Source organism: Oculina patagonica, chromosome 12 (genome assembly GCF_052425735.1).
Source record: "Oculina patagonica isolate OP01 chromosome 12, crgOcupat, whole genome shotgun sequence".
NCBI classification, from domain to species: Eukaryota; Metazoa; Cnidaria; class Anthozoa; order Scleractinia; family Oculinidae; genus Oculina; species Oculina patagonica.
This window is the reverse complement of record NC_135769.1, coordinates 30,041,726-30,097,283: the sequence shown is the minus strand read 5'-3', so window position 1 is coordinate 30,097,283 and position 55,558 is coordinate 30,041,726. Positions and strand designations below refer to the sequence as shown.

Below are 55,558 nucleotides of genomic sequence, written 5' to 3'. Positions count from 1 at the left end.
CAAAATTTACAGGAGGCTTGTAAAGCCTCCCAGGGTCGTGCAAAGTCTTTTTTTATGTTTTCTATATTTCTTTTTTTTAACGTTTTGTTAGACACCGACACTGCCATATTTCAAAGCGCAAAGTATAACAATACAATCATCAAAAATAGGTCTCTAAGGGTGACATGAGTCTAATGCCGTATGGCATAGTGATACAGATTGCGCGGTTTTCGTAAGCCGGTTAAAATTGGTTAGAGGTTTGTGTTCGGGAGTTTAATAGCCTGCGTAGCTGGCGGTATTTTTGGGTTTTAACGCGTGTCCAAGCAAGCGGCGAAGCCGCGACAACGAGCGGCGCAGCCGCGAGTGGCTTGGGGAGGGGGAGTTGAAATACCGCCTGCCCGGATGGGCTGCTTTTTTGAGAAGCCCGTACGCTGGCGTACGGACCATTCTGATTGGATCAGAATGCTTAGCTCGTCAATCAAATGTTTTGGTAATCTCCCTAGGGAGCGCTCCATAGGAACGGCGGCAGTTCTTTGCCTCGAACAAAGGAAATCAAACATGGCACATCAAGCTTTATCGTGGGCCTTATCGAGTTTGAATATGTTACGCGAAGATGGAGAAATTGTTTGAAGCAAGAGCAACAAGCGGCCGAAAACGATTTGTTTCGTGAAAGAGTGTGATGGCCATTTTGTTAACCGCATTGCAGTTGATTTAATTTAGTGCGACTCCTGGTGCGACTCATGATCAGATTAAAGTTAAAGCGAAATTTTGGCATTACGCTTTGGTCTTATTGTATTGTCAAGAAAATCTATGACGTACCTTTGCTCGTTTTGACAATTTGGAAGCAGTATTCAACAAGATAAACTGTTTGTTTTTTCCTAAATGTGACCAGATTGGAAGCGGTTATTTTAGCCGAACTTGTTGCGTGACATAGCTTTGAAAAGCACATTTCCTTCCGATATACTGAAGCGCTCTTGACTAAGCCTAGTTAGTTTCGAATGATGAACTATTTTGTTCGCTGGATTTTGTTGAATGAAGAGTCCGATTTGTAGAACTTTGTCGACTGCCGGTATGAAACGGAGTTTTCCGTGGACGTGACTGTCAAAATAGATCGCCTGGATTATTCAAAGCCACAGAACCTGTCAACAGGTTGTCAAAATGTAAATAAGGGGCGGAAGCCAAAAAAGCAGCCCATCCGGGCAGGCGGTATTTCAACTTCCCCTCCCCAAGCCACTCGCGGCTGCGCCGCTCGTTGTCGCGGCTTCGCCGCTTGCTTGGACACGCGTTAAAACCCAAAAATACCGCCAGCTACGCAGGCTAGGAGTTTAATTTAAAATGCTTATAGCAAGCTAGGGGCATCGTGGATGATTATGGATGAAAACGAAACAGTCATAAATGTTATATGCTTCACCAAATTTAAAGTATGAACAGGAGTTGATGTTACTTCTTCCGTATTGTCCGTAAAAGCAGAAACGATTAAACATTTGGACAAGATTGCGTGACGATTTACAAAAAGCATGTTCATTACAACAAGGGTTGAAGAACTTCACATCGTTTTCTTTCAGATTTTTCACCATTTTGATGATGACTCTTGAAACAGATTTTGCAATAAAAGCACTTGAAATAGTGACTGTTACTCCATTGTACTGTAAGCACTTAGTGACAGATTTTCCTAAAAACGGGTGTAAATGCTCACGTCAATATAATGATGACCTTTTGAACGCTGGAAACTAGGCAATTATTATCGAGCTACCATACACAGGAGCGAAGACTGTATATCATGATGTACAAATTTCGCGAATCATCACTTCCATATCAATGTAACCATTTTATGATTTTTCTAGCTGTAAGAAGAACTTAAGATCTCTGAGAGTCGTAAAAGCATGAAATTCGATTTCAGTGTATGGCAAAGGCCGGGACAGTGTAATACTGCAAAGCGGCCAAACAAACGCATTTTGATTTAGTCGCGTAACTTGATTTACATTTATCCATGTACATCTTTTATTTTTGAAGGTTTTTGTTTACACTGTAAAGAAAAAAATGGTCAAAATTCGAATGACTTAAATACAACAAGCAGCTATTTCAAAAAGAAACAGTGTTTCGTTTCCTGACTGCGGAAGGGTGAGAATAGTGTAACACTTAAGGAGAGGTGGGTTTGGGGTTTACTTTAATTTGGAGAAGGTCCTAGTGTATGTTAAATTTGCCGAATTTATGCACGAGTGCAGAATGAAAAGAAGAACTTCATATTCAGTAGTAACTTTTAAAAATTCTCATTTTACACCTACTGTCGATTTTATGTAAAGGAGACATAAACTACGTCCTGCTGCAGTTTGGCTTTCAAGAGTTCAAGTAACACATAAATATTTCTCTTTATAGAAATAGCATATGTCTTTATCTCCAAATTAAGTTAAGTGAAGGAAGCTTGCCTTTATCGTTATTACTCATCCAGTGGAAATTAAAATGATTTTTTTATTTCTGCAGAACACTTTTTTGCTTAAAAATGGCACCCGATAGCATAACTTTGGATGTTACATGAATGGAAAAATAACTTACAGAAAATATTGAGCGCTCTTCAAAATACATTCTTCCCAAGAAAGAAAGAATAAATATATTCCTATCAATGTGGGGAAACATGAAACCACAAGAGTAAAATGCAAGATCAGAGTAATGCAATTAATTTAAATGGTTTATTTTATGAAACAAACAATCCTAAAATAAATCAGTTCCATAAATAAAGTGTTTTGTGACTACTGATCTCTGATAAAATGCAAAACAACACTTTAATCGAAGGTGAAATTATTACCTTTTGACAAAAAGCTTGAGGTATATACTTCTCTGAGTTGATCACATTCTCAAATCAAATAAATGCCAAATTCATACAAACCAAAACCCTGGTCGACAAGAACAGAGATAAGCACACTGTTTCAAAGCCATTTCTTCAAAATGAAATGCCTGTTGTCACTTTACAAAGACACGTAAACAACCAAAGCAAATTAATGTAAAAAGCTACCATACACAGATTTTTAACAAGGATTTTTAATTAAGCAAAATTCAAGTTTAAAGAAAGTTATATGTTATATATAGTCGTACCAGGATTGCATTTTGCTCGATCCGCGCTGCACGCTCTCCCGGCAAATATAAAATTATCAAATAAGACACAGCCAAGTTGCTTCTGTTGTCAGTGTAACAGCCTTGCATTGGTAACACTGATAATAACGATTTGCATTTTTGGCGATACTGTGGAGTTTCGATCAGACCGCGATGGCTTTGAATAATCCAAATAATGTTTATATCATTAATTTAATCTCAGAAATCTGCACCAGCAGTTGCAACGGTAGTTAATATTGAGCGTTACATCAACTAAGGAGACGAATTTAGTTCGACACGGCAGTTGCACACCTTGCTATACGATACTGTCCATACAAAATTTAAACTTTGAGCAGAACTTATCAACTTTCCGTGCAGACTCGAATGTTTTTGCGACGCCGACGTGACACTGATCACGCAAGTCCGGGTACATCCACGCGAGAACCCACGCAATTTTGCGTGTATTCGCGCTGTTTGTGACGTCGAAGATGCCGTGAAATTTTCCTGTACAAATAGAATAGGGCAATCTCCCACATTTATACATTCCTCTGTTACATGAAGTGAAATTAACTTTGTAAGTCACCTGCAAATATGCACTTCTCTTTGTAGCGCACTTAAGCTCTACCGTGCGAGCAAACACGAGATACGCCAAGTCATCCCGGTTTTCTTTGCGCTTGTAAACACTGGTTGGTGGAAATTTACTTCCGTTTCAGAATAATATTAAACGCTCCGAGAGCTTTCTCTAGTTTTCTTACAATACATCGCTTTAGTCAAACTTAAAACCATTGCAGTCGTTAGATATTTCTGTTTGCAACGAATCTAAATTTTTTTGGTCATGCTGAGGAATATATTTCCGATATTTGATGACTGTTTTTACGAAATTAATTGCCATCGGTCATACGTATTTACTTTGTGGTTACGACCGTTCTTGTGATTGGATAGCAGCCCCCCGTGCGAGCAAACACGACAAGTCATCCCTATTTTGTTTGCGCTTGCAAACACTGATTGGTGAAAATTTACTTCCGTTTCAGAAAATCGCTAGAATGTTTACTTAACAATTAAACGCTACGAGAGCTTTCTCTAGTTTTCTTACAATACATCGCTTTAATCAAACTTTAAACCATTGCAGTCGTCAGATATTTCTGTTTGCAACGATTCTCAATATTTTTTTTATCATGCTGAGAATATCTTTCCGATATTTGAAGAACATGTTTTTACGAAATTAATTGCCTTCAGTCAAACATATTTACTTTGTGGTTACGACCGTTCTTCTGATTGGATAGTAGCCCTCACTGTGTAAATAGTTCACATCGAAGCCAAAATAATACCGTATCGTTTCTGAGGAAACGAAACAAAAACCGAGGTAAAGTTTTCTATTTTTTAAAACAAAATAAATATTTGGTCGCATTGTGTAAATAAACGCGAGTTGCCGTCGAAATATTTTTTCTCAAAGACGTCTTGCTTTTTAAGCAAGACGAAAACACAAGTGCTTAACTGAACTGAAAACGAAGATTTATTTTAACAAAAAGCTTACAAATGTCTTAACTGGAAAATTATTTCGTCCTGTTCAAGTGTTGAATAATCGTGCTTTGAGAAAGAACTTTTAATTATGCGTGGGAACACGTGTCGCTGATTGGCTGTTTTTAATTGAAACTAATCGTGCGTGTCCGTACGGAGTCCGTTCTTGCAGCTGATCATTGTTTTCTACATTACAGCGAACGATTATCGATCCCGAACCATTCCCTTGGGATTGCTAACAGCTTTTTGTTTCGTTTCCTCAGAAACGATACGGTATTATTTTGGCTTCGATGTGAACTATTTACACAGTGGGGGCTACTATCCAATCAGAAGAACGGTCGTAACCACAAAGTAAATACGTTTGACCGATGGCAATTAATTTCGTAAAAACATGTTCTTCAAATATCGGAAAGATATTCCTCAGCATGATAAAAAAATATTGAGATTCGTTGCAAACAGAAATATCTGGCGACTGCAATGGTTTTAAGTTTGATAAAAGCGATGTATTGTAAGAAAACTAGAGAAAGCTCTCGTAGCGTTTAATTGTTAAGTAAACATTCTAGCGATTTTCTGAAACGGAAGTAAATTTTCACCAATCAGTGTTTGAAAGCGCAAACAAAAACGGGATGACTTGTCGTGTTTGCTCGCACGGGTGGCTGCTATCCAATCACAAGAACGGTCGTAACCACAAAGTAAATACGTATGACCGATGGCAATTAATTTCGTAAAAACATGTTCTTTAAATATCGGAAATATAATATTATTCCTCAGCATGACCAAAAATATTGAGATTCGTTGCAAACAGAAACATCTAACGACTGAAATTGTTTTAAGTTTGATTAAAGCGATGTATTGTAAGAAAACTAGAGAAAGCTCTCGTAGCGTTTAATATTATTCTGAAACGGAAGTAAATTTCCACCAACCAGTGTTTGCAAGCGCAAAGAAAAACGGGATGACTCGAGTTTGCTCGCACGGTAGAGCTTAAGTGCACTACAAAGAGAAGTGCATATTTACAGGCGAGTTACAAAGTTAATTTCACTTCATGTAACAGAGGAATGTATAAATGTGGGAAATTGCCCTATTCTATTTGTACAAGAAAATTCACGGCATCGTCGACGTCACAAACAGCGCGAATACACGCAAAATTGCGTGGGTTCTCGCGTGGATGTACCCGGAATTGCGTGATCAGTGTCACGTGCGTCGCAAAAACATTCGAGTCTGCACGGAAAGTTGAGAACGAAAAAGAAGACAGTCAAGTTCTGTTCAAAGTTTAAATTTTGTATGGACAGTATCGTATAGCAAGGTGTGCAACTGCCGTGTCGAACTAAATTCGTCTCCTTAGTTGATGTAACGCTCAACATTAACTACCGTTGCAACTGCTGGAGCAGATTTCTGAGATTAAATTATTGATATAAACATTATTTGGATTATTCAAAGCCATCGCGGTCTGATCGAAACTCCACAGTATCGCCAAAAATGCAAATCGTTATTATCAGTGTTACACTGACAACAGAAGCAACTTGGCTGTGTCTTATTAGCTCTTATTCTGTGGAGATAATTTTATATTTGCCGGGAGAGCGTGCAGCGCGGATCGACCAAAATACAATCCTGGTATGACTATATATAACATATAACATAAAACTTTCTTTAAACTTGAATTTTGCTTAATTAAAAATCCCGGTTAAAAATCTGTGTATGGTAGCTTTTTTACATTAATTTGCCCTTGTTGTTTACGTGTCTTTGTAAAGTGACAACAGTTGATTTTGAAGAAATGGCTTCGAAACAGTGTGCTTATCTCTGTTCTTGTCGACCGGGGTTATGGTTTGTCTTGAATTTGGCATTTATTTGATTTGAGCATGTGATCAACTCAGAGAAGTATATACCTCAAGCTTTTTGTCAAAAGGTAATAATTTAATCTAGGATTAAAGTGTTGTTTTGCATTTTATCAGAGATCAGTAGTCACAAAACACTTTATTTATGGGACTGATTTGTTTTAGGATTGTTTGTTTTAAAAAATAAACCATTCCCGACATTGATAGGAATATATTTAAATATTTTCTGTAAGTTATTTTTCCATTCATGTAACATTCAAAGTTATGCTATCAGGTGCCATTTTTAAGTAAAAAGTGTTCTGCAGAAATAAAAACAATCATTTTAATTTTCACTGGATGAGTAAAAACGATAAAGACAAGCTTCTTTCACTTAACTTAATTTGGAGAGAAAGACACATGCTATTTCTATAAAGAGAAATATTTGTGTGTTACTTGAACTCTTGAAAGCCAAACTGCATCAGGACGTAGTTTATGTCTCCTTTACATAAAATGGACAGTAGGTGTTAAACTGAATATGAAGTTCTTCTTTTCATTCTTCACTCGTGCATAAATTCGGCAAATTCAACATACACTAGGACCTTCTCCAAATTAAAGTAAACCACAAACCCATCTCTCCTTAGTGTTACACTATTCTCACCCTTCCGCAATCTGGAAACGAAACACTATTTCTTTTCGAAATAGCTGCTTGTTTCATATAACAAAGAGTCTAATGCGCATGCGCAAAGCGCACGCAAGCATTAGACTCAAAAATTAAACATTGCACGATTCTTTTGATCAATACCTACCCGTGCTTTTATGACTTAACATTAATTAAACATTCAAACAGATAGATTTTTTCCAAGTGGAAAAATAATTTTTGGTAATTTTAAAGAAGCCATCTGCCGATAAGCAGAAGAAAACATCTGTATGGGTGTCCGCTTCACTAAATAAGACGAACTGAACTTCAATAACATTTAAGAACGATTTTTCATATTTTTAGAACTTCTGATTTAAAATATATTTACTGGGCGTACAGAAGCGTTTACTAACACGGATGTTGCGTACGAAGAAAAATTGCAAATAGCTATTTTCCCATTAACTTTGCCTTGAATAGAGTTCTGGCTTTCAACATTGTTTGAGTCAAAGCAAACACATGATTTGGCAAAACGCGATTACCCGCTGTTACCATCGATTACAAGTCTTTTCCCTCTTGCTACCAGCATAGTTACATTTAAGAGGTTTCAATAGAATTTTTTAAGTAGTTTCTGGTTTGAGCTGGGTAACCGACTGTTTGAAGGAGTCTTTATTCAATTTAATACTACAGGTAGTCGACTTCTCTGAGCAGAGTAGCCGCTTTTCGTCCCCCGTAGTCGATGCTTATTGAAAAAACTGCTGTTTACTTTTCTTTCGTTTTCTTTCTTTTTTCGGACTTGCCACTTGTTTCATACTTTTTTATGCTTGCCATTGGTTACGTCTTTTTCGCGCTTCCACTGGTTACATGTGTCTTCGCGCTTGCCTCTGATCACGTGTTTTCCCACACCTACCACTGGTTACATGTCCTCTGCCTTTGCCACTGAGTACATGCTTTCCTGCCAGCATTTGCCATTGGTTCAATACAAGTTTTCCCACACTTGCCACAGGTTACATGTTTTCCGGCGCTTACCACTGGTTGCATGTTTTCCCGCGCTTGATACTGGTTGCATATTTTCCCACCCTTGCTACTGGTTGCATATTTTTCCGCGCTTGCCACTGGTTGCATGTTTTCCCACGCTTGCTACTGGTTGCATATTTTCCGCGCTTGCTAATGGTTGCATATTTCTCCGCGCTTGCCACTGGTTGCATGTTTTCCCGCGCTTGCTACTGGTTGCATGTTTTCCCGCGCTTGTCACTGGTTGCATGTTTTTCCGCGCTTGCCACTGGTTGCATGTTTTCCCGCGCTTGCCACTGGTTGCATGTTTTCCCGCGCTTGTCACTGGTTACATGTTTTCCCACGCTTGCCACTAGTTGCATATTTTTCCGCGCTTGTCACTGGTTGCATGTTTTTCCGCGCTTGCTACTGGTTGCATTTTTCACCGCGCTTGCCACTGGTTGCATGTTTTCCCGCGCTTGCTACTGGTTGCATGTTTTCCCGCGCTTGTCACTGGTTGCATGTTTTTCCGCGCTTGCCACTGGTTGCATGTTTTCCCGCGCTTGCCACTGGTTGCATGTTTTCCCGCGCTTGTCACTGGTTGCATGTTTTTCCGCGCTTGCCACTGGTTGCATGTTTTCCCGCGCTTGTCACTGGTTGCATGTTTTTCCGCGCTTTCCACTGGTTGCATATTTTCCCGCGCTTGTCACTGGTTGCATATTTTTCCGCGCTTGTCACTGGTTGCATGTTTTTCCGCGCTTGCCACTGGTTGCATGTTTTTCCGCGCTTGCTACTGGTTGCATATTTTTCCGCGCTTGCCACTGGTTGCATATTTTTCCGCGCTTGCCACTGGTTGCATATTTTTCCGCGCTTGCCACTGGTTGCATGTTTTCCCGCGCTTGGTACTGGTTGCATATTTTTCCGCACTTGCCACTGGTTGCATGTTTTCCCGCGCTTGGTACTGGTTGCATTTTTTTTTCCGCGCTTGCCACTGGTTGCATGTTTTTCCGCGCTTGCCACTGGCTGCATATTTTCCCGCGCTTGCCACTGGTTGCATATTTTCCGCGCTTGCTACTGGTTGCATGTTTTCCCGCGCTTGGTACTGGTTGCATATTTTTCCGCGCTTGCCACTGGTTGCATATTTTTCCGCGCTTGCCACGCTCGCTATTTATTGGTTGCATGTTTTAGGGCGATTGCCACTGGTTGCATGTTTTCCCGCGCTTGGCACTGGTTGCACGTTTTCCCGCGCTTGCTACTGGTTGCATGTTTCCTACGCTTACCACTGGTTACATGTTTTCCCGCGCTTTCCACTGGTTGCATATTTTGCATATTTTGCTAATGTTTGCCACTAGTCTGGTTAAATGCTTTTCGCGTGCGCTTGACACAAGTGACACGATTCCTCGCTCTTGCCGAGACACGCACACGCGAAAGGAAGCTTGGAAAATTCGAAAGTTATCAAAGCAAGTTAGAGCTTGCCTTCAATGTCATTTTATAAAATTAATCAATAAAAAGCTTGTTTACATTTATTTTAAGTTGCACTCGGTACACTGGCCCACACTTTCGGAGCTTATCCCAGTTCTCATATGTTTTGGTCCTTGATGTTTTCGTAAGACTTCTTTTCGCGCTCGAAAGCGATCGACTGTCACGTCCAGCGTTATACTACGCCTACCAAAACCTAGGACCGTGAAGTCTCAAAAACTTCTGCATCCATTTAGTTTTACGCGAGGACATTATCCAATCCGCCATCGTGGTCCACGTTCAACAAGAAATCAAAACTAATTATTTTATGTCGTTGAACGGTTAAATAAAGTACCAAGATTTATAACACGCGTGCAGAACGATTTCCTTTTATTCTTTCTATTTTTGCCATGTGCTGTGACTAGCGGGACAAATTGCTACGGGTTACATGTCAATCGCTACTTACAATGTTTTTAGGGTGCGTGTTATTTGGGAAAATCCAAATCCGGATTCTTGCATCCATAAACAGATTTTGCAGTTCTTTACCTATATCCGAAAATGGATTAATATCGGATCAATGATCTGAAGAATCCACACTCCGAGTGGATACATCAGATCATATCTAAATCCGGATTTTTAGGATTCGTGATCCGTGCGTTTCTTTGGGATAGGATTCGAAAAGAGTACATTGGCCCATTGGCGGTCTTTGCTGTGAAAATACAGGTTCGCTCTTTGTAAACACTGTCATACGGTAAGTTTTTAGGCCCTTATTTCGATCAAAATACGAACAATAATTCACGATAAAAGGAAACTGTTGCTTGATCAGTATGAAATGTCATTTTAAACTGGATGCCGGCTTTCTAGAACAGCCACCGTGTGCCTACGGAAGTTGTATCCTTTTGAAATTGTCAGGAGTTAAGTTTGTATTGATCATTTCGCAAACATTCCTCGCTCTCAGATGCGTACTCGCCACATTGTGCTCGAGGCTAAAGAAGAACTATTTCGACGGGTGATTTTTGTGAAAGATTTTGTATACTGAAATGATTTAAGCTAAGATACATACGACGGAAAATAAATTTGTGCTGATATTTTATGTTCTGTACGAAATGTGTTTACGGGGTTGCCATGGCAAAAATTCCATTTTCGGATTCTTCGTTTCTTTGGGTGCAAAGTATTCGTGCAATCTGAGATCAATGATCCAATTTTGGATTTTCCCAAAGATCGAAACGCACGCTTAGTCGCCAGCGTTACATTGCAAGTTACTAGAAAAATGCATCTGATGCATATCACCCGACCGATACAAATCAGTTTCGTGACGTTCTCTTTGCTTGATACACAACGAATTTTGCCAATCTTGGAATACATGTATCCAGCAACCCATGCCTCTTCTTGAAAACATATAAAAACTTGACTGAAAAACTCTTTCGTGTATCATGTTTAAACACGTTAATTTAGCTCCCTCCCATAGTTTCGTATTATAGGCTCTTCACCGCCAGGTTTTTTTAACTTTCATTCCCCTAGCCTGAATTTCAGACCTCCCTCTCTGGTCGCCTACTCCGAGAAGGGACGTCTGAACAGATCTGGCCCTAATGCCGTCCCGTGACGTCACTACCCGAAAACCGGGTAGTGATTTTGATTCGTTGATTGAAAAATTATTTGCATAATTATGCGAAATTATGACTGAATTTTAAGGCGCGAGGATTGTAATTTGAAAACGTTTGCAAAGAGTTCGAAAGAGTTCACCTTTCCAGAAATGAATTTATTAGTCATTTACCTTGAGTTTATTACTTCATTAGTTTACCTACGGATGAAGAATAGTCATGGAAACCGGTAGGTTCTAAGTACGCGGCATTCGTCGCTTCGACATGCAGTGTTTTGCCAAATTTATACGTATTCTTGTATTGTCAACAAAGCCGCTCAACGCTTATGTCCTGCAGCCTCGATGAGCCAGTGATTTCTGAACTCAGTGACCAATTTGAATTCCGTTCCTTGATGCCTCTGAAACCGTTGACCGCCGACCGGTTAGCTCAGTTGGTAGAGCGACGGACTACAGTGCGGGAGGTCTCGGGTTCGAGTCCCAGACCGGACCAACACTCAGGGTCTTAAAATAACTGAGGAGAATATGCTGCCTTTGCAATAACATCTGCAAATGGTTATATATTCTAGTCTTCTCGAATAAACCGTAGGCCCCGTCTCCTGCATCTTTAGTGTTATGGTCAGCAGGGGACGTAAAAAAACCCACACGCTTATCGTAAAGAGTAGGGCACAAAGTTCTCGGTGTTGTGGTCTGGTCTTTGCCCGTTGTATTGTGCTTACTGTGAAATGCTCGGAGATATTAGCTGTATAAGCTACTCTTCAAATCCAAAGGTTAACAAAGTGATGATGAAGTGATGATGATTCATTTAAGTACTCAGTACTAAGTGTTGTATTTGACCGCTGCGTAACATATCATATTTTGATCGCTAGATAAAGCAAATCTGTTCAGATTAAATCAGTTCCGTAAAAGAATATAGCCCTGCAATCGATTCAAATCTCATCCATTTGTCTCAAGTTTTCAACAGTTTACTATTAAAACAATTTTATACCCTGTAATCCTTTATTGAAGCGATTTTTCTTTCACAAATTCATGGCCTCGACAGAAACTTTTCCGCATGAATTAAACCAAAGTGTAGTGACGTCACCGGACGGCATTAGGGCCAAATTTGTTCAGACGTTCCTTCTTGGGAGTGGGCGACCAGAGAGGGATGTCTGAAATTCAGGCTATCATTCCCCGTGGGGTGACAACAACAACAACAACAACAACAACAACAATTTATTTCGTGCCCAGAAGAGTTACAATAAATAAATACATGCAAGTGACATAAATCAAGTGACACAAGATGATGATGAATCCGGTGGCTAATGCCCTGTTTTATTTGCAAATTGAAAGCCCCCTGCCTATTATTCTTGTGGTAACTCAATCACACCCACGATGATACGTGATCAGATGTCACAGTAAACTAACAAAGCTGTGTAATCGAGTGACAGTAACGAAGAATAAAGTCAACAATATTGAAACTTTTGGCATGAAAAAAGTAGAAAAGAGAAAAGGGCAGTAAGAAAATTGATCGTTTTGTGGCGTTTTGTAGACATGGTAGTTACACGCAATATCATATTACCTGTACGATTTAGGATTAGCTTTTTTGGCGGTCAGGTAAATAACGAGTGTGTTTATATAGACTGGTCGTAAACAAGCTAGATACGAATAAAGACAGACCTAAGTCAGAACCATTTTAAATTGCCATTAGGCGATGCTCATTTCGCGGCGACAAAAAATAGGAAAAGAAGGAATCGAAAACAAATGAACCGGGTTTTACGTCCTTTTTTCCAAGAATAGCGCGCGTTTTATGGTGTTTATATATTTCCTATCGAATAGGATTTCAGAAGGCAATATAACGCTGGTTAGATAAGGGAAAGCTTTTAGCTAAGTGAATTTGAACAACGGAATAATTATTCTCCTCGCTAAAAATGGTTCAGATTGTTATAAGGATGTTTACACGGTCATTGTCCATTCTCATGATCGTTTCAGCCAGTTCCGTAGATAAAACCATTCGCTTGCCTCCTTTTGACTTTCGAAAATTCGATGATTCGCTGAGTCGTAAGAATATTCATCAGTTATCCATTCAAGCCTACCGTATACCTTCGCGCGAGATTAAAATGTTAGTCAATGCCCAGTTTAAACCGTGACCACCGCAAACTATATTTCAATTTAAAGCTTATAACATGTAGTTTCTCGTAAAAAAATTTTTGTGTTGATTTTGTGTAACAGGAAGAAGGAAACGGCCCGAAAATCCAAAACGACCGACGGCGCTTAGCGATAAATTTGTATGGCATCGACAACTGCAACAAAACTATAACTGCATTAACAGCACGAGGTTTCATCGATGTTCCTGTTAGTTGTTTATCAGTTTCTCTTTTGAATTTGGTTAAAAATGGAGTTATATTAGTTATGACGAAGGGCCTTGCGGGAGGTCAATTTCAAGAAACTGAAACTCGCAAGGTTTCTGATGATGTCTAAAATTTTCGGCTCAATTTTCGTGCTTTTATACCTACAGGTGCCTAGCTTGTCAACACAGAAATATACGCCATTAAATGAAAAGTACTAATAAGAAAATAACAATACAAACTAAAACTCTAATTTATGAATTATTTCAGGTACAATCGACCAGACGACTTCCTTTAGCGCGACAGGAACTTTCTGGTTGTGTAATTTTTGTCAGCCGCATATAGCAACTTCAGTTTGCAAAAACAGAGCAGTCGTTTATTGTATTATGGTCAATACAATTTGCATGGCTAACGTATTGCATTAAATTATCTCAGTTTATTTTCAGCTCTGTTTCCTGTTTAAACACAAGTAAAAGGTTAATTTTTTCCTTTAGTGTCATATCGCTCAATTTTGTTATAACTATGAGTACTTTTTTACTTCCACGAATCGTTTAGTCTGCTAAGCTTTAATCATAATTTAATGTGTGTATATATTCAGGAAAAGAAACTCCTCTCGTCAGAAATTTTCTTTCGTGAATAGAATATAAATATAAGACAATATTTGCTGTAATTTGATTGGCTAATGGGCCGAAACTACTTACGTAAGCTGAAAAATGGTTCTGAGGGTTTCACGCAAAATAAATACAACTCAGTAGAAACAAAAAAGAAACATTTCTAGCTTGCTCTGTACCATAATATATATATATTTTACAAAAAATTAAAGCAAACAGGCATCAAAGTCTACCCTTTTTATTTGTAAAGTGTGTTAGCTTAAAAGAGATGCGTACGTGTTTCGGTGAAGGTTCTAATTAATATAAACAGCTCAACTTATCTTTCGTCATAATGATGTTTTATGGCCGGATCGAAAAACCACTTAAAAGTTCACGGGGACAGATAATCAGCATAACCATAGATTGATTCGTGATCAGTACACAAAGAAGATTGTGTAGAATAGATCTAGATATTGGAAAAGTCAGAACACGGAAAATTTCTCGCTAAAATCCATTTGAGAGAGGATCGACAATCTGTCAATCATTATTGTCCCAAACAGGTGAAATAACATATTTTACGGACGTTTGAAATGCAAATGAGTTAAGTCATGGATTACATAAACAGCAAAGCGATTCTAATATTAAAACATTGTTAACGAAAGAGTAAAAACAGAACACAAGCTGAAGGCTGTTGAACCGAACCCAAAAACAACCATGGCAGACAATACATCTCAGATGAATTCAAGCGCTACTCATTTTACTTGTTACGATCCGGCAATTTTCCTTCGACCTCCGGCGTCACTTCACACAAACTATATCATTGCCTCAATTTTCAACACTTTATTCTCCTTTACGGCATTTTTTGGCAATGCCTTGATCCTGACCGCGTTGAGAAAGGCATCGTCCATTAATTCTGCCTCCAACTCGCTTCTCTGCAGTTTGGCCTTGTCAGATCTGATGGTGGGCCTCGTTGTACAACCACTGCATGTCATTTACTGCATTTACGGCATCGTAGGCGGTCCTCGAGTCCGCTGTTACTCTCGCATCATGTTCGCATGGTCGTCGGATTACTTTATTGCGGTTTCCTTTCTTACCATTGTGGCCATAAGCCTGGATCGCTACCTGGCACTATGCCATCGCCATAGATACCGATCGGCAATGACGCGTGGCAGAACCAAGGGAGTAATCACAGTTTTGTGGGTCCTCTGTCTCAGCTTTCCTGTTGGTCGCTTTGTGAGCTCCTCGATTCCGATGATCCTGTCCTCTGCGGTATTCATCGTTTTCCTGGTCATCCCTTCTTACGCGGTTTACAAGATTTACCGCTTTCTCAAGCAGCATGAGATTCAAATTTCCTCTCAGTTTCAGCATTCCGCTGCAAACAGCAACAAAATGACGGGCTTTAACGTGACACAGTACAAGAGGTCGGTGATTACGTTGCTGTGTGTGTACTTTGCTCTCCTGGCCTGCTTTCTTCCTTCTGTTGTTGTCACTGTAGCTTGGGTAACTGCGGATCAGTCTGGCAAGTTTACACTCATAAAAGTTGGAAATTTCTCGCTCACGTTTTTAATGTTTAACTCTAGTTTGAACCCCTTCCTCTATTGCTGGAGAATTCGAGAAGTGCGCAAGCTGTGTATGGGCCTTTTGAAGAAGTGGTTTTGTTCCTGTAACAAAAGAAAAAGGAGTGAGAAAAGAAAAATCTCTGAAGAAACTCGTTTATAAACCTTGCGCTTATAAAACTAACAACGAATTTGTAAAGGGTTTTGAAAATATAACCAAGCGTGGGAAACTACTGACATCATAAGAAACATGAAAGGACCGATGTAAATATACAAAAGCGGTTCTGAAATGCCTTAAAAGAAATGTGCCTTGTAAATAAGATGTAAGCAAAAATGCATGTTAAGTAACCTGGCGAAAAAGAGACACATATTATAGAAGAAATGTTTGTGTTAAGTGGTTGGGGAGTTTTTCATCACTCGACCAAAAATTCCCGTTTGGATTTCCGAAAGTTTCCCTCAGTGGCAATAAAAAGAAACAGCATTTTCTGGTTGCCGTAGTGACTGAAAAAAAGGAAAAAAGAGGACAACCTGTGAAGAATAACCAAATTTTCGAAATTTTCTTCCCGGAAATTTCCGTTCCATTTGATTTTGCTTCCTGAATGTCCAGAATTTTTGGTTGGATGATTTGCATTTCGGGAGTGTAACATTGGAACTTTCCAAGGAAATTCCCTCAATATTCGCTGTTGTTTCTTAATTTCAGGAACATTTGGGTGAATGGAAAGTGCCCAATTTGCAAACTAAAATGACGAAAGAGAGCTGTGTTGTACAATTAGAGTATATTGATCTTGTAAAGCATTATTGGTCATTATTCAGTGTTATCTTTAATTGGAAATGACTCTGAACTTAGCATTTTTTGTGAATGCATCATTTAAAAAAAATTAAGATATTTAAATTCATAATGAAAGAATGTAGCTCATTTTGTGTTAAAAACAGGAGGGAATTAGACGAATGAGAAAACTAAAAGATCGTAGAATATTCTGGAACAAAGCAATATAATTTAGAAGTTAATTAATTAAGTTATTAACGAAGACAAACTTTCCGTATATATTTATTCACGACATTGTTTTGGCATTATAAGTTCGCACAGTTTATGAATGAAATTGTTAATTTAATTCTTAATGATTATTCTGATTCGTTCAATTAAACGGGCGGCTTTACAAGACGACAAAACATTTAAAAGGTATACTTTTCGAGTTAATCTTTCAGTAATTAAAAGAATATAAATATTACTAAAATTAGAGCCATATATATGCCTAATAAATAAACATTTTGATTTATTCGAGTGCTTTGCGGATGCATATCTTATGATTATCTCTTATCTGTATAGAGGTCACGGATCTATCTTAAGACATTACATTAAAATCCCGAAATCAGACCAAAAATTGACATTTCAAATATTAGGAGTAAAACTGCAGTGTTTGCGAAATCGGGATCTCTTTAAGCATTTCTCGTAATGTGTTTTTCAAGGGTTTTTATGGTATGGGGGTAGAAGGGCCTCGTATTGTCCGCTTTTCCAAGAAAAGGCAAGAGACGAAAATAAGACTTCCATTTTCGAGGGACTTACGGTTCACGTTTTATTTTTTTATTTTTTTGCGACATAAACAAACATATTAATACAGCTGATAAGCTTCGATAATTGGCACATTTCTTGAAATTGCGCATTTGCTGATCACCGTATAAAAATAAGATGGCAGCACAAGGCAAATGACACTTTTATTTTTTCACATAAAAGGAACCGATTGAACAAAATGATGTCGGGAAGCTGGAATAAGCCTCAGTTTATGAACTAGTCGCAGCAAATTTAAAATTAACGCCGCGACACAAAATCATCATGATCAGTTATGTTTTAGTCATTCTACGGTAATTCTGGCAGCTTGAAAAACAAATATTGAATATGGATTTCTTTGCGTAAGGAAATATTATGCAATTAAAGATTTCCTGGGAAATAAATTGCAATAAAAGCATGACTGAGCTGATTTGAGACTGTTCCGGCTCTTATATCCGGCCAACTTATGAGCACTTACTTTCAGGCTAGAACAATTGGAACGAGAGTACATCGGAAGGGAAAATAATCAGATCAAGATTAAATGCGCTTTCTGACGGTTAGAAAGAACGAGCGCAGTTTTTCCTCTTTTAAACCCGATGAAAAATTAACTTTAATCAAAGCGAATTTCAATGTAGAAATAGTTGATCGATTACTGAAACATTTGTTGGAACCTCAGTGTCGCGGATTATAAACATGAAGAGTTTTTTTATTCGCCGAGAAATATTCAGTAATCTTTATTTCCATCTTCTGTGAACACAAGCCCAAGAAGCTAATTCACTGTTTGCATTCTGGATATCTCTGTCAGTAGCTGCACCAACTAAAACTCACTCGAAGTGTGAACAAAACATTTTGAAATGCAAAGCCACGAAAACAGAATCGGGTAGGTTTAATGGCCTATCAGATTTCTTACTGATTAGATCATTTGTTAGTCTCTTAGATTTAGCGATATCTCATCAAACCACCCAAACTCCCGCCCTTGTTTATTGTGGTAAAGAAGTCCAGGGCAGTAGCCAGACTTTTAGCATAGACGAGGTAATATCCTGCTAAAGGGTCTGAGCATACCCCTAGAAGAAATTAATCTTGTTCAGTGTGGGAAATATTTTTCCAAGTATTTTTTTTAATTGGGTTAAAATTTAGACGAGGCAAGTTCTTGCCTCTTGCTAGTTACACCACTGGAAGTTCATTTAATTCTAACAAACTGTGTTTAGCCTAGTTTCAACTTGTCATGTCACGATCGATCTCATGTTTTGTACTAAGTGTTCTTCTTTTTTTTTTCGCCCAGTCTCATTATTAGTAGTATGAATTTATCACGGGCAAACATCTTAAATGATAGCCATTTAGGTCATTTACAATTGTGGTAAAATAGCAGATCAATACGTTTGATATTTACTCTAAGTTTGATTTCAAATTTACACTAAATTGGAAGTCCTTAAATCGTGCTGGGTTTTAAAAAATGAAAAATGATCCTCTTAAAAAATAAACCCTTGATAACACAGATGAAAACTTTACCTGCCACGTCCCTAGTGGGGGTGCTATTTTTCTCATTCTCATCACAGGGTGTCAAGTGACAAATGGCACTTAGAAAATAGGAAAAAGGAATGACAAGTCAAAAGGAAAGGAATCACCCAATGGAGGATCTTTGAGTTCTTCCTCTACACTCCAACACAACTTTTTTCACAACCCAACCTTTAATTTACAGGCACATGGCACATCACAATTTTGCCGTATACAATGTTACCAAGCACAACTCATCCTACAACAATTACCAGATTCCAATTCATTAATCTTCATCCTTTACTTATCAAAAAACTTGAGAGAGCTATTTTTACAACCAAACAATGTATTTCACTTCACCAATTATTCTTTTTACAATAAACCAACCACGACTTGAAAATAAATAAATCAATCTCTCTGGGACCGCTTCTCTCGTTTGGCAGCATTTGCTGTGAGGACATGGCCTTTTCTAACAGTCTGTGCTGTCATAGTTGAGGAAATGGTTAGGGCCCGGCAAACATCAGGAGCAAACAAAGAGGCCAAGATTTATGTTGGCGGTCCACGACCCTGCACATCTTTTGTTTTGCGCTCATACACTATGCATGAATTACGTATCGGCATGTTTTTATTGGTTAGTTGCATGAACACACGTAACACCTATTGTATTTTGTCGGTGTGCAGGGTCAACCCCCAAAATACGAACAAAAACAAAACAAAAACTTCCAGGCTTCAACCATTTCCCTCTATTAACTATGGTGCTGTTTGTCAGTCAACATTTTCTCTTTTTCCTTTTTCTCCAAGCTTTGCTTGCTTGGTCTCCTTGTCTTAGCAGTGTCAAGCATCATTGTGGCTACATTAACAGTTTGTTTGTTGACAGCTGTTGCTGAGGGCATCATCTCAGCGCTCATCTGCTTTTACTCTTCTTCCTCTCGCATCAGAGTTCCTCACTTCTTCATGCTATCAAAAGCACTGAGAAAGTCTAGGCACGAGTTCAGAGAAAATCACTCATAAAGGCTTTAAAGCGGTCTTTTTTGAATGAAGTTTCAGTTTTTTGTAGATTTATCAATTTTATTGACAATTTCATTTCAAAATTTACAATTTCTGTGTCGGCCCTAAAAATAGGAAAAATAGGAACATGAAAAAAAGGAGAAAATAGGAGGCAGGCAAAAAAAGGAAAAATAGGAACTTGACACCCTGTCATCACCTTTCGCATTCCCATTCGCGCCCCCTGCTCGTTTCCAGCGCACTCTGCTTGCCAGTCTCGATATCAGTTCTCTTTTGCGCGGGAAAGCTAGCTCCCCACCCCCCCCCCCTCCCCCATCCCCATCGCACCGGCAAAGACTGTGAGGAAAAGCAGATAAACGTATGATTACGGCCGGGCGAAACACTAATAAACATCCCGTGCTGAATAAATTTCTACTAAACAAAGTCAAGAAATAAAATACAAACAGCGGTAACAAACATAACATACCATGGACTACGCACCGTTTGAAAAAGAAACCTAAATTGTCCCTCGAATTTACATGACGTTTCGCATTTTCAAACCATGCGTAGCGCATGTGTTATGTTTCTTATACAAATTTGTATTTTATTTCTTGTAAAATTGAAATGACCAAGGAACAAGATGCAACTTCAGTGACAGATCGAAAAATGGTTTTAAATGGACACTGTCACGGGCACGGCATTTTTCTGCTTTTCAGTAAAAAGTACTAAAATTGCCGGAGTACTTTCGCTTGTACACGAAATGCGCCTAGAACATCAAGGTGAAGATATAACAGAAGTAAATTGTTGTTGAAGGAGGTGGGGAGCCGTCATTAGGTTTAAGCTGTTTTTTTCCAGGCCACAAGGGCAGAACTTTAATAGGGAAGAAAAAACCCGACAGAAAAATCCAGTGGCCCTACAGGTTGGGGGTTGGGCGTAAGGCTAATCACCTCACCCCATAAAACATTTTGATTACGGAAACTGGAATTTCAATGTATACAGGCTACAATGGGTGTAGTACAAAGACATACCAGACCCCAGACGATGCCTTCATTAGCTGGGTCGATGGATCTATGATGACTATGGGTGAAAGCCGAAAGGGAACCCATCCTCCGAACAGTTACAGTGCAACTCTCTACCTGGAGAATGGTTAAATGATGATGATGATGACTGCAGGTATGAATCTCAACTAGGTGCAACACAAAGATGTAAGCACATCTCCCACCCACCCTGGGGCAAGTTTTGCTAAAATAAAACATGGAACCGGATTCATTCTTTCACAACCAATGCCAATTTGAATCATTGGGAAGAATAATTTTTCAAGCCAATTAAAAAAAGTTTCAGCCTCCTTCACATCGTCACTATAAGATGTTATAGTATTCCAAGAAGGATGGCCATCTTCGTAATAATCTCGCTTTTCTATTTCCTCATTCACCATTGGGTATCTGTGCATCTCAGGATTAAAATGGAAAAGTGCGATAACATCCTCTGCTGTAGGAAGAGTCTCTTTGTTCCAGGGAAACAAGCACGTTTCTACAAATCCTCCACCCTCATTACCAAATGCCCCTAAAAAGAAAAGTAACAATTAAATTTAGGTATAAGTACCATGATCACTTTATGATTCAAATCACATCACCCTGAAAGGTAGACCAGTGAAAGGTGATAAGAAGTGGAAGGCAAGTGTATTGAAAAAACTCTGCAATCTGGGAAAAAAAGGTTGAGACACTTGACACTCAACCTGAAGCTAAATGTCACTAATATCAAAGACCTTACAGGCATGTTACTGCCTGTAAGGTTGACACTCAAGACACTCAACTGGTTTTGTCCGAGATTGTAGTTTGAGAGTTCCAGAGATTCGACTCTCATGTGTAGTAATTAAGCAACTTTACTATTATTTTCAGTTAGAGCAACCTGATAAACTGCTGGTGTATACAGGTTAGCTCTGGGCCCGGTTGTTCAAAGCACGATTAAGCTAATCCAGGATTAGCATGAAATTTGGTTTCAATTTTTTAACATTTCTTTGAGGATTTCTGTTTATATTATCTCTCCCCCAGTTTGACATGGACCAATCTCAAACTTCACAAAACATTAGCTATGGAAAACCCTTCTAACAAGAGAAATTAAAACCTCGATCATCTTTTAATCCTGGGTTAGCGTTAATCCCCTTTCGAACAACCCGGCCCTGGTCACCAACGAGCTTCTTGACCCCTTCATTGCATTGCATTGGAATAGTCTTAAAATGATTCATTGTGGTATATGACCCTTTCAAGATTAGTATAGTATAAGAGTTTTCTTACAGCAATCTAGAGCCAGTTTGTGTGCTGCAGTCTGAATCCTGGCCAAAATATAAACAGCCTTTAGAAGATGTTTGTACTTTAGTTCTTTATCTGACCCAAGTGTGTAATTGGCTAAATGAATAATGCCACATTTCCAGCGCTTTGGAGGATCAGAGAACACATATACATTGGAGCAGTCTGCATTTTCATTCCAGTACCAAGTCCAGTTATCAGGAGAAGACCATGTCAGCAGATGTCCACTGGGTTCTTCCTCATCATTAAAATCATAATGGCTGAGCACATAGTTTTTACAGAACAGCTCTGAAGACAGAAGCTCCTGGTTTATAAATACAAATTAAAAGAATGATAATTCATTAGCAACTCTTGAATTCTTTAGGGCATTAAAAGTCTAAATTTTAATTTTGGCTTAAAGTTATTGATACATGTATTAATTACTACATTAATAGGTGGGGGAGCAGGGGGGGGGGGGCAATAGCCCCCCCAAACAAGAACTGCGAGGGGCTAAGCCCCTCGCAGGGCCGAAAGTATCATTAGCGCAGCATAAAATTTGTTTTTCAGGATATTCACTCTTGTGATTTTCGCAAATTGTTCCATCAGGATCATCATTGGCAGAATAATATGGTGTAGGACTTTCAACAGCGAAGCTCCTCTCCAAAAACGCTACTAGAAGAGGTCTGCAAGCTGTTAGGATTGTTTTTGACATTGCCAGTGGTATGGACGACTTTAGAGTGTACATTTTCTGCCCTGTGACAAATAAAAACTGGTGACAAGACGAAGGACTTCATTGAAAGTCTAAGAAATTACCTGTTAACCTATGACAGCTTAAAGAGTTAGATTCTTACTCACTTTCCATTCTTTACAGACCAGCATACAATTGCACACGTCTGATAAAGGCAAGAATGCAACTACTTTCTCAACTACTTCTAAAGGCAGAAAAGGCTGAGCGATCATCAAGTTTTTCTTGATTACTTCTAAAGGCAGACCAGGCAAGTCTTTTGTCATAAAACTACCCATCAGTCTGCGTAAGAATAAACAGATCGAAGCACTGTCACCAGTTGCAAGCATAAAGAGAGCATGGCTGATTGTGCTAGGGGGTCTTTATTAATTATGCAAGACTTGTAATCAAACAAAAAATCAGGAAAAAATCCTAATGCAGTCTCTTAGGTCTCTTGTACAGTGCTTGTCAACAAATCATTTTAATGAGTCACAATAAAACGATGCCTCAACGGATCGAGCCAGTTACTATTAAAATTTCAGTGAGTTCTATGACTCTAAGACGATTGATAGATTGAATAATTTTTTATCGATTCTACATTCTATAACGATCGATAAATTCAAAAAATTAACACTTCGTCAGTGTGTGAGAATCGATTTCTATCGATTGAAGGATAAAATCGGTAACGTTTAAAATCAATTCATCGATAGATATCGATTTATCGAATGATTTTCCGCAATTTTTATCGATTGACTACCCCGGGTCATTTTATTCGTCATCATTATTTCCGAGCTTCTTGATTTCATTTTTTTTTTTTAGGAACTTCAACATGCCACCAGATCCCCAGGGGAATAATCAGACCATTATTCCCTTATTGAATATGCTCTAAATAATAACTCATAACTAGAGACATCTTTCTATCATACCTCCCTCCGCCGTTCAGCCGATTTTAGCCATGTTCTGAACAAGAAATGCGCAAGGCGTTACATGTGTTTGTATATTAGTTACCAGTCTTTAGCATTACCTCCCACAGCGCAAACCCAGTTCTGATCATCAGAGACTGGAAACGACATATGCGGTTTGTGGACTCAACGTGACAAATTATACGAAGTGAAAAACAAAAGAATAAAGATGGCTGCCATAGGTCTTTCTCTTCCAAGCTTCGATTTTCCACGAATTCTTCGGATTTCCTGGCTTCTTGGTGTCCTGGCGCATACTACTTATGTCTTGATTAAGAGTGTTAAAGAATCTATGGAATCGACTCCGGAAAAGACGTTAAACGATCAATCTGCCCCGCAAGTACTGTTCTTCCCAGACAAGCTCCTCGCGTGCAAGCAGTTTATCTTCGATGGAAGCTGCAATCGAAAGAACTGCCAGTTTGCCCACGAAGAAACGTCCCTAAGTAAGCTTGTTAGAGTACTGTTAGAAGCTAAGCAAAGCCTGGATGTTTGTGTGTTTACCATCAACTGTCGCGAACTAGCCGATGCTACAATTCAACTACACAAAAGTGGCGTTGTAGTTAGAGTTCTCACAGACGATGAACAAATGGGTTCAACTGGTTCGCAGATTGAGAAGTTTAGACGTGAGGGAATTCAAGTGCGACACGATCTCTCCTCGTTCTTTATGCATCACAAGTTTGTTGTTATCGACGGAAAACGGCTTGTCAATGGCTCGTTCAACTGGACTCGACAAGCAGTGACTGGGAATCGCGAGAATGTGGTGATTTCAAGCGATACGTGCGTCGTGGAGGCTTTTTCAGAGGAGTTCGAGAGGTTATGGAAGGAGTATGACCCTTCTAAAAGATAAGGAGTACCGTGAGAACAGGGTTTTTTATGACAGAGCGATCGAAACTTATGTTTGTCTCAAATTATTTTGAAGTTGCTGTTTTATCTTCTCACTAAATATTCATTTTTCGCCTTGAGTCGTTCTTCGAACTGAATTTGCTATCCTCTTTCTTACTTCAGCGTTTTAGGCATTTTGCTTTTGCAACATTTACAGTTGCACATTTTATACAGTTTAACTGAAATGTTGTTTTTTATGTATTTTTAATTGCATGCCATGAGAGCTAGAGCTACATGAATAATTTTATGATGATATTTGGATCTGCCTTTGCAAAGCAGTGTTTTTGCTGCAGGTTAATTCCGTTTTCATGTTTAATCTGTTTCCGATCTAGATTAATTTGCTTCAACCTGAAGATAACACTTTCACAATGACATAAAATAACTTGAATAAAGATTGAGTGGAAACACATTAAACTTGGCTTGAAAAACAACATTTACACTACTGACCAGCAAAGTTTTTTTCCTGGATTTTGGGCCAATACAATGAAGCCAAGATAAAATCTATACAGTATTTGATTTAATCATAAATCATTAAACTTAAAATCTCATCTTTGAATCCAAATACTGAATCAGCAGGGCTTTTAATTGTGGTTCCAGAAAATGTCCATACTCCTCCCACAGAAGGGATTGCAAATTCCTGGGGGTGGGGGGATCTCAAAGGCCAAAAACTTTAAAGAAATGTATGGTTTAATTGGAATTTCCAGAGGGGTGGGGTGGGGAGGTATGGAAGTATGGATAATTCCTTGAACCACACAATAAGATTTTAAGGTCATTCCATCGAAATAGAGCTGACAATAGTTTTTTGGTCAAACTTGAATCAGCATTATCGAAAGCTTCCAGTGTGGAATTTGCGAAATAGAGATGCTAATTTTAAGCTGGGTGAACGTAATGAGAAAGATGTAAATATTCCGTTGTCACGAGCGTGGCATAAAAAAGGAATTTATTGTACAAGAAAGTGTGAAAGGAAATTTCCTCGTACAGGGTGCCACATCTGAACTGAAAAACAAATTACTGATGTACCGTAATGATTCGATTTAGCGCCCGGGGCGCTTATTTACTTTTGGCACCTCAAGGGAGGGCGCTTATTCGAGACAGGGCGCTTATTCGGGACAGGGCGCTTATTTAATTTTTCGAGAAACAACCAAATGTTCAAAACAAAACCTTAATAAATATTAGCAAATTGTTGAAAGGTCAGCTACTTTAAAAAGAATTGTTCATTTTAGCAGTAAATATATGGTACGATAAATGTTCATGCGTTTATCTATTTGACGTCGATGACTTCACTAGGGGCATTTATCCGCATTGGAGGCGCTTATTAGAATAGGGGCACCTATAAGAATGGGGGCGCTTATTGAAATAGGGGTGCTTTTTTACAAAAACACATTCGAAGGGGGGCGCTTATTCGGAAGGGGGCGCTTATTGGAAGGAGGGCGCTAAATCGAATCATTACGGTACTTCAATTATGAAGGATCAATGATGTGATATGCCGTACGGGATAGGTCTTATCACTTTTATCGAATGCATTTACGGCTCAGTGGGAGCAACCATAAATACACTGGTGGCCGTCTCTTTCATATGGGAGCCTCCCCCTCCCCCCGGGCAGTTACTGTTTTAACCCTTAATATGCTGAAATTACTCCAAAAAACACGGTTTTTTAACCGTTAATTGATTTTCTTGGCTCTACGGTCCTAAATTTCTCTAAACTTTGCTAGAAATGCACTTTCTGACAATGCAGTAAGATTTTGATGAAATTTCCATGTAAATGTACAATATTTTACTTTGGCGCATGCGCATAAGCCAAAATTTGGACTTTTTTGCTGAACCGTTCCGATTTTTTTTCTTGCTCCTTTCCTTTTCGTTTTTCTCTGCTTTCTTATTCTCTTTATCTTTTACTCTGTGCACCCCTTCTACTGGCCTGAAAAGGTTTGATCTGAATCAATGGAAAACCCTGGAAAAAAGACCATGATCAAGTACGGGTATTTTGGCCTGTTTTAGCACCAATTTTACACCAAAAACTGATCACGTTTTTTCGATAAGCTCTGTCGGAATGCAGTCAATATTGAAGATGGACAGTCCTGTGGAAAGATCTATCCAAGATCTATAAGATTCACATCACAAAAATCTGCTGACGTGTTAATTGGTGACGTCATAAGTGGCAAAATGGCCATTCCTCCAAATCCCGGAATAAACTTGAGGTTTTCAGTTCACTTCCTTTAAAAAAAACGACATCAATATTGCAGCACACGCTATTGACGCCGCTGTCAATTTCATCAGTCTTCTTCTCTGATAAAAGAATTATCAACATAACTTTATACCTTATTGTTACTTATTTTCGCGGGTACTTAATTTCGCGAAAATGGAACAGGAATATTTCGCGAGACTTAATTTTCGCGATTTGGCCAAAAATACGTAATTAGCATAAAAAATACAATAGAAATCGTTTAGAATTAATTTTCGCGGGTCTTTAATTTCGCGATTTTTTGAAAATCGCGAAAATCGCGAAAATTAAGTCCCGCGAAAATAAGTAACTATAAGGTACATCAACGATGTGACACCGGTCGTACAGGGAATTATGTCTTATTACTTTTTTGCACTTACAGCTCAATGGGAACGACTTTAAATACACTGACAGTCGACTGACGGCCTTAATTAATTGAAACAAAATGGTTTTAAAGATATTTAAGTTAAACATTTTAAAATTAAAAATAGCGATATAAGTATAGAACAACGTTTCGCTGTCTTCATGGCAGCATTTTCAAGTTCAGTGTCAATGTCAAGTGCGATGGCTATTTATGAATATGATTTATAATAGAGCGTGAAGAATGTAGTAAAAAATTTTGAATGTAATTAGAGGTACAAAAAATTAGGAACGCATGGTTTTAACATCCTGTCCGATTGAAAACTGGAGGTTTTCATCACCTTGCAGTCTAGAAAGCGGTATCAATATTACAGCACACACTATTGACGTCGCTATCAAAAGCGACGAAGACGTTGTCATCAGTCTTCTACACGCAATTGCTGAAAAAATTTCAACATAGCCCCATACACCGTTGTGAAGTATCAAACGCCGCGGCCATTGTGTGCAGTATGATTTTGATTCAACGCTTATAATTTCAACTGGAAATATTTTTACCATTTACGTTTTCTGGATGGACTAATCGAAAACGCCTGAAGCGAACGTCATTTCTTCTCATAAACTTAACTGTAGCGGATCTCCTTGTAGGACTGACAGAATCAGTTGCAGTAGCGACGTTTGTCACGTTTCCTAGGCACGTTGAGGAAGACGGGCGGATGATATCGCCCCATAACGAAATGATGGAGAACGGAACATGGACGTTCGAGGACTCTGTTTATTGTAATAGTTGCTTCATTTATTTGTTGGCTTCCAGGAAGCGTGCTACACTTTTCTATCTTTTGTTGGTGGATATTTTATTCCAATGGCTGTTCTTAGCAGCGGTGCACTTTGCAGTATCACCAGTTCTATTGGCAATCCAGTTATTTATAGCTTTAGGATGCCCATTATTAAAGAACCCCTTGAGAAAATAATTCCAAAAAAGATTTTAAGACCTAATAGGGGTAACTTAGAACCTAGAGTCTACTGTAAGAATAATCCAGCTTTGCCAATAGTTTTAATGTAAAGAAGATTCCTAACAGTTAAATCTGTATTTTCGAAAGAACTTATCAAAATGTATGGTAAAAACGAACGCCATCCTTTAGTATTTGTATAGTAAAACAAGTACGTGTAGATAGAGAGGGAAGCTTATTAATGAGCTTGTTATATTCTAATCAGGTAGAGGGGGGGATGAAACTTCCTATGTTATACAACTAAAAAATGCGGCATATTGCGGTGCCGGGCAACCGAATGTGCGCAGTAGCTATCGAATGGCTGCTAATTGCTAAGAGCATAGTGAAAGGCTTGACAACGTTCTTTCAGTTAGTTCGCATGTTTTGGTCTGGACCGTACACAAAACACAATAGCTATTTGCATCTTGCAATTGTCAGCTGCTCCTTTGAAGTTTGCCGGATATCAAAACAACAAACAGTGATATAACAGTGACCAGTCTGGCAAAAGTAAGGCTTGCGAATTTTACTAATTAAAATAACTCCAATTATTCTGAAATGATTTACTATTTTTTGGTTGTTAAATGTCAACCGTGACGAATTTTTTGCTTGTTATTCGACGCCACCAAAAACCGTGATTCTCATTGACGTGAAACATCAGGTTAGAAAATAATCTGGCTGAAAATGCAAAAAACATCTCTGTCAGCGGTGAGATACATCAAACGCAAAAACCGCCACTATTCGCATTTCACACGCATGCAGTAATTGACATTTAAATCTTTCTGCGAAAAACGAAACTTTTTCTTAGCAACGGAATGATTGACACAAACTTGCACAGTTTCCCGGCACCGCTATGCCGTCAACGAAAACATGGCCGGTGCCGAGTTTCTTCCCCACCGCCCCCTGATTTTAATTAATAAAACATTTAGATTCAGTTTACAATTGATTTTAAGATTTTAATATCCCTTTTATGAATTATTAACTCTTAAACTTTTAACCATTTTTGTAATCTAATGTAATAATTATAATTATTTAAATTTTATTATTTTTATGATAAATCAACATCTTATTTCGATTTAAGTGCATGTGCCTTCCTGAGTAATTTCTTTCTATGTGTTTGGGTGAGAATTAATGCCTGTGTGTCTGAAATCGTTATAAAACCTCCAAAAAGCATTCCGTTGATAAGTTTATTAAATTACTCGACAAATAAACATTTCTGGAGAAGCTAGTTAAATTAACAAAAAATAAATTAGTTTACATGTTATATCTTACATCTGTTTTCTTTACGTGCTACATTAATTAAACTCTGCGTCACCGAAAAACTTTTATTTATTGAAAACATTTATTTAGCAATGTATACACGGTTCCGTAAATGAAGTAAAAGCAGTTTTTTGCGGCAAAGCGCGAGAGCTAAATATTATGATGCAAATAAATAATAAAAAGAATTTAAAAACGCAGCAGATGTTCTCATATGCTTTATCTGTTGTGCTGATTCGTCTTTACACGTTGAGTCAGAGAAAATCATACAAACGAGCTCAATTTTTGGGAAAACTTAAAAAAGTTGATTGAGTGTAGGATTTTTTAACTGAAATGCCTCGCCAAACTTTAGTCTAATCTCTGCTTTTCCTTTTCTTTTTTTTTTGGTTTGGATGATGCGTTTGTATTTCCCATGGGAGCTACCAAAATGGTTTTTTGACCAATCAGGATGGCTCAATCAAGTCTTCTTTGAAGAAGCTGGCTGTATTGACCGTACACAAGCTCTTTTTCTCTCGATATAGAGTTTTTAATTAAGTCTCTTCCTCTCTCAGTTCCATTAATGTACTTTTAATTTCCAAGTAAAAGCGACAAACATCTGATGCGTCAATTAGTTGCCAAGTATACTGTCACAAATATAACAAATAACTGAAATTATGTTTAACCAAAATAAATATATGCAATCAGAAGGATGTTTAATATTTTGTTTTAGGAAAAAAACCTTATTACTTTCAATAAAGTTTCGATCCACAAAAAGAAATTAAATTGCCTTAAATTAGAAGCAAGAACATTATGCTAGTGCTAAATTCTACTGATAATGTTTCACTTCCATGGTGAAATTGTAAAGACTGTTGAACTGAGAGACTGTATTTGTGTAAGCACCAATAACTGTATGAAGATCTTATAGTTTGGTATCAAAATATTGTAAATTATTATTCACTGTGCCTTGGTTACTATTCGCATCGTGAGTACGTCTAGAAAATAATTTCTTGATTTCTGACTTAAACAGTGGCATCCGAAAGGCGTAAACTATAGGATTAACAATAGAGTTGGCGTATTGCAAAACCTTTAAAATACGAATAATATTGTTAGTGTAAAGAGTGTCGACAGTCACAAGTGAATAAATAGCAAACGACATAATAATAGCAGGCAGCCAACAAATGAGCGAAAGAACTGTAACGATTAACAATGTCTTCGTTAATTTTTTGTTTTGCTGTGCTCGTCTCTCGTTTCTGCCTGTTTCGGGAAAATTCTGACGAGTTTGTAGAAAAATGAGAGTGTATGCCACACAAATGACAACTAAAACAACCAACAATAAAGGACTTGTTGTAAGAACAGAGATGTCGCCACGAGAATCGATGAGAAACGCTAAGTGTAATAGAAACATAAGTCCGGCAGTCACCCACACAAATCCCAGAGTGTAGATATAGCTTTTTAACGTTAAGGTACGATGACGGAAAGGCGAACGAACTGCATAAAGACGCTCCAGTGATATAACCAGCAAATTAAGCAGAGATGATGCTTCGCAAAACATATCCCAGCTTATAAGAATGACAAATCCTGGTGAAATCCTTCCATGTAAATTTTCATCTATCCCTTGGACCGTAATTTTCACGTTGCTGCTTAAAGTCCACGAAATGCTGATTGCCACCAAGAGATCAGCGAACGCTAAGCACACGAGAAGATACGACGCACGTTTTAACTCGGCTCTGTGCTTCCTGAAACGAAGATTGTAAAAATGTTGCCCGAAATAGTTAAAACTGCTTCAATGAAGTAAACAACGCAAAATATGACTGTTGTTGTAATTTCCATTTTTGAGGGAATAGGTTTCTTTGAAATTGACTTGTTTAGCTGAGTGAGTTCAAATAATCTTCCTGAACTCAGAGCAGAAACAATGTGAAACGCGCAGGTGCGAGTTCACCTTCAATGACGGACTGTATGTGAAAAATGTGAAAATAATACACTCTTTCTCCGACCGAAGATCGAAGTTCTCGTTCCTTCGCTGTAATCGATCTCTTTTTCCAAAACACAAAAGTGTAAAATGTGCGATGCACGTATTTTCTAAGTCAATTTGCAGGTAGATGATAGATATGACACTGAGTAGGTAAACAAAAGACAGCTAACACAATAGAAAGCTTTTATTTTACATGAAAACAATTAAACTTCGTTCTTCTGGACACTGATGTTTCTAGGAAATATTGCTTTTCTAAAATAGTACAAAGAAAAAAAAGTATAGTATGGGAAAACTATTCCTAACTTTGAGGATAACACGGGGCTGCATTTTATACTCATTGATGTTGCTAGCCCTTCATGCAAAATCTCGTGCTACATCAATGTTCTCTTTTCAATCTAAGTGGAACCATTTTCATTTTTTATTAAATAGGTGGTTTCTGAATTCATACAAACAACATTTCAAGTAAACGGATGATGAAAAATACTCTTCTGCGTTTTAAACATGGGCCTGTTGCCTGTTGTCGTCCCACGAACAACACACGAACGACCAATCACAATTTTACATGCCCCCCCCCCCCCCCCCTCAATCAAACCGGTTTGAATCTACGTAGGTATAAGTCGTTGGGTTGACGACATCAAAAATGCAATCTCTGGCGTTCGTTTGTATTTGCATATTATATATACCCTAACTTGGCTTAGTGAAAAGAAATGGAACCGAACGGGTTGCAAGTGATATTATCTCCACCACGCCTACCAGTAGATCCGCGACTGTGAGGTTGACAAGATAATATGTCCGCTGTAAACTGAATCTCTTTTCAAAACACAAATATAGTAAAAGTGTTTTCGACAGAAAACATGACGAAGACTGTACGAGACATGTTTTCTTCGATAAGACGTGTCCCGAAAGACGAGGTTAGGAGTATTTATGATTATCATAAAGATTTTGTTAAGTCAATAAATGTAGTTGTCACTAATTAAAACGAATTTATATTCTAATATGCGTTTTTATTTACTTAGTGGAAAACATTTTTTAGACTCGAGCATAAACAATAAGCCACTAAAACACCATAATTTCTATAACGGTGTCACCCATAGCTGTAAATTATTTGAACTTTTCATGGCACCCCACGAAGTTTTCTCTTTTTCCGCTGTAATCTTTTTCTTTTCCCAAAACACAGAAACAGATGGAGGTGCGTTTTCGACTAAATTTACACGACAATTACAGGTTTTTAATTAAAATATACTGAATATTTCTTATATAACTTTGACTCAAACAAAGGATTCTTGGTTATTTATAGCGGAGCTCTGACGGAGCATTATGTTGAGCATCATCATTTGGTTGTCTAGTAAGCGTACGACCAACCGTACGGACTTTGGGGGAGGGTGAGGGGAGTCCCAAGGTAACCCAAAAGGGGGGGGGGGGAGTCATCATTTTTCTGTCTAGGGTAATAACGATTTTAGCAGCGGTTTTTTTTTTTGCGATTGGAGTTGTCGATTTATTTCGGCTATAGCTCTTTGTTAAGTAGTTGCCTTTAATTAATAACTTATAACGACTCAATGGCAGTATTTTCAAGAACTATTTATAAGAACCAGCAAAAAATGTTGATGTGGAGCTCCGCTTTTAGGCTTGGCTAAATTTATGTATTAAGACCGTCACTAAACTGAAGGCCAACATTTGGCCATAGTAGAGGGAAATAGTTCGGAAGCCCAGCAAACATCAAAGGAGCAAACAAAGAGGCCAAGATTGTTTGAAGGTCGATGACCGTCCATATTGCAAACACCATGCATGAGTTACGTACGCGTAATCGCAATTATTTTTTTTTTGTTAGTTGCACGAACACAGGTAACCACCTATTGTATTTTGTCAGGTTTTGTGCTGGGTCAACCTCTAAAATAGCGAACAGAAACCTATAACAAAGAACTTTGCCGGGGTTTATAACCATTTCCCTCTATTAAAGAGGCTATGTCAAACAATTTTAGGCAATTTCGGCACTGACCAACTGGTCATAGCATTAACACAATAACGGCTTAAAACTGTAGAAGAACTCAAAAGAAACACAGAAAGGCCAAAAAGGGGCATGGATGGGCAAAATTCGCGAAGATTAAAACGTCGGCCCGACTTTTTTCAAGTTTAACTCATTTGGTATGACAGTGTCATTTACAATGCTCGAAAATCATGCTTGGTTGTTATGTGCCCGTGATTTTGCCAATAAAAGACTTTTGCTCTGCCAATTTGAAGTTTAGAGCTCTTAAATAACGAAAAATAACAAAATTACCTAAAATACCATGACATAGCCCCTTTAACTTAGCCTGCGTAGCTGGCGGGATTCGCGACCGAGTGCGAGTGCTTTGTTTATGGCGAACGGGAAAGACGGAACCGCGCAGGCTACCATGAACTACGATTTGGCCATCAATTTACCACTTCGACATTGCTTATCCTAGCAGTATGCAGGACGCGTGTCACATATCAACCTAGTAAATGGCCTAAGCTCACAACGAGTCTCTCGTAGCTCAGTTGGTTAAAGCGCCCAACCGGTATTCTGGGAGGCCATGGGTTCGATTCCCGTCGGGGACTCAGATTTTTTCTTTGTCCCACGCTCGAGTCATGTTGAATAATTTCTTCACTATTTATCACCGAGCTTGAAATTTACCATCTTTATTATTTACTAAAAAGACAGTTTTTGTAAATTGTTTGGAAATAGCATGGATCAGTAAGCTTTTCTTCCAAGTTTTAAGGAGCTTTATTTTGAGATAACAAACTGGTAACATTTGCTTGGCAAACTCTGGAAGCTTGAAAAAGGTTTCCTAAATAATTTTTGTGAAGGCTGCATACATAATTTGCTTGCTGGCAAAGCAATACAACTTCATCTAACAGTAAGAAAAAATAATTATATTATTTATTGCAGTAGCAGTGAGCATTAACTTTATATAGGAGCATAACCCTCTGTTTCAATTCTTCTTGCTTTCCACTCCACAAGGAAAAACCCAATTGTTCCAAAGAATGAAGAAATAACCTGCAAAAAGAGAAGGGCATTAACATAATGTAACCCATGTCTTCACAGGAAACCTGTTTGTACAATTATCATTGTCACAAACATGCTTTAGAACCAAAAGAAGTCAGAATGCCAGCGTTTTGGATTGTCATTTCATCAATTGGTGAACTTCTAGCCAAAGAGTGATTTGTATCACCGAGAAGGCTGTTTCTTCAAATGAATTTCAATAATTAATGTGTTTTTTTTTTAAATTATTAATTATACATATATTGAAGTTCCACTGTACTGGTGAAGCCCATCTGATCACAAGTGTTATCTCAGGTTACAGGTTTAACCGAGAACTCTGTAATGTAACTCTGTAACATTTCCTTACATGTAATGTTGAGCATCGCACCGGTATCGCGGAGGTCACGGGTTCGAATCCCGTTGAAGCCCTGAATTTTTTTTTTTTTTCAGGCTTCTTTATTCCAATTGCTTAAATTGGAAATTCACTGCGACGATCATTTATACATGTATTTATCACTCTCATATACATCCGCAGTTCATATATGAATCATTTCATATACATTACATTAAATTATGTTACTTAACAACTTTCTGTTACTTTCTGTTGTCATGACTCACCAGAATAAGTAGCTGCCATTTAAGGAAAAGTTTTAAACTGTAAAAGAATGCAATCGCTGCAGTAAGGGACTGAAAGAAAAAACATATCACAAAATCTGATTATAAATAAGTAGCATTTTCTGGTTTTACCTGGAAACTATGTTCCAGGTTATAGCTTCTAATAGCCGAATTTAGGCATGGGAAAAGGCAATCAAATTCAGTGAAATATAAAAATAACCTCTTAAAACAGTGAAGGAACATTCAATAACACAATAAACACAGAGGAGGTACAGATGGACAGAAGCGACGAAGATTGAAATGGATTGCGACATGGAATATTTGGCAACATGTAATAAACTAAACTTAGCTCAGCCATTACACAGCCCTTTAAAGTCTTAAACAAAGGTTCATGTACCGTCATGGTACAGCATGAACATAAAAGAGATACAATAACATAGCGATCATAATAATAATCAGGTTGAAAAGCAACTATTATTAGTATTAGTAATGCAAATCCCTTTAATATCTTGCATACATAATTCGATGATTCCAAAAATTCAACATGCAAAACTTCATTTTCAGAAAAAAAAGTTAGATATTGCTTGTAATAACGACTATAAAAAATAAAAGTTAGCTTCTGTGCATCCCTAAGAGAATTTGAAACTTGCTGTGACTCAGAGTTTAATGAGCATGTTCATTAATTTTATAACATGATGAATAAACAAACCTGTACAAATTTAAACAATGCAAAAGGTGGGGCACTATCATTTTCATACAAAGATCCTAAAATGGAGTATATCTGAAAAATGGAAAGCAGTCAGTCATTAAAAAAATATTAATGCTTAATGACATAAAACGAAAATATGTGGAAGTAGGCTCAGACACAAATATCCTAAAAAATGCTCTAAAAAATCAATCCGGAATTTCCCATTTTTTCTAAATATCCCCAAAATTTGCAAAAATCCCTAAATATCCCATAATGTTCTGTCTTACTCGAGTGACACTGGGCTCATCAACAATGATAAAAAAAGCTTCACTTGGCTCTGCTGTATGTTTGAAACTAACTTCCCTTGGAAATGTTGAGGTGCATTAAAAATAGCAAACGATTGGATTGCAGTCTAGAAGTAACTTATGGAGTAAGCAATGGATCAAAATTATCATTTTATAGGAATTTTAAATAAAGCGGCAAAGAAAATAGATAGTTTTTCCCTCAAATCATCTAAAAATCCCCCACAAATTTATTTTTTTTCCTAAAAATCCCCCAAAATTTTTAAAATCTCAAGATGCTAAAAAATTATTAAAAAAATATCTGGCTTTTTGTGTCTAGGCCTATGTTGAAGTTGTCTGACTGTCTTTGAAATACTGTTATTATCATTAAAATATGGATAGAATGCTGTTTTTCATTTCAAGAAGTTTTTCAAGAGGATTGTTTATGACTTTCACTTATTATAAATATTCAAGGCCTTTTCAAGACTGCTCAATGTGTCTTAGGGCAGGCAGTTCATACTACATCTCCAAGTGAAAAGTTTTCTTCAAAACTTTTAATTATTTTGTTATTTTGTGGAATTTATGATTTTGATAGTTGCTACATGCGATCTATAACTTGTAGACACTCGGCATATTACATTGCAGATCCACATAAATCTCATTATTTTTTATTTACTGATAGAACACAATCATGTGCGTGATGTACTTGAAAAAATTCTTCTTGATGATCAGTGGCTTATAAAACATGTATGTAGCTCAAATGTACTGACTGTAAAAAGAAAAAAAAAGAAAAAAAAAAAAAAAAATGTACTGACTGTAACTCTAAATATACACTGTAGTTAGCGTACTTGTTTAACTAAAAGCAGTGAGCTGCGTCTGACTTTTTGCTCATGTATCTGGCTCATAGCCCTACTACATGTACCTGTGTATTAAAGCTGCTGTCACCTAATCCCAGCAGGAAACCACAAAGTACTGCAACAGGTAAACTGCAAAAATGATTCAGACATACATATATTATAAACATACCGGTATATTATTTTTATAAATAATTGTATATAATGTATATACATGTAATAACAATTATAGCATCAAACCCACTTTATATGTGTGCAAATGTGTATAATTACAGTAGAAACCTGGTAAGTCGAACTTGGATAACTCGAACAATCACGCTAACTCAAACTAACTTCCATTTCCCTAGGACCCACTTTTCAGTCATTTTTACTCGGTTAACTCGAAAACCCTGCTAACTCGAACTGTTTTTAGTTTCCCCTCAGAGTTCGAGTAACCGGGGTTCAACTGTAAATCCATTTGTCACATGACCATGTAATTTTGTTTTCTCTCTTTTTAACTGATTTTCCATTGTAGTTTTGCATCACCAATTGTTAAAAAAATGATCTTAAAATATAGCCAAATGTGAGTCCAATACACACATGATATATAGGTGTGTTATTAAACAGCAACCTCAAATTCATGTCTGGATTTTTTTTAAAAAGATAACTTATTACACTTACTTGGGTTGTTTAAATACTTGATATGTCTCGTGTGCAGCGTAGACGGCATTTTTAGGAGTCTCATCAGGAAGGTTGAGGAAGATAAGCAGGTAGCATATCCAGTGAACAATAGCACCAAATAATACAATGGGATCTCGACCAAATTTGTTGCTTCTTTTTCCAAAAATGCCAAATATCAATCCTCCTATGTACAAACAGAAAACACTTATATTACACTTGGGTAGACAGTTCATTTATCACTTTAAAAAAGAACAAAACACAACAATGTTCATTGGAAAATTCAACACCTTGGTGCATACGTTATCCATAAAATTGTAATGTTATAAATGAGCAATAATTAGAAGAAACAAAAATTAACTTCATTTGATCTTTTTCTGTCCAAACTTCTTTTAATTAACACAATTTTTTTCTTTTTTTAATAAATATTAGCAATAACAATACAAGGAGACTGTAATATACAATCAATACAAACCAGTAATCTCTCCACACCCAATCAGCATACCCACTAGTCCAATTTGACGTTTGGGATATTCAAAGTCTTTTGTATTACCTTAAAGGTGAAAACAGCTCATCACTTTTAGCAATGCTTACATTGTATGTATGGTTTGCTTAATTTCTTCTTTTTTTTTTTAATTTCTTCCATTTGTCACAAATTAAAATACTCAGAAAAGTGTAAACTTAAAGGCCCAGGTCACAGTATATAAAATAATTCTATTTATTTTTTCTAATTAACAGCTCTAAACTTTAAATTGGCAGAGTAAAAGTCTTTTATTGGCAAAATCACGGCACATAACAAACAAGGATGATTTTTTGAGCATTGTAAATAGCACTTGTAAACATACAAATTGAGATAAACTTGAAATAAGTTGGGCCAACATTTTCAAAGTTTACCCGAACGCAAGCCATTTTAATCTTCTCGAGTTTGCCCATCCATGCTCCTTTTTGGCCTTTCTGTGTTTCTTTTGAGTTCTACAGTTTTACGCCATTATTGTAATATTTCTGTTAATTCTATGAATAGTTGGTCAGTGCCAAGATTGCCTAAAAATTGTGTGACATCTATGTAGCCCCTTTAAATTTCCTCTTAATCTGGCATAATAATGCAAACGCAAATTACTTTCGACACTCAAGTGAAAACCGCTCTAATCTTAGGGCAACCTAAGAATTTGGGAAACATCAATCAAAACAACCCACTTTTTGCATCGATTTGTTTGTTCTACTTACCTACACATGTGCCATATACACCACTAAAAAATGTAAGCTCAAAACCTGCCGCACAAAACAAAAAATGAATTTTATTAATAATTGCAAAAAATTCCCCAAAAAAGAAAATCATGGAATCGGAATTAAAAAAAAAAAACTCCAGGAAAATGGTAATCCACAACCACCAACATTTACCATCTATTGCATGATGCAACTAAAGGTGTGCATTGCCACTACCTCCTGATTACATGCTGGCTAGTCCATATAGTGGGGAGGAGGGGGGGGGGGGGTTCTTCTTATCATTCCTGACTCTCCCTTGGGAGAATAGGGGCATAGTGGGAAGGGGGGGTAGGAAGCTAGAAATAAGGGAGGCAGGTCGATGCAAAAAGAGAGGTTAGGATGCTAAATTTCTAAGATGACAGGAACCAAGAGAAATAAGATTTTTTCCAACATTGTATGATATTTAGCAATAGAAAAATTACAAACAAGCAGGAGCCACTTATGAAAGGGGAAAGGATGAAAGGGATAAGAATCGATAAGTTCATACAAAACTGCCAAACATGCCTGTCCTGCGTGCCTCTACAACCCCGCTTTTGACAGTCTACGCTCCAGGAATCCACGTTGGAATAAATATAGTGATACATGTAATGCTAAGCCAGCAATAAGGGTTCAGAGCTGAACATTCAGGGAAAGGAATTAAAAACAATTTTTAAATACGAATTTACACACACACCTGTATAAGCAAAACACAAACTGAGCAACAGCATATCCTTGGTGAGAAATAACTTGACAGCAATTTCTGTTAAAAAAATGGACAATCATTAAGTATTCACAGAATGACTTCTCACAGAACACAGTGGAATCAGTCATACAGGTCATACATGTACACAAATTATCAACTAAAGAAGCCAAATTGTGATACCATTATGATGATAATTATAAATTACATGTATAGTAAGTTGTATTTTGTATAATTGTTTTCAGCCTTTCCATATTTGCATTATTTCACTGCATAAATGTTAACCTGGCCAAGCCCACTTCTTAATAATGTGCTCAGGATGTTGTTTCATGTTTTTTTTTTTAGGCTGTAACATTAAAACTACTATTACTTTTACTGTATACAAAACACACAGAAATTATAATATAACGCACAATGAGAACTTATTGTCATAGAACAGTTAAACTGAAGTTTGCTGATTTCAGGGGGTATGTTTTATTAAATACCTACTAATTCTAAAATAAAGCAAAATTCAAATAAAAAAATTTAGTACTCACTTAATGATTGCAATGCTGTTCTCTTCTCAGGCGTAGTGTTTGATCTTCTGATATAACATAAAAAAATTAATTTAAAATTATAGCACAACAAAGGTAAAGCATGCGCTATGATTGGTTAATTTACCATCTACTATTTTCCCATGGGTGTACGCTGACGTATGCTTTCAACCTGAGCGTGCGTGCTGATCTGATGCAACATGGCACAAGAAAGTGCTGCTACTTCACAAGTTTATACATATTTTCTCGATTTTCCTGTGAATTTGAAAAGCTAAACAAAAGAACATCCATCTCTCCATAATGCTGAAAGACTTTCAGGCATAAGGCACGTCTGAAATCAAAAATTCAATTAAATGTTTGTTTGTTTTTTCTTCGAAGTTTTCATCAGCGTTTACGCAAGTACTACACGCATTTGTTTAAATAAGCGTGTGCACTTCTACCTCCAAAACCTGTAATTAATTCCCTTAAAGTTGTGCTATAAAACAAATGGTAAATGTCATAGCATACACTATTGAGTTTTGGATGTACTTGGAAGGCTTGCTAAGCACTCAAGAAGCTAGAGTCGCACTTGGCTATCACCTCGCACCTTCTTTTGTGCTTAGAAACCTCCCGCATACATCCATTACTGGATTGTGTACGCTTTTGCATTTACCATTTGTTAATTGTTACTACTTAACATAAAATTAATTAATATGTATACAAGTCATTGTTACAATTTCTTATTACACAAACATTGTATTTTGTTAATTCTTCTGCATTTTAATTATTATATAAATAAATAAATGTACAACATTTGATTGGAGTAAAAAAATTCAAACTAGTTGCAACAATTTGTTTTACTGAAATTTGTTGTCTCACATAATTTCATTATTGGCATATGATAATCTGTAGCAAAGAAATGTGATTTATAAGGTAGCTTAAATTCAATTAAGAAACATGTAAATTTTCAAACTAAACATAATATATTTATTAATAAATTTAAAATTTTATACAGTTCACTGCTAAACTACACTGTTTTTGACCTCAAACTTTGGTGAAAAACGTTTGATTTCACAATGCCAAGTTTAAACTTAACAATACCTATTAATGAGCAGTTCTATATGTAAAATTAATGGCAACGCTTCTGGCAAGTGCAGATATAAGTTACACATACATGACATAAGACAAGCAGTTTACCTGATATTTTGGCTCAGTTCTCGGTCATCATTTTCATCTCTGTTTGACATCTGACAGAAAAGGAAATAATACCACTTTTACACAAAAAGTAATTACAGGGTGAACCAGAAAACCATGAATACTTTACGCTATCTTGCATGCATGTGTAAATTTCTGCAGAAAATAATCAAATGATAGCTCAAACTGCAAGAAATATAAACAAATGAACAGAGATGGAGCCAGCAGGTTATTTTTCGTGAATAATTTGTCAACTACCGTATTTATTCGATTAAGCCCCCAACCTCAAATAAGCACCCACCTCGAATAAGCGCCCACCCTGAAGGTAGGACAAGTTAATAAGCGCCCAGCCTGGAATAAGCGTCCACCCCTCCTCCAAGAAAAAAAGTGAAGTGTACAAGAGGAGTATTGATTGACTAAGTACTACTAAGAGACTTCGCCAAAGACCGAGTTTTCTTAGCATTTTTATAAAACTTTTCAACGAGCAGCTAAAGTTCTGCTTTGATTTATCATCTCGTACTGTTATTATTTAATATTTTGTTGCAAAATAAGCTTACTGCTTGTTGAAAATGGTGGAAATTTAATAAGTGCCAGGCAGCCTCGAATAAGCGTCCACCTCGAATAAGCGCCCACTGTAAAGGTCCAAAAATTTAATAAGCGCCCAGGGCGCTTAAACGAATAAATACGGTATTTCCTCTATTTCCTTCTTCAAAGTATAGTATAGTATAATAATGTGTTGTCACTGTAAAAGAAATCACAAAACAAAATAGATGTTGTTAATGGGACACCTTCTACAACAGTCAGATGGTGTACAAAATCCACCACGCTGGATGGAATCAGTAACAGTCTCCAGAAGAAAGCAACTTTGACATACAAGTGAAGGTTGACTTTAAGTTGATATCCCAGTGACCAGTCACCTGCCATCAGCATGTCATGTTTTTTGTTTTTGTTTTTGTTTTAATTAATGTAGATTTAATAATGCCATTTTGTAAATTCAAATTTCTTCTGCCTTGCAAAGCTATGCTAATTGCAGGAGGTGAAAAACATTGTAAATATTTATATAGAAAATAAAGTTTATTGTTGTTGTTGTTGTTGTTGTCATTGTTGTACATGTATAATTATAACTGACAGTGACTAGAAACTGTTCAGTTATCCCAGGGCTTTAACAGACATTATTTGCTTTGAAATACAATAATACTATTAATAATTATTAAATAATAATTATTATTATTAATATCAAACTTACCATATCTCTTTCAATTTCCCTTGGCTTTCGCAAAAGAAATAACAGACATATCCCTAAACCACACACAGTTGTGAACACTGTATACACAGTCCTTCTGACAGAGTCACCTGAAAATTGAAAATATAAAATCTATGTCATTTTGCGTAGTTCCATAAAATATCTATTCCTCACTCACAGAAGGTATTTTGTGTTAGAGCCCCCACCCTCTGGAAATTCCAATTAAACTTAATAGATTTCTATAAATTCGTTGGTCTTCGGTTTTAGGAAATTAGAGCGGTTTTCACTTGAGTGTCGAAAGTAATTTGCGTTTGCTTTGGTTTTGCATTGCTACGCTTAGTGATTGGATTAAAAATCTTGCGCCACTTTCTCAGCCAATCAGAACTAAAACCAAAACCAATCGTGACCCGCTCGCGCACATTTTCCCGCGCTTCGTGTCAGCTACATGTATTTGCTTCGAGTTTTGATTGGTTCACTGGATTGTCTGTAGCCTTTATGATTGGCCAGAGCAATTACTATGGTTTTGGTTTTACGACACTCAATTGAAAACTGCTCTAAGAGAGAATATTCAGTCAAAGCAAAGAAGCAATTAATATTTTGTCACTGGACACCTGATTCACTGGGTGCTAAGAACCAATGGGATTCAAAACATTTTTCTATAATGTACTAAATATATTTTAAAGTACTTGTATTTGGCCAAGTATTGTAGGCCTGCACAAGGTTTGTAAAGGGCTGCTGCCATATTATACATGTATACCTACATGCACTGTGCCCTCTTATACTGTACATGTTGAAGGTCATGTTGGTTTTCAAGTTAATTCTCTTTTCCACCATAGGTTAATCTGTTTCAGCCTGAAGATAACACTCTTTTAATCACTTTAAAACAATTTGACTTTATTTAAGGGCCCACTGACGGATTTCTCGCGCGTTGCTAAGGTGCTAAAAGAGCGCGCGCTGTATTGCGTGTACGGGTTACTCACGCTATCTGTACGCGCCAGCTGTGTAAAAAAAATTTCCTTTCGAGCACTTCTTCAAACTCGCCAAATAAGATGGAACAATAAGAACTACCGAAAAACTTCCTGACTAATAGTTGACTTCACATCTGAGAATCAGTCAGATTAAATTGAACCAGGAAAAGCAGTTTTTTTACACATGCAAATAATCTCAAAAGAGTACGCGTACAACTAGCGCGCGCACTGTTCTCTTGTCAGATGAATTAAGCATGCGTTAACAAAATGATTTCCGGTTTGCAGAAAAAATCTAAATACTTGGCGGTCTTTAATTTGATTCACTTTGTTTCGACGTTATATTTTTCCGACCTGGGTCGGGAACATAACTAAGTATTCATTTGCTTAAATCATTTTTAATAAAAATTTTATGGACAAATCAATATTTTAAATCTCTCTAAAAAAATTATTTTCCATAATGAAATGAAACCCATACTTACCAAGATACAAAAACAAATAAAGATCATGACACCATGAATGATTTTCTGATAACATGCCAAACATCAAAAATTTTAGACTTTTTCTTTATTGGTCACGTGATCATGGGCGTGGCCCGATGACGTCATATTTACGTTATGGACTGAGTAAAAGATTCAACCATAACTAAACAAGAAAAATTGCTAAAACTATATAACCGTGAATGTCCCTAGCAACGGGTCCAAATATATACGTCAGTGGGCCCTTAATGGAATTTCTTTTCAATGAATTGTCACTGTAAGAGTAATCTTCAGTTGAGGCAAATTAACCTAGGTTGCAAACAAATTCAACCTGAAAACCAACATTTGACCTACAACAAACACCCCACATAATAAAATAAGACTTAAAGTACTGACTTACTGATTGTTTGTGTTTCAGCCTTAAACTGGAAGTACACATACATGTTTCCAAATAGCAAGCTGCAATAAAATAAATTTATAAATTAAATGAAACTTGCTACAAAGTTAGCAGAATCATTTCAAAACAGTGGAAAAGTAATTAAGTCAATGCTAGCACAAAGAATAAGAGCAAATGACTAGCTACAAGCGTTTCAAAAAGAGTTGAGTCATTCTTGGTTGAGAATGCCATAGGCATTTTCACATTGATGCCTTGTGTCTCCCCCAACCCCCTCCCCCCACATCTCTCCCCTTGTCTGAATTTCTGGATTAATTTCAAACTGTTACACAACAGCTGAAAGGGTGTAGGGGCGACGGGAGGGGGTTTTAGAATAAAAATTATTTGCATGCAATTTCTAGGAGAGGATCCTAACAGCTTCAAAATTGTTGTAGGTGCCATGACTTGTTTACTGAAAATATCATGGTCACAACTGAAGACTGATATAAATAGTTGTAACTGAATGCATTCCCTAGTGGGGTGGAGAGATGCAATGGGTTGCACATAATAAGTAATATACTGTTAAAAAACAACAATTTTTTTATTTTTAAAAAATGTTTCGCGAGATTTGTTTTTTGTAAGGTTTAAAAAAGAGAAAAAAAAAAAAAAAAAAAAAAAAAAAAAAAAAAAAAAGAAATAAAAAAAAATTTTTAAATTTAAGGTAATTTGATAGAGAAAATTCCCTTTGAAGTCTGCTGTTCTCAAGACCTTTTGGAAACATAATATACTGTTCATGCAAAAACCAAATGAATGAAACAATACTTTGTCATTTTTACAAGTCTTCAACTCTTGCTCACTTACCTACATTGCAGCAACGCCCAAAAGATACCACTGTTTCTTGAAATTGTTTCAGGAGTGGAATTTATGGTAAGAAAGTTGCCTTGACCAGTCCATATAACTACCAAGAAAGAACAACACAGTAAAGAAACTGTAACAATCATGATTGTAAATAAAGTTTTGTTGCAAAAAAACCATCTGGCTAGAGTGGAGCTTGGTTCTGTTGTTAATACATACAGTTTACATGTATGTCTTTCTCTACTATCACTCTTTGTATTTGTATTTTACTACATACATGTACACATGTAAATGAACAAAGAAATACAGTGACAAGTTAAAAAGGACTTGGTTTCAAATCTAGGGTGGCAACTTCAGCTTCCGCCAAATGCAGTATACAATTATTTATATAACATCCTGACAACACAACATTTATCAATTCCATGCAGTTTTGAAACGTTTTTTGTGTGCATGTACTGGATAAAATAAATAATTTTAAAATATAAAATTAATAAGACATAAAAGTCAGGTTATTCAATAGAAGTCAAAGAGTAATGTGCCAAAACCACTAGACAGATTTAATTGTACAATGTACAAAATGCTGACACAGTGGATGGCCGGTTAAATGCTTTTGACTTCTTTTTCACACATAAAAAAGTATTTAACACAAAATTACCACTTGCTCCATAACCAATAATAACTGATCCCAGGTACACACTCCATGCTTTGGGTTGAATGAGACTAGCTATAAACAAACTGAAAATCAAAAGAAACATCAATGGTAAATAACATGACATGTTAACAGATGTAAACAAAGTACATAATTAATATACAATTGATCAACATTGGCAAATGCATGGTTGTTCTTCAAATGCAAGCATCAGAGACAACAACAAAAATACTAACATTTTCAGTTGAGAATTGTATTTATATTAATTGTTATTATTATAAAGAACTCTCTTACGCATAGCAGATGCCTCCAACTATCATGGACACCCTTGGACCAAATATTCCAACAAAAGATGGTGCAAGCCAGTTAGCCACAGTGAACACAGCATAGATGATACCAAGGCTATAAAGAACAAAATATTTTCAAATACATGTAGCATACAGTAAAATCCCTACTTCTTGTACCCTTGATTTCTTTAACATCATGATAACTCAAACCAAAAGTCACTTCCCATGGATCTTTCTGATACACTTTTCAATTTTTACTCCTGACTTCTCAAACACTCTCAACTGATTTCTCAAAACCAATTTCCATTTCACCTGGAGGGAAATGCGTCCCGTATAATAAAATGATGAAACACACACTACTTAGTTAAACAAAAAAATGAATTAAAAATTGCAGTAGCATGTACGTTTACAGTTGTAGTACATGTATGTATCAGTTGATATACTGATATCAATTGTTATCATCTGATACATATGTAGCCCCACAGGTGTGCAGTTTCAATTCTTTTAAGTACCAGACAGCTAAGTCTATTTGTTTTGGTTGGATGGTGGGATGAATATACTTAGATTGAAACTATTCAATTCTTGGCATTTATCAGAGTCTAAAAATACTACTAAAAACATATTCTGAAGATAGAAATTGGAAGTAATGTTTCCTTGTTTGCCTCAGTTGATATTACAATCAGAAGGTACAGGTACATCTTAGATGTTTACTTACAGTTATATTAGTTAATACCAATAATAAACAATATTATTATTATTGGATAAGGTTTTTGTAATATCCGGAATAATCAAGGTCGAGGTAAGTATAACACTTACCGAGATCTTGATTATTCCGAATATCACAAAAACCGAATCTAATAATTGTTTTATAATTATACATTGTTTTTTGGTAAATAAAATAATGACAAACGATTTTAACCTGTTTCAAAACTTGTGCTAATTCCGGTTTGTCGTTCTGCTAATTCTCAATGCTTTTTCCTCAAAGTATTTCGTGAAATAGTTCCTTCTCAATACATGTCAGTCATTTTGTGTTTTCTTTGAATTTATCAGCCAGCAATTTTCCACCTTAGGTCAAATTATTTCTAAGTTGAAGAAGCAAATAGAGGCGAATTTCCTTCGCCGCCAGATGCCTGCCACATTACATTGCCCTTGGAAATCATGCATTGCGCACGCAACCTACAGATTAGTGAATAATCTGCTAGCAGATTATTCACTAATCTGTAGGTGGCGCGGATTGCCAGAATTAGCTGTAGGCTCTTAGCCAATGAGAAGCCAGCTAGTGACTACAATGCAAAATAAATGCTATTATTTTGGCCATTGCAAGCAACATTTCACATATTTTAGAAACAATTAAAGATCATAAAAGATGAGGATTGTCCCCCTACCTTAAATATCCATCTATCCTTTCTGAAAAGTAAAATAAAGTTTTTGATGTTAATTTATGTACTACTATATTTATTATTATGGAATAAGTGTACATGTACTGTCAAATTGTTTTGACTCCCAGGGGGGTACTCCGGCATGTTAATGACGGGGATGATCGAATGGAGGCAAAACTCAGGACCCAAAAAAATCCCTAAGTCTTCCGACATTACCCAAAAAAATCCCTGGACCAAAAAATAACTCCCAAAAAAATCCCCTGTCAAATATTACCCCTAAATTGCCAGGAGGGGCAATAATATAACACAAAGAAAACCATAAAAATTGAACGCTCGTGTTTGTTTGTTCATCATACCATAAATACGCCAAAAAAATTCCCTTATTAAATCAAGTCACCCCAAAAAATACTTGCCAAATTTTCCAACCCAAAAAAATCCCGGAATCGAAAATTTCAAACCCAAAAATATCCTTCGATCATTCCCGTCATTTACAAGCCGGAGTACCCCCCCTGGGTTTTGACTATTTTCGAAAATTAATCCTGATTAATACGGGGTAATAAAAACATATTTTACTTCAAACTCAGTGCACATACATATATGTTACAGGTCAAATATAAATTCAGGTCAAAATTTTTTTTATAGTTTTTTTTTTTCAACCTAGGTAAAATTTATGTTTATTTTTAGGGCTAGGGTTTGGATTGGAGTCATATATTTTTAATCTTTTGTCTACTTAAGGGCTATACAATCTTCCCACTTACCTTCTTTGTTTGTACTGTTTCTGTAACCCTGTAGAACTGTAGGCTGATAACGTAAAGATAAGGTTGGTTAGTGATACTCTCATGCCTTAGATGCGAGTCTCATGAATGCAAGTACAAAACTTCGATCTCGCGCCAACTGACATGCTTACGAAGCAATTTCTCGCGCCTTGTCGAAAAATGTGAGAAATTATAACCATAACGGACACACTTTCCAAAAAATATGTTAACTAAAACAAATGTGAGGAAAGAAAACTCCATGTAAAATGAGTAAATGACGATACTTTCCCCTGAAATCCCATTGCTCTGACAAGTAAAGCATTGGGATGTTCAAGGTGGTGTTTGGCAAAACACGTCCACGCACTGGGATCGGGATATGTTTGGAACATCTTCGGAATACCTCGGACGTTTTGGAAAACTTCGGAAATGGTCGTGTCGTCTTCGAAAATCCTGGCACTCTCAGGATAAAAATCTCACGCCTTTGACCCAGAAAAAGTTTGCAGGTATAACAGTGGATATCATTTTTTGGCGTGCAATGCCTGGCTACTCAAACTCGGGACTTTTTCTCATCCAGGGATGTCGCTAAGGGCCGGCTGCCGGCTAATTTAACCGGCTGAAATAGAACTTAAATCCGGCTGAATTTCCATGAAAACAAGACTTAGGTAAGGTTTAGAGCTGCCGGCCAAAAGCCAGCTAGGCTTGTTGATGAGCCGGCGTAGTGTTTTCTTAGCTACATCCCTGCTCATCAACTCTCATGTACTATCATGGACTTTGAAGGTGATAAAATTTTCATGAGAGTTTAACAGACTCTCATTTTCATTTGAGAGTTGACGAAAACTCTCATGAAGGTCACCTCTCATCAACTCCCATCCGTGTTTGGACTGGGATTTACCGTCATAGAAACCCATCTTGCTGCCTGGTATGACTGAGGGGACCCAAGCTGCAGGGAGCTGCAGGCAAGCTTAGTTCTCTCTTTACCGTCTTAGCTTGGGACAAAATGACATGTGTGTGATCTTTATAACATTACAAAGACAATATAAACACAAAGTTTTTTATCGTTTTAGAAAAGAGAAAGAAAAGTCTATGTTGAATACATGTACTGTGTAAGAGGTTGCGTCAAAAATAAAATTGTTGTGATGATGATAGAGCTCAAGGATCAATAGCTAAATATAATAGTATACAATCATTTAATTAGTACGTAGCTCATAATTTGTAAAATCCTATGTGTTAATTCATAAGGCTTTTTGCACTCTATATAAACCTTAAACATTTGTTTTGGAATCCAAAATCAAGAGAAAAAGAATACACTTTCCCTAGCTAATGGTCAGTTTCACAAACAAATCTCGTGACTACATGCATGTCACCCGGCCCTATGCCCACTTTGGGCTTTGGACATAAGTCACATGCATGTCACACACGAAGAAGGATTATATTTATTCGACGAAAATGTGAGATGTTGAACGCATTTTATATTAAAAGTAAGTTCTCGAGAAATAAAAAGATCCTTACCTCAATCATACTTGTCGTTTGAAACGCTGTGAACATGAACATAAAGGCAAAACCCATGACAAGAACATTCCACATCCCAACATCGACCGCCATCTTGCCGAGGAATATGACAACTGTGTTCTTACCCTACCCTCCTAAGGTTCAAAATATTCTTTCTACCCCTCCCTAGTTATGATACTGGGAACAACTTAAACCCTTTAACATTATTTTTTTTTACTAAAAAGTCAAATTACAACTAATAATTTTGCATTTTTAGCTAATTTAGAATAATTTGTTTAGTTTTTAACTTTGCAAAAGGTGGAACATCGATTGTACTTGCTCCTTTCTAGGGTATATAGGGGATAATTGCGAATCGGCCAAACGTTAGTCACATGACAATATCGCCAGTGATGTCATTGCAGTTTGCTCCTCGAAGAGGTAAGTTATGAATTTTATTTTGCTTGTGTTTTATAATCACTAATGTTCCCCAGGGAGTGAAACCTGTTTTTCTTTAGACAAATAATAATATGCCCTTCCGAAATAACCTGTAAGGGAGTGATTTGAGGTTTCAATACGGTGTTTTTATATTTTACGCAGTACGCAAATGTTAATTAAGGGATTTCCGAAGGTAAATTTGTTTCCGTATAGCGGATCAGCGGATTGACGATGACCACGAAGTTATGTGAAGTTGCTACCTGAAGCAATGCATGTTAGAAATAGTAACGGTCAAACCTGAGCATATACTGTTTGTGTTAGGTTTGCTCTGCCGGTGGGGGGGGGGGGGGGGGGGGGGGGGGGGCACTTTCCTGTCTCTTTGTTGTGATAATTAACAATATTTGAACCCAGTGAACGATTACATTTTTCACTGCCATCAATCCTAATTATGGTGACAGCCCAGAGTTCAAAATTAATAATGGCCGGTCAACTGAAGATGACAATTTGTCCAGACAACATTTCGGTATGCCAGTCATTTTGACCAGTCACATTATACATGGTTTTTGAAATGATAAGTTCATAACTGATGACCAGAAAAAAACAATAACTGAACATTTTTTATACCAAAATATATTTATATTTTAAGCTTGAACTTCAATTCTATTCGCTTTCACATCTTACAAGGGCATTAACTTGTTATCTATTTAAGAAGTATTGCAGCCAAAACAGTGAAGAAATAGTGTGTCTTTTTATACCACACAAACGAAGATGATCTTTAGAACAAGCAGCAGAAATGAGTGTGGTACATGCCCCCCCAACTCACGTAGTTTAAAATTGCTATTTTCGATATTTTTGCCGATCAGAAACGACATGTGACTGAGCTAAATTCTGTTTAGCCGGTCAACATGTGATCTTTTGAACAAAAGGTTGAAATGAATTTAACTGTTTTCTGAGAGTTTCACTTTCATTTGATGATTGAGGGCAGCATAAAACATAAATCTTTGATTAAGGGAGTTTAATGTTTGAATTGACAATATTTGTTTTGTCAATAGTGTTTATTGAAGGTAGAATCAAAAGATGTCAGCTCCTCCACCATATGCCCCGGTAAATACAGGGCCACAGGGATACCAACAGGGATATCAGCAGGGCCCTCCTCCAGTTACAACTGCCCCTGGCACAGGATACCCACCAAGTAAGATAATTTTTTTTTTTAAATCCTTCCATCAAAAATAACAGCCAACAGCCAAATCTCTGCTATAAAGAGACAATATCCCTTTGAGTCACTTGAATGTTTAGAGAAACAATTGTGATTATTAAAGTTTGTTTGCTGAGTTGCTGTCAATATGTTCAGGTTACCAGAGTGGGGCGCCACCAGGATACCAACCCATTCCAACACAACCAGCTCCAACAACGTACGTTTATGTTCAAGGGAACTGCCCGGCTTGCCACACAGGAACACTTCAAGACGAGTTCACTGGACTGGGCATTTGCCTAGCAATCTTTTTCTTCCCTCTTGGCCTCGTTTGCTGCCTTTTACTTACTGAAAAACGATGTACCCGCTGCGGAATGAGATACTCATAAATGGCTTTTGTGTCAAGGAACTTTAATTTAGTTTGTATTATCCAACACAGAGCACAAGTCTTAATGCGTTGTTCTAAAGTATGAACATTATGTAGAAAAGGTAATAGCTTTAGAGTAAAGGTAAATCCTACTTTATGGATGCCTGAAGACAAGTCATTTTGCTACAGTCCAGTTGGTAGTGTACTTACTTTCTGTGGTCTGTCTGTACTTTAACAGGCTTTGACCTTAACTGTAAACACTCTACTAGGCAATCCCCCACATTTCATGCTTTACCATTTGCCACAAAATTTTATGTGTTGTATGGAGAGGCGGTGGGGGGCAGGTGGATTTAAGTTCCCATTTCCCATGCTATTCTGCAGCAGTCCCCATACCCTTTCCACCAACTCTGGGTCACTATCCATTTCTCCCATCGCGTTAAGGCCATGAACTAAGTCATTATCAACAACAACGACCTTATTTAAGTGTCAAGGAGATTTAGCATTTCTTCAAATTGGGAACACAAAGAATAAAAATTTTACTTTACAATTTAAAAACTATTTAATTAATAATTTAAGTCAATACAGTTATTGCTCAAAAGAAAATGAAAATCTGGGCTTATTACCATTAATTTTCTCACACTTCCCAAAACTCTGCCCAAGGAGCCCTCCAAAAATAATTTTTTTCCTCCTTCCTTTTTCCTGGGTACCATTCGTCTCCCCTGCCACCCCCCCCCCCCCCCCCCCCCCATAGCACTGAAGAGAAACAGTTGTTCAGAGACATAATTATTTAAAATTATGTGCTTTGAGTGTAATGTAAGTGAATAATAGCTACCAGCAGCTGAAGTTCAGTGAACTTTAAAAAGAGCATTGCATATTCAGCGCTGTAACTTTTATGACAAGTTAGTTGAAGCAGAAGCAGAATGCATGTAAAAACTACAAAATTGACCCCCCCCCCCCAAAAAAAAAAAAATAAATAAATTATAGAGGTTAAATATTAAATGATAGATGGATCCTCAGCTAGCTAGGAATGATGGCCAGTTATGGATAGAGTATTGTGCTTCATTTTGTGAAAGTAAGCATTTTTTACATATGGGCAAAATGAAGACGTTGAAGAAAAAAAAACAAATATAAATTTGTCACCTACATTTAAAATAAACATGAGAAAATGATATTTGTGTGAACTGAGGGATCTCAGTGTGCTGTATTTTAATTTAGTAGGCAAGTGAAAACAAAGAATTTTAATAAACATAAGTAGGTAAAAAATGTGTCATCATTTATAGTATATGAATCCCGATTTTCTCAAACGTCCCGACAGCACAAACCAAAAGTGTCAAAAGTCGTTTCCGTTCTTCCAGATTACCACTGTAATTTTACTCTCGATTTTCCAAACCAATTTTCGTTTCTTCGTATGCACATATTAATATCGCAGGGGGGAGGCATAGGAGGGGGATTTGACCGTAATGAGGACTTTGACCGTTTTAATGGCCTTTTTTACAATATTTTATTGAAGTTTAGTGACTCTTTTGAACATCCACAAATGCCCTGGGGCTGGGCATTTGAACAGAAAGTCTCAGCTAAGTTCAAATGCCTAGCCTATGATGATAATCAATTAATGATAATCAATTTATATAGCGCATTTTTTGTCATATGTAATGTTCAAATGCGCTGTACACATACTGTCAATTTACTACACAAAGGCCAGACCAAAACACCGGGAACTTCGTGCCATACTCTTTGCGAATAGTGTGTGGGTTCTTTAACGTCCCCTGTTATTAGACTGAGGATACAGGAGACGGGACCTACGGTTTATCGTCCTTTTCCGAGAAGACTAGAATGTCTAACCATTTGCAGATGTAATTACAAAGGCAGCACATTCTCCTCAGTTATTTTAAGACCCTGAGTGTTGGTCCGGTCTGGGGTTCGAACCCACGACCTCCCGCACAGCAGTCCGGCGCTCTACCAACTGAGCTAACCAGGCGGCGGTTAATATGCCGGTTTACCCCTCCTGCGGCTTAACATTAATAGGTGCATTAGAGCAGTTGAGAAATCGGAATTCCACTGTACCTGTCTCGGCCAACAAGAGATAACAAAATCTGGACGAGGGTGGACCCTGTATTTTGATAAGGTTACGGAAGGGTCATCCGATCCGCAATTGAAATTAATAAAAGTGAAAACGTTACCTTATAGGGCCGTGGAAAACAGACCTGGTTATTCCGTCTCACACAGAAATGGAAACGTTTTTTTTTTCTTTTTTTTGTTGATCTACCAGATGAGGTTTTGCGAGATATAAGTCCAATAATAATAACTGATAATAATAATAATTTTTTTTAATTTATTTATAACAACTTTATTGCAATTAAAAGGAGAAAATAATTGTGAATATTGTTCATCGTGGTGTAAGATAGGAATGGACGTTTATTCGTTTGTCTCACGATAGAATCGCTTTGACATGTTGCTCGCGACGTTTTGACTGCTAGTCTTCATCAGGCGATGAGGTCGATTGTTTACGTGTCGCTATTTATGCACGTTGGTTCACTGTGATTGGTGCATTTCGATCCTCATTATTATTCCGACTAACAGATGATGTTCCCTCAGAAGTCCGCTTTGTAGTTGAACGGCTGTTGTGTTTTCTGATCGTAGGTATCGATGCTTCAGGAATTTCAATTCCGCCATCTCTATTGATGTTATTAGGTTGAAGTCTTATTTGGAAAGCCTCTTTGACCCTGCGTGTGTATCGATGAGGGTCACGATCGATAAACTTGACTTGATTCCATAAAGGAAAATGTCCCGTTTCGTTTGCATGCTCCGAAACTACGGAGGTTTGTGTATGAGCAAGCCGTATGTCTCTGTCGTGTTCTTTTATCCTGTCTTGCATCGCTCTCCCTGTTTCACCTATATATATACTTTGCCGCATTCACATGGGAAAAGAAGGGAGGGCGGGAAACGGGATTCCAAAGGTGGCAGGAATCGGGAGAAATTGAAAAATTTCGCGACATTTCGTTTTATTTTTTAAGAGAAAAACCGCTTCAGAAAGGGGCGGTGTGCGGGAGAAAAACGTACAGAAGCACGAGTTAAGGTGGATTTCCACTGACGCGTAATTTTTACGTGCGTGAAAAAATTACCTAAGAGACAATGTATGAACGACGTACGTACTGGTTTACACAAGTCGTTCATTTCTTTTGGTGGATTTCAACTGACACGTAATTTTTTAAATGCGTGAAAAAAAATTAGAGACAATGTATTAACGGTTTGCGTTATCACGTACGCAAGCCGCCCATACATTGTCTCTAAAGTTGTTCACGCACGTAAAAAAATACGCGTCAGTGGAAATCCAACATTTTTCTCTAAATTTTTTTCACGCACGTAACGAAATACGCGTCAGTGGAAATCCAGCAAAGAGGCAGGAGTGGGTGAATTTGCCCCCTCCCCCCCCCCCCCCCGTCTCGGCCGAGGGACCTCCGGCAAGCGTAGGATAGTCGGGGAGCCTCCATTCCGCCTCATTGCTTTTTCTTTCCTTTTGGCTCTGTTGAGTTTTGTGTCCACCTTTCTCTAGTCACCATCCGCTCCTTCAGCCTCTTCTTTGCTTGCATATCAACCCTGAATCGTCCGGGCCGTCTGTAATCTGACGGTTCTGCGGGAAGTAAAGTACAAGTACCGCCAGCCTATCACGTCGTGAGATTGTTTTTTTGCGATCCTTTTAATATCGTCTTTTTTTTTCATTTAAGAACAAACTATATTGAGTATCTACATGTTAGTGGTAAAATTGACCCATTTTCCTTCCGAAATCTTTCATTTGACAAACTACGCGCAAACATCTTCCTACTGGCACTGGCGCTGATGTCATTCACCTAGCTGGTTCATTCATATCGCGTGCGGTGCCGTGGGCTCGCTCTCGTGGGAGAGCGAATAACGCGCGCGTTTTCGCTTTCCCCTTCAACTACCGAGAGCCTGGAACAGGCTATGGTTTTGGCAGTACCGAGTCATTACGAACAGTAATGTTGGATGAGGAAATATCTGTCATATGACATTCTGGCCAATCTCAAACAGGCCTGAATCTCAAATGTATTGTGAACGCTTTTGTCATTTCACGCCTGGATTACTGCAACAGTATACTGTACGGCCTCCCTAAGTTTGAGCATGATAAACTGCAGCCAAAA

At 37.4% G+C, this 55,558-nt stretch overlaps 5 protein-coding genes and 1 pseudogene across 7 annotated transcripts; 3 read left to right on the top strand and 3 right to left on the bottom strand.

Annotated features, from left to right (window-relative positions):
• Nucleotides 1-13,946: 13,946 nt before the first annotated feature.
• Nucleotides 13,947-16,715, top strand: LOC144632105 (high-affinity lysophosphatidic acid receptor-like). Of its 2 annotated transcripts, XM_078490708.1 has the most exons (2): nt 13,947-15,415; nt 15,575-16,715. In XM_078490708.1, exons 1-2 carry the CDS (start codon nt 14,709-14,711, stop codon nt 15,711-15,713), a joined length of 846 nt encoding a protein of 281 aa, XP_078346834.1. In that variant the 5' UTR covers nt 13,947-14,708; the 3' UTR covers nt 15,714-16,715. The 2 variants fall into 2 exon arrangements, with proteins under 2 accessions (XP_078346834.1, XP_078346833.1); XM_078490707.1 differs by having other exon boundaries at nt 13,952-16,715.
• A 3,142-nt stretch (nt 16,716-19,857) lies between these two features.
• Nucleotides 19,858-23,560, bottom strand: LOC144632041 (uncharacterized). Its single transcript, XM_078490647.1, has 4 exons — nt 23,510-23,560; nt 22,715-22,886; nt 21,869-22,184; nt 19,858-21,137 (listed from the first exon to the last, which is right to left on the bottom strand). Exons 2-4 carry the CDS (start codon nt 22,880-22,882, stop codon nt 20,761-20,763), a joined length of 861 nt encoding a protein of 286 aa, XP_078346773.1. The 5' UTR covers nt 22,883-22,886; nt 23,510-23,560; the 3' UTR covers nt 19,858-20,760.
• A 153-nt stretch (nt 23,561-23,713) lies between these two features.
• Nucleotides 23,714-24,972, top strand: LOC144634074 (mitochondrial cardiolipin hydrolase-like). Its single transcript, XM_078493025.1, has one exon. The coding sequence runs from the start codon at nt 23,715-23,717 to the stop codon at nt 24,387-24,389; it is 675 nt and encodes a 224-aa protein (XP_078349151.1). The 5' UTR covers nt 23,714; the 3' UTR covers nt 24,390-24,972.
• Nucleotides 24,973-29,097: 4,125 nt separating this feature from the next.
• On the bottom strand, nt 29,098-31,295 carry LOC144632953 (adenosine receptor A3-like; annotated as a pseudogene).
• Nucleotides 31,296-33,832: 2,537 nt separating this feature from the next.
• LOC144634037 (UNC93-like protein MFSD11) lies at nt 33,833-49,557 on the bottom strand. 2 transcript variants are annotated; one of them, XM_078492980.1, is made up of 18 exons: nt 49,429-49,557; nt 47,923-47,965; nt 47,171-47,192; nt 45,793-45,900; nt 45,505-45,584; nt 44,856-44,952; nt 44,022-44,080; nt 42,181-42,287; nt 40,938-40,987; nt 39,765-39,811; nt 39,223-39,288; nt 38,511-38,555; nt 37,762-37,839; nt 37,290-37,473; nt 36,698-36,761; nt 35,516-35,587; nt 34,810-34,878; nt 33,833-34,206 (listed from the first exon to the last, which is right to left on the bottom strand). In XM_078492980.1, exons 1-18 carry the CDS (start codon nt 49,519-49,521, stop codon nt 34,117-34,119), a joined length of 1,374 nt encoding a protein of 457 aa, XP_078349106.1. In that variant the 5' UTR covers nt 49,522-49,557; the 3' UTR covers nt 33,833-34,116. The 2 variants fall into 2 exon arrangements, with proteins under 2 accessions (XP_078349106.1, XP_078349107.1); XM_078492981.1 differs by having other exon boundaries at nt 39,765-39,808.
• A 239-nt stretch (nt 49,558-49,796) lies between these two features.
• LOC144634081 (membrane protein BRI3-like) lies at nt 49,797-51,589 on the top strand. Its single transcript, XM_078493037.1, has 3 exons — nt 49,797-49,845; nt 50,895-51,034; nt 51,194-51,589. Exons 2-3 carry the CDS (start codon nt 50,920-50,922, stop codon nt 51,421-51,423), a joined length of 345 nt encoding a protein of 114 aa, XP_078349163.1. The 5' UTR covers nt 49,797-49,845; nt 50,895-50,919; the 3' UTR covers nt 51,424-51,589.
• Nucleotides 51,590-55,558: the final 3,969 nt, after the last annotated feature.

Excerpts from the sequence above, each read along its gene's own strand:
- LOC144632041 (XM_078490647.1), bottom strand. The coding sequence starts at position 22,882 with ATGGGTAGTTTTATGACAAAAGACTTGCCTGGTCTGCCTTTAGAAGTA. Across the intron at positions 22,185-22,714 it reads TGGTCTGTAAAGAATGGAAA|GAGCTTCTGTCTTCAGAGCT; the intron begins GTGAGTAAGAAT and ends TTTATAAACCAG. Across the intron at positions 21,138-21,868 it reads CAAACTGGCTCTAGATTGCT|GGGCATTTGGTAATGAGGGT; the intron begins GTAAGAAAACTC and ends TTTTCTTTTTAG.
- LOC144632105 (XM_078490707.1), top strand. The coding sequence starts at position 14,709 with ATGGCAGACAATACATCTCAGATGAATTCAAGCGCTACTCATTTTACT.
- LOC144634074 (XM_078493025.1), top strand. The coding sequence starts at position 23,715 with ATGGCTGCCATAGGTCTTTCTCTTCCAAGCTTCGATTTTCCACGAATT.
- LOC144634037 (XM_078492980.1), bottom strand. The coding sequence starts at position 49,521 with ATGGCGGTCGATGTTGGGATGTGGAATGTTCTTGTCATGGGTTTTGCC. Across the intron at positions 42,288-44,021 it reads GGCTGAAACACAAACAATCA|GTGACTCTGTCAGAAGGACT; the intron begins GTAAGTCAGTAC and ends TTCAATTTTCAG. Across the intron at positions 38,556-39,222 it reads TTTGTGTTTTGCTTATACAG|GTTTTGAGCTTACATTTTTT; the intron begins GTGTGTGTGTAA and ends TTTGTGCGGCAG.
- LOC144634081 (XM_078493037.1), top strand. The coding sequence starts at position 50,920 with ATGTCAGCTCCTCCACCATATGCCCCGGTAAATACAGGGCCACAGGGA. Across the intron at positions 51,035-51,193 it reads TGGCACAGGATACCCACCAA|GTTACCAGAGTGGGGCGCCA; the intron begins GTAAGATAATTT and ends CAATATGTTCAG.